Below are 72089 nucleotides of genomic sequence, written 5' to 3' on the forward strand. Positions count from 1 at the left end.
GCTATGCCCAGCTACTGCCCCATATTACTGCTCCCGTTCGCTTCAAAACTCCTCGAGCAGCATGTCCATGCTCAAATTTCCTCCCACCTCTCATCTAAATCTCTCCTTGACAACCTCCAATCTGGCTTCCGCCCCCACCACTCCACCGAAACTGCCCTGACAAAAATTACTAATGACTTACTCACAGTCAAAGCTAACAGAGAGTTCTCCATCCTCCTCCTTCTTGACTTGTCCTCTGCTTTCGACACAGTCGATCACTGCCTACTGCTATAGATTCTTTCTTCTCTTGGCATCAAAGACCTTGCCCTGTCCTGGATTGCCTCATACCTTTCCGACCGCACATTTAGCGTTTCCTACTCCCACACTACCTCCTCATCCCACCCTCTCTCTGTTGGAGTCCCTCAAGGCTCTGTCCTAGGGCCCCTACTTTTTTCCATCTATACCCTTGGCCTAGGGCAACTCATAAAGTCCCATGGCTTCCAGTACCACCTGTATGCGGACGACACTCAGATCTACCTCTCTGACTCAGATGTTGCCTCTCTTCTGTCCCGAATCCTGGAGTTTCTGTCAGCCATATCCTCCTTCTTCACCTCTTGCTTCCTAAAACTCAATGTAGATAAAACCGAACTCATTATCTTTCCCCCATCTCACGTATCCCCCCTACCTGATCTATCTATTATGGTAAACGGCATCACGTTCTCTCCCGCACCTGAAATCCGCTGCCTCGGGGTAACTCTCAACTCTGCCTTGTCCTTCAAACCGCACGTTCAAACTCTTGCCACCTCCTGTCACCTCCAAATCAAAAATATTGCCAGAATCTGTGCCTTCCTCACCCCACAATCTACTAAGACTCTTGTGCATGCCCTTATCATCTCCCGCCTCGACTACTGCAACACCCTCCTCTGTGGCCTCCCTGCTAACTCTCTTGCACCACTCCAGTCTGTCCTCAACTCTGCTGCCCGGCTAATCCACCCCTCTCCTCGCTACTCCCCTGCTTCTCCCCTTTGCAAATCCCTCCACTGGCTCCCAATTCCCCAACAAATCCAGTTCAAACTACTAACACTGATCTACAAAGCCATCCACAACCTGTCCCCTCCCTATATCTCTGAACTAATCTCCCAATACCTTCCCTCACGTAATCTCCGATCCTCCCAAGACCTCCTACTCTCCACCACACTTATTCGGTCCTCACACAACCGCCTCCAAGATTTCTCCCGAGTATCTTCCATCCTCTGGAATTCCATTCCTCAACACGTCCGACTATCCACCACCCTCGGATCCTTCAGATGGAACCTGAAAACCCATCTCTTCAAGAAAGCCTACAATAACCATTCTGCTGCCTCACCACTGCCAGAGCCGCCGCCTCACCACCACCAGAGCCGCCGCTTCACCACCGCCAGAGCCGCCGCCTCACTACCGCCAGAGCCGCTGCACCTCCGACCTTCTGTCTCTTCCCCACTATCCCATAGAATGTAAGTCCGCAAGGACAGGGTCTTCTCCCCTCTGTACCAGTCTGTCACTGTAAACTTGATTACTGTAAACGATATTTATAACCCTGTATGTAACCCCTTTCTCATGTACAGCACCATGGAATTAATGGTGCTATATAAATAAATAATAATAATAATAATAATAATAATAATAATAATGATGAATTGTAAGATGGAGGAGGACACTATCAGGGACATAACGCCCTTCTCCACCACCCAATTAATTTTACATCCATATCTAACATCCTCCTCCCCATGTTCATAAGTCCATTATAAGTCCCCCATCTCAATACCCCACCACTATCATTGTCCCCTCTTCCCACATCCATCATTGTCCTCTCCAAACTCCCATCATTGTTCTCTCCCCACTCCAATAATTGTCCTCTCCCCACTCCAATAATTGTCCTCTTCCCACTCCAATAACTGTCCTCTCCCCACTCCAATAACTGTCCTCTCACCACGCCAATAATTGTCATCTCCCCACTCCAATAATTGTCCTCTCCCCACTCCAATAATTGTCCTCTTCCCACTCCAATAACTGTCCTCTCCCCACTCCAATAATTGTCCTCTCGCCACGCCAATAATTGTCCTCTCCCCACTCCAATAATTGTCCTCTCCCCACTCCAATAATTGTCCTCTCCCCACTCCAATAATTGTCCTCTTCCCACTCCCATAACTGTCCTCTCCCTACTCCAATAATTGTCCTCTCACCACGCCAATAATTGTCATCTCCCCACTCCAATAATTGCCCTCTCCCCACTCCAATGATTGTCCTCTCCCCACTCCAATAACTGTCTTCTCCCCACTCCAATAATTGTCCTCTCCCCACTCCAATAATTGTCCTCTCCCCAGTCCAATAATTGTCCTCTCCCCACTCCAATAACTGTCTTTTCCCCACTCCAATAATTGTCCTCTCCCTACTCCAGTAATTGTCCTCTCCCCACTCCAATAATTGTCCTCTCACCACTCCAATAATTGTCCTCTCCCCACTCAAATAATTGTCCTCTCCCTAGTGCATTGTAAAAAAAAATGCACTGACCTCTCGGTCTGTTTCCCCATTGGGGTTGCTTCTTTATTTTTAGCTGGCAACTTTCTAAATGACACAGATGTGTGCTGCATGTTGATGTCATCAAGCCGCGTGCGCCTATGTCACTGAGAAAGTGCCAGGCAGGAAGCTGAGGATGTGATCCTGCAGCTCCACTGCCATTTTGACCCTTAGGGTACCGTCACACAGTGCCATTTTCATCGCTACGACGGCACGATTCGTGACGTTCTAGCGATATCGTTACGATATCGTAGTGTCTGACACGCTACTGCGATCCGGAACCCCGCTGAGAATCGTACGTCGTAGCAGATCGTTTGAAACTTTCTTTCGTCGTCTAGTGTCCCGCTGTGGCGGCATGATTGCATTGTGTGACACAGGTTGTATACGATGTGCGCACAGTAACCAACGGCTTCTACATCGCAAATACGTCATGAAATTATCGCTCCAGCGCCGTGTATTGCAACGTGTGACCGCAGTCTACGACGCTGCAACGTCACGAATCGTGCCATCGTAGCGATGAAAATGGCACTGTATGACGGTACCCTTAGACAGCAGAGTTGCAGATCGCTCCTCACCTGGCATACCAAACACAATGAGGACCATGGGCCCCCCTGGGTCCTCCAGATCTGAGAAACAGGCCAGATTGCCCTCATCATTTACCCACCTACAAGTGCCCCCTCCTCCTCTGGTGCCCGGTTCAGCTGCTCTGGCTGAACCAGCTATATGTCTGCCCCTGTTTAAGGCAATTACTATAATAATTAGCAAAGGTCAGGATGCCATTGAGGTTTAACCAACATTAAATTCCTAAATTCCCAATGCAATGATAAGCTGCTTCGGGAAAATCAATGGTGATTTCCTTGTTGGAAGCAGCAATATAAAATTACTAATAATTACAACTCTCTTTTATAAATACAAAAGTTATTGTTGTGTTCTTGTGCATTGTTCTTATAACTGAGAAATTCAAGGTCCTCCAAAATTATCTTTAACAAAGAGACAAGTGTGTTTTCTCTCCATGATGTCCCAAGATTTCATGGTGAGAACAGTTATTCACATAATTAATAAATCAGAATAATTAGATGTTGCTCCCCAATTAAATTCAGGCAAAGCTGTTTAATTTTTTTTATCCGGTTCTCAGTTTTTCTAAGGTTTTGAGTATTTTCCAAAGCAATTTTTAATTAACTATTGGTTTAAATAATGACTAGTGATTTGCCATCTGCAAAGTGCTAATTATCAGATGGGATAGCTGCTTGCCAAGTGTGAAATATTGTAAAAAAATATGTATATATAATTTACATTAGCCTCTTTCTGAAAATTAATGAAGGAGAACTTAATTCCAATTGGATGTATATGTTTATATCAATATAGCAGAATTATTTCAGGGATATGCCCAGCACACTGCCAAACTCCTGCCAGTACTACACACCTGTCTGAAGCCAACACAGTATTTTTTCTAGTTTGTTAATTTTATTTCTAGTGTTCCAGGGCATGTAAAATATTTCTTCTTTATTACATTTTAACTGAATTTCAAATATCCTTTTGAATTACCATTTATTATAGGCCCATAAATCGATGGTGGCTCAGTGGTTGCCTTGCAACATTGGGATCCTATGTTTGAATCGGGTTGAAAATAATCATAATAGTGTTTGGATGTTATTTTTTTGGATAACAAGTTAAAAACACAACTTATACTATTGTCGTAATACATTTAACAGTCAAGAAAAATTACGTTGAGTTCACCAAAGTTTTGGATGCATTTGCTCAAGGAGATATCCACTGTACAGCGCCAAGTAACTTTCTAATAGAGACATGCTGCTCAAGATGTCTTACTGTAAAGGCTCGTTCAGACGACCGTATTATCGGTCCGAGTGTGATCCAACAAAACATCGAATCACACCCCAACCAATGGAATGTTATGGGGCCTTGCACATGTTCAATTTTTTCCTCAAACAGAGCCGCTGCAGGGGAAAAAAATTGCAGCCTGTCTGAGTTTGATCCGATATTTGAAGCACACTCGGTCATGCAAGTCATCGAGTCTGTGGAAATCATTGCCCTGCAAATGGATGACATCTGAGTGCAGTCCGATGTCCATGGACTCACACAATGAAGAAGATGGGGACATTTTTCCTCCATCTTTCCTCATTTGAGAGAATCAGACCATGCTATGCTCACACTCAGATCAGAGTTTGATCAGAGTGCGATTTACATAATCAACCTGATTCTTTCGGATGAGAGAATGTACGCTCATGTGACCATAGCCAAGGGGTTTGAGCACAGGGCCTCTTTTTCAGGTGGATTCTGCCTGAGATCAGCCTGCAAAAACGCTAAAAAAAATGCCAAAAATAATGCACAGCAATGGAAAAAGCACTTGCTGTTCATATGTTTTGTTTTTTGTTACTTCAGGCTTTCAAAGACGTGAAGCGGTTAGAAGTAGAGTTGAGCAAATGTGTTCGGAATCAGTCACCAAATATGAATTTGCCATATTCGTGCCATATTGCTACTCTTCGTGCCGAATTTATGTTTGATGATCGATTCTGACTATATTCGTTCACTTCTACTCCCATTGACTCCAATGACATTCGTCTGTGTTCGGCAAATATTGCCAAAAACTATATTCGCCACCGATGGTAATCCGAACCGAATTTTGAAAAATTCGCTCAACTCTAGTTAAAAGAAGTGACTGGTCAATTCTTACGGTGGCTTCCACTTGGAAGTCACTCAGTATTAGTACATACAATTTAAAAAAAAAATTCCAGCAAAAGCATACTTGCTGCAAAAGATGTAATAAAAGACGTAAAAAGAGACGCTTCAGGAAAAACTCAGCATCATCTAAAAGACATTGTGTGCTCATACCCTAAAGCATCATTCAGATATCTGTTTTTTCTCATGCGTGAAAAAAAGTGTACTGATTTTCATCAGTGTTTGGTCAGCGTGTTAGATTTTACCATCCGAGTTTCATTAGAGATGTGTCAAGACAAAGAAAACCCGGCGCACAGCCATGAACATTGTAAGAAAGCCGGGGTGCAATAGGTAGAGGACAACAATTGAAAAAATAGAGGACAAAGCACTACCATAGTATGCACACCACAGCAATAATAATATGAGAAAAAAAATCCACTTTATTAGTACACAGTTAAAACATAATTAAAATGAACACACAACTCTTGCCCTCCCAGGCATATATCATGACCCCCAATACACAACCTGGTACACGATAATACATATGCAGAGAATACATATACATACATATGGAATATCTCCCTCCCTCAATGGCTCATGGGGTACCCAGGGTAAACCATCCAAAAAGAAAAGACAATATTGGCATGAAATAGGCTATATATAAAGGGTGCCAGTAATACGGCAAACTCCAGATTACCTATAACAACCCATGTACCAACAACCCTAAATATGGATAATCCATACATGTACCATGAGAAGAAAAAATTACCAAAGTAATATGAACCTGAAGAGAAGCAGGTTCAGAGGACCCAGGATGGACCACAGACCATGGCCCCACGCGTATCGCCTCAAAGATGAGGCTTCGTCAGGGGAAGTGACTTTGAGGCGATACGCGTGGGGCCATGGTCTGTCTTTTCTTTTTGGATGGTTTACCCTGGGTACCCCATGAGCCATTGAGGGAGAGAGATATTCCATATGTATGTATATGTATTCTCTGCATATGTATTATCGTGTACCAGGTTGTGTTTATTCGGGGTCATGATATATGCCCGGGAGGGCAACAGTTGTGTGTTCATTTTAATTATGCTTTAACTGTGTACTAATAAAGTGGATTTTTTTCCTCATATTATTATTGCTGTGGTGTGCATACTATGGTAGTGCTTTGTCCTCTATTTTTTCATCAGAGTTGTGTATCTCCCCCCCAAAAATGAGGGAGGTTTCTTAATTTACCCCTAGAAAGCAGTCAGTGAAAAACAAATAATACTAGGATGCAACTATAATGGTATCCGTGTGCTATATGAATTTTTCACAAACCCATAGGTTTCAATGTGCGATTTGATCCGAGATTCTGACTTGTCTACATCTTTTTTTTTTTGGTAACTCAGTACGACTCACAGGCTACAATGTGTTGTGTTCTAGCCATGAAAAACGTAGATAAGTCACAAAATAAAACCTTTACTAAGCAGAACTACAGAAAACCATAAGTGGATTCACGAGATCTGTTATTTTATGCCTCACACAAATCTGCGAAAATGTGTTCATTGTAAATGTGGATTTCGATTTCACTCCAATGATTATGCAACATCTCCAGAGTAAATCCACATCAAATTCACATGTGGAATTTTGTAAGGAGAGGAAAATTTCAGTCCTTGTGAATCCCCTCTATATGAAACTAGGCCTGACTTCCTGGCTGTACAAATGACCTCTGAGACCTCGAATATTTTCATATGTAACACAACTGCTCCTGCATTTGAATTTGAAAGGTTTAGCCACTATATACTGTATTAAAATGCCAATTACGTAACACAAAAGTGTGTCTGGAAATGATTGAAATAACTGCAGGACATTAATTCCAAGAATGGAAGTTGTTAAATTTCAGAAATCGTCAATGAAAAAAATCATATAAATTCTTGAGGACCTGGTTAATTTTAAAGGGGTTGTCCGGCCTTGGGGTACAAGTCTGCAGTAACCCTATGTGACTGCAGACTTGTGTGTCCTCACATCCTGCATTGTGATTTGTATACTTACGACCATGTTCCGACTAGATGTGTATAACCTTCCTCTCAGTACACTTGCATTGAATCTAGTCGGCATGTCACCACATGTATGTAAATCGCATACTCGTGGTCACAGGCCCGCCACTCCTGACGCCGTCACCGGAAGATCCTGACAGCATGCAGTGCATGTGTTGTGAAGATTCCCAAGTCTGCAGCCATTCTAAGGCCAGACAGCCCATTTAACCTTGAGTAACAGAACTTTGTTTTCCCCTCGTATTTGTGTGCAATGTACAGTAGCCATTTCAGGCTTCTTGTTTCGCATGGTTGTTTGGCACATTGTCATTAAACAGGTATTGCCATTTTGCATATAATGGTGCAAAGAGTCATGCAGATTTTACAGGGAAATTAAATTCGCACTGAAGTTATTTATAAGCATAGAACGAAAAAAAAAAGAAATTAATACTCACTTCACCGATCACCTGTCCTGCCTTTCCTTCAGCCCACTTCCCGGTCCTCAGCGCGTCTTTATTACCTTTTACCGCAGTGTTTCCCAAACTCCAGTCCTCACGGACCCCACAGGTCATGTTTTCAGGATTTCCATAGTGTTGCACATGTGAGAGAATTCGTGAGGGCTTGATGAAACTTCCACCACCTGTGCAATACTAAGGAAATCCTGAGAACATGACCTGTGAGGTCCGTGAGGACTGGAGTTTGGGAAACACTGTTTTACCGTCTTACATTCTCTTCAGGCTCCTTCAATTCAGGCCCTGGTTTCCGGTATGTTTAGGCATTTGCACAGGGATGTCAGACGACTAGTTGTGCTGTAAGTACTGGCCTGGAGTAAAGCAGCCATAGAGAATTTGCATTGAAAGGGGAAAAGAGGAGGTATGGAGCACCAGGCCACAGGGTCGGTGGGACATATAAACCATGAGGTGTTTTTGTTTTTTTTTCCAACTGTTTGCCTGGTTCTGGCAGGAATTTTGCTGAATCCATGCAGAATGAATTACAAAAAAATCTATTTTTTCAGATTATGAAATTTTGTAAAATTCGAGGAGGATTCAATTTCACTTGAATACATTTTCTCATCGCTATCTGCTGATAGTGTACAGGTGGTCAGAATTCCCAGTGTAGGCATGACAAGAAAGAAAAATACCATCCAAATTTTCTGGATGAAACACTGACAATTTTTCATATGTTCATCTGCAGCCAGCCTGTCTGAAAGTTAGCATGAGAAGGAGAAAGAGAAACTGTGTGTACATACATAGGAAAATTACATTGTGGGCCTTGCTGAGGGCGAGAACTAATGTAAATGGGTTCTCTGTAAACTGTGACATGTGTGAGAGCTATCACAGTAGTTGGTGCTACATTAAATAATTCCCCAAAACTTCATTGTACATAATGACTAATGGCACTGTGATAGCGATCAACCATAAGAGTGCCACATAAGCCGACAATTCAATGTATCCCGTCACCGTGTCCTGTCAATGGAAGTCTTTATATCCCAGCACAAGTATTGGTTAGTTGAAAAAAAAAACTGTACTTAAAACCAAAAAAAACACATTTACCGTAATTCATTTGTGAAATCTGTATATTTGTGTACTTCTAGACAATACATTGAAAGCTCTAAATATATGCAAAATAAGACAAAACTGAAGAGGTTTTGAGATGTTGCCAGAGCAGTGATTAAGAGGACACAGTAAATCAAGCACCATTTAATGAGCTTGTTAAGATACAAGTTTAAATTGGTTTTTGCCATCAAGTAAAGTCGCTTGGTAAATCAAGACAATCTGTTTCTTCAACTTTCATTCATAAGTGTCATAAATAATGCGGGTTAGAGAAAAAAGGGAAGATAAACTGTGGTATTAAGTGGTCTCATGCTTGGATGCTCCTAGGAAATGCATTACAACAAAACATAGGAAATTGTGAGGTTAAAAAAAAAAAAAGAAAGAAAAATCAAGTTGTCCAAACATAGGACAGCTGAGGAACTACATCTGAAAGCTATGTGACGTAGGATGGCTGTTAGGGCTCAGTCACACGAGCGTATAACATGGCTGAGTGCGGTCTGATGTTTTATCAGATAGCACTCGTCACAATGCTATTCTATGGGACAATACCGACTAACGCCTTTTTTCTCATGCCAATTCGACATGGGGAAATAAAATTGCAGCATGCTGCGAGTGTGGATGCGATCAGAAGTCTGTATGTTCTCTTATATGAGAGAATCGGGCCGATTATAAAAATGACACTTGGATCAGAGTTTGACCCGAGTGTCACCTTAGTGTGATCCGATTCTCTCACATGACAGAATTGCAGCACAGGTGTGGAAAAGATGGAGAGCTTATTTTCTCCATCTTCTCCATTGTCTCTGTCCGCGTAAGTCAGACTGCACTCAGATGACAATTGTTGGATGCACTCACAGCATACTGCGATTTTTTTCTCATGCTAGCATAAGAAAAAAAGTGCTAGTCGCCAGTGCTGCATAGAATAACATTGGGCCGAATGCTATCAGAAAACATCAGATCGCACTCGGCCATGTTATATGCTTGTGTGAGCGGGCCCCTAATTCCAAAAATCAGACCATGCACACCCACTCAAGTTTAGGGGCGTTTGTAGAACACCGGACTGCACTCGGATGTCTTCAGAGTGTGGTCCGATTTACGTGAACAGAAAATGGAGAAGATGGAGAAATTACGTTCTCCGTCTTCTCCACACCTGTGCTGCGATTCTCTCATGCGAGAGAATCGGATCACACTAAGGCCTCGCTCGCATATAAAATCAGCTAGCACAATGCGAGACAAAAAAATAAAAATCGCTTTGCACTCGCACCAATGTTATTCAATGAGTCAGTGCTCATCTGCAAGTTTTTCCTCAGCTGAAATTGGACAGAGGAAAAAACTACAGCATGCTGTGATTGACTGCTTATATTAGACGAGACTCTCCAATGCAAATCAATGAGTGCGAGAAAAAAAAAAACAGACACGGGCCATCCATATACCGTCCAATGTTTAACCCCTTCCCGACCTCCGCCGTACTGCCGAGGTCGGGTCCCCTGCTTTGATGTGGGCTCCGGCGCTGAGCCCACCTCAAAGCCGGGACATGTCAGCTGTTTTGAACAGCTGACATGTGCCCGCAATAGCAGCGGGTGAAATCGCGATTCACCCGCTGCCATTAACCAGTTAAATGCCGCTGTCAAACGCTGACAGTGGCATTTAACCTGCGCTTGCGGTCTCGTGGCTGAAAATGATCGCATCGCCGACCCCGTCACATGATCTGGGGTCAGCGATGCGTCAGGATAGTAACCATAGAGGTCCTTGAGACCTCTATGGTTACTGATGCTGGCCTGCTGTGAGCGCCACCCTGTGGTCAGAGCTCATAGCAAGCCTGCAATTCAGCTACATAGCAGCGATGTGATGATCGCTGCTATGTAGCTGAGCCGATCAAGTTGTGCCAGCTTCTAGCTTCCCATGGAGGCTATTGAAGCATGGCAAAAGTAAAAAAAAAATGTTTTTTAAAAATATGAAAAAAATAAAAAAAAGTATAAAGGTTTAAATCACCCCCCTTTCGCCCCATTCAAAATGAAACAATTAAAAAAAATAAAACCTACACATACGATCTATCAATAAAAAAAAGCATTAACCTGATCGCTAAACTGTGTAGCGAGAAAAAAATTTGAAACCCCAGAATTACGTTTTTTTGGTCGCCGCGACATTGCATTAAAATGTAATAACGGGGGCGATGAAAAGAACGTATTTGCACCAAAATGGTATCATTAAAAATGTCAGCTCGGCACACAAAAAATAAGCCCTCACCTCACCCCAGATCACGAAAAATGGAGACGCTACGGGTATCGGAAAATTGCGCAATTTTTTTTTTAGAAAAGTTTGGAATTTTTTTTTACCACTTAGATAAAACGTTACCTAGACATGTTTGGTGTCTATGAACTCGTAATAACCTGGATAATCATAATGGCAGGTCAGTTTTAGCATTTAGTGAACCTAGCAAAAAGGCCAAACAAAAAACAAGTGTGGGATTGCACTTTTTTTGCAATACCGTACTTGGAATTTTTTTTCCCGATTTCTAGTACACGACATGCTAAAACCAATGATGTCATTGAAAAGTGCAACTTGTCCCCCCAAAAACAAGCCCTCACATGGCCATATTGACGGAAAAAAAAAAGTTATGGCTCTGGGAAGGAGGGGAGCGAAAAACGAGAAAGCAAAAACGGAATAGGGCAAGGTCGTGAAGGGGTTAAGGATACATTACATGGCACTCGTCCTCCTTTTTTGGATCAATACCGGAGTGATTTTTTTAAACGATAGTGGGAGCGAGGCCTTAAAGTAGTTTCTGACCGTAAGCTTGATTTAAAAAAATATTGCCCAGACTAACAAACTGTAGGCTGTAATAATCCCATAAATTTTCACGTTGTTTTTAAGATCGTTGTCATGCCAGTTTGTGCCCATCCCCCACTTTCTTGATTGGTACTTTCCTATCTGCTTGTCCCATCAAACCTATCATGCCAGTCTTTGCAACCAGTGTGAACTCCTCCTACCATACTCCATAGTGTATTCTCGTCCCGCTATCAGTCATTGATCCAACTATGAAGATCACATTATTGGCTCATGCAGACGATTTTGGTCTAAGTGTGAAAAAATCAGATCACACTCAGACAAATGTTATTCAATGAGGCAGTGCACAAGTCAAATATTTTTCACAGCATGCAAGATTTGCCTCCAATAATCGGATGGCACGCTCCCAAACAAATCTATGAGTTCACGGAAAAAAAAAAATTGGTCCGCACTTAGGTGACATCCGAGTGCGACTGAAATTTTCAAGAACAAACTAAATGGGGAAGATGGATAAACCTTTTTAATTCTCCAAATCCGATAAAAATGGATCCCACTCTGATCAGTCTCTGATCTGAGTCTAATCAATGTCTTATTAGCATAATCAGACCGTTTTAATCAGATGACCTAATTGTGATGTTCCAAGTCCCAACCACTCAAGAGACCAGGATAACCACGAAAAAAAAAGAGCATTCGGGATCACAGGGGAAGCAGCAAATAGTCAGATGGGGATAGTCATGTGATATGAGCATCCAATGGAAGAATTAGGCAAAAAGGTGACAGTGAGTTTATCGCTCCCTGTTTTCCTTCTGCCAGATTTACTGGTGTAATGCAGACATGTCCCAGAAAACACTTATTGACTGTCTATATGGACTTTTCACAAAGAAAAATGTAGATTTCATAGTGGAAATGCTGCACATTTTCTGATTCCACCATTAGCATTGTGGATGTTTCACAATTTCCCAAATAATTGAATTATTGTGTGTTCTTTTTTTTATTTTTGAACTGGTTTTCAACATGTACTTTTTGACATACAAGGTACTTTACATATTTGTAGGCCTTCATTTTTCATGGACAAGCTGAAAAAAACACGGACAAAGCATGTACAGCTTGATAACCTTGTTTTAGTCATTCTGAACAGTGACTACGGTAAATCCAGGCCATCGCAGTCTTCTGACCTTGATGTGTCCTTTTCATGAGAAATGACCCTGTCATGTTGACGAAATAATTATAGGCCAATGCTTCAAAGAGCAAAAGGATCACATACACTGTGAGCAGTATTGAATTCAGACTGTAATGTGCCTTTTCTAATAAAGATATGTGCATATAGATATTACAGCTGCCGTGTTTTACACGCTGGACGCCATATTACTCATTATGGGTGCATGTGGCTAGAAATATTTAGCATTTTTTTCACACTTTATAAAATCTGCAAATTATGACTGGAGAATAAAAAAAAAAATAAGCGCAAAAACGCCACAAAAGATGTCAAAGAAGATGCTTCAGGAAAAACATGACAGGAATTTTTAAGAAGCGCGTTCTGCTTAAAAAACGATGTGGGCACACTCGCGTCATAATGGCGTTGTCTGCACATACCCTAAGGCTAGGGTCACTTGACTGATTTTCTCTCATGCAAGAAAATAGGTCCAATTATGCTCATCACACTTTGATCAGATTCTGACCAGAGTGTGATCTGATTTTCTTGGATACGGAGGAAAAGAAAATGTCTCAACGATCTCAAATCAACGTTTTTCACAGACCCAGAGAATTGAATGGCCGTATGTATCAGTGGTCAAATATGTATGCTGCCATTTTTTTCCTTGGACCACTTGGTCCACGGTAAAAAAAAAATCAGACATGTGCATTTCCTCATTGAATGACATGGTAACGAGTGCTACTCATGGAAACGACGGACATCACTCATCCAAGTTATACGACCATCTGCACAAGCCCTTACTGTAAGGGTATGTTTCCACGTTCAGTTTTGCTTCAGGCTTTGGTCAGGATTTTATGCAGGTAAAATCCTGACCAAAACTGCACCTGAGGTCACTGGCAGGTCACCTGCGGTGTACCTGCGTGTTTTGCTCATAGTAGCAACATGCTGCGTTTCGAAAAACGCACCACGCATGCGTTTTCGCGGCAAAAACGCATGCGTTTTTTAACACATAGTGGAGTCTGGATTTCATGAAATCCCATCCACTATGCTGTAACACAACATACCCTAACAGAAACCAATGTCAACAAGTTAGCAGCAAATTCCACCATGACCATCTTAATGGCCAACAGAACAGGACCACAGTCAGGAGGCTTTAAAGGGACTCTGTCAGGGCTGTCCCACACGTCCAGATAATTCCGGTACCGGAATAAATCGGTACCGGAGTTATCCGTGTCCGTGTGCCTGGGAACTCACGGAGGCCATACGCGCGGCACACGTGTGCCGCCCGTATGGCGAGTGGGTACCACACGGAGCGTGTGGTACCCACTCTGCATCATGCTGAAGCCGCGATTCATATGTTCCCTGCAGCAGCGTTTGCTGCAGAGAAAATATGAATAATAGTGTTTAAAATAAAGATCTATGTGTCCGCCGCCCTCCCACCCCCTGTGCGCCCCCCCGCTGGTCAGAAAATACTTACCCGGGTCCCCCGTCGGCTGTCGCTCCTTCCTGGTCTGGCCGCGGCTTCTCTACTGTATGCGGTCGATTACACTCATGAATATGTGGCTCCACCTCCAATAGGGGCGGAGCCGACTATTCATGATTGTAAATGAGCGGCCCCACGTGACCGCATACAGTAAGCCGCGGACAGACCAGGAAGGAGCGACAGCCGACGGGGGACCCGGGTAAGTATTTTCTGACCAGCGGGGGGGCGCACAGGGGGTGGGAGGGCGGCGGACACATAGATCTTTATTTTAAACACTATTATTCATATTTTCTCTGCAGCAAACGCTGCTGCAGGGAACATATGAATCGCGGCTTCAGCACCATGTGGGGGGGACAGCGCTTACTGTAGCGCTGTCTCCTGCACGCACACAGACCCCAGACGGAGAATGTCCGTGTGAGGTCCGTGTTTTACACAGACCCATTGACTCTATTGGGTCCGTGTAATACGTGCGCTCCCACGAACACTGACATGTCTCCGTGTTTGGCACACGGAGACACGGTCCGCAAAAAATCAATGACATCTGAACAGATGCATTGATTTTTATGGGTCTACGTGTGTCAGTGTCTCCGGTACGTGAGGAAACTGTCACCTCACGTACCGGAGCCACTGACGTGTGAAACCGGCCTCACCTGAATTTGGCGGGACCAGTTTTGGGTCATATGGGCGGGGTTTTCGGGTGTTTGATTCACCCTTTCCTTACCCGCTGGCTGCATGCTGGCCGCAATATTGGATTGAAGTTCATTCTCTGTCCTCCGGAGTACATGCCTGCACAAGGCAATCTTGCCTTACACAGGCGTGTACTATGGAGGACAGAGAATGAACTTCAATCCAATATTGCGGCCAGCGGGTAAGGAAAGGGTGAATCAAACACCCGAAAACCCCGCCCATATGACCCAAAACTGGTCCCACCAAATTCAGGTGACAGGTTCCATTTAAGGAAAGCCTGAAGTGCATTGACTTAGGGTGTACCTGCAAAATTCTAAATTTTAAACTACCGATATTTACTGCGCATGCCCCCGCGCACTATGTCCCGGAAGTATTTCGCTGTGTTCCGGGACATGGTGCGCGGGCACATGCGCAGTAATGCTTTTCGGCTTTGCCCACAGTAGGGCAAAGCATACTGCACGTGCGCCACCGAAGACTGCATGGCACACGCGCCAACTATGGCACACGCATACTCCTTAGTCCCGAAAATAATGCGGAAAAGAGGGACGGACAGGGTGGAGAAATAAAGAGGATACGCCGCCCATCTGACCGGTAAGAAATCATTTTAATATCCTGCCAATTTGAGCTGACAGAGTCCCTTTAAGGAACCCGTCATCAGCATGGATACAACTAATTTAATGTGTGACAGTCCAGTCTTGGAAAAAAGATGAATAAAAAGATGCTCTAGGATTTTACTTTACTTTTTTTCTTTGCAGTAAAGAAAAGAACTGCCCTTCTAATGTCACCAATAAATAAGTCAGAAACCATTAAAAAGCTTTAAGCATGATTAAGAATGTTAGTCAAATCGGAGAGACACTATTGTACAATTTGTACGTGATTTATTTGTGAGTTAGTAGAGCCGGTGATGGTGGTGTAGATTGTGAAGGCACATGGAAGTACAAAAATTGGCATCATTTGTTTAAATACCAGTAGTCATTTTATACGCTATGTTCACACATATACAGTACAAAAAACTGTGTTCAGATATATATGACAGCGTAATAAAAAAAAATTGCTTTACATCATGTTTTGGTTTTGCAATAAAACCTAGTTACCCAAGTTTTTTGTTCTTTTGTAGCAGCTTCTCTCTTTGAGGAGAAAAAGGTCAACTGGGCAAAATTGAACACGCTGGATCCTTAACTCCCCTGACAATTATCTGTCGGGGCACACATACACATTAGTCTAGAGTATTTCTAGCTATTTGTGTCATTAATTTTCAGTTTTGCTCCTCAGACCATTTTATTATTTTCATGTCCCATCAATACCATGTTGCCAACAAATGAATAATGATTCCCTGAATGTCGTGTCTTTTGCTTGTCTCTTAAAGGCGTCAGTGACGTACTCCCAGTTCCTTTGATTGCATTGTCTTCTTTTGGTGTTGGTCACTCTCTTCCTCTTATCCCTTCAAAGTCGTCAAATATAATTATTATGTTTTCCAATCAGATTGGTCTTCTCGTATTGTGTCCAAAATAACATCTGTAGCAAACCTAAGTAGAAAAATAGACTTGATTTGATAAATCGTCATGTTTATTTTCATTGGCGTCTAGAGAATTGTCAAGTCTTCACCGACACCAACTTCAAAGCCATCAGTTCTCCGTGTCCTATTTTCTTCTGTCCAGCATTCGCACCCATTCACAGAAGTAGTCAAGGACATGTGAAATAATCACTTATCCTGGCATCTTAGGCTATTGGATATTCTACTCCTTTAGTATTTATACACATACTGTATATCCCACTACAATTATCCAACTATTTATTTATCCAATTGCTCTGGTATAGATAGAGCATATCAAGAATAAATAATAAGATCTGTTCTGTACATGCCGCAATAAATAATAATTTTCACTTCTATAGCACCAATGTATTCCGTAGCACTGTACACTTCAGAGGGTACTTGTATAGACAATATTATTATTAATAAACATTTTTATAGCGCCATTTATTCCATGGCGCTTTACATGTGAATACGGGGCAATGTAGACAAATACATTAAACATGAGCAAAAAACAAGGCGCACAGGTACATAAGGAGGGAGGACCCTGCCCGCGAGGGCTCACAATCTGCAGGGGATGGGTGAGGGTACACTAGGAGACTAGGACATTACAGAGTCACATTATTCAACAGATACGAAGAGGAGTAAGGGCCCTGTTCACAAGCTTACAATCTATGAGGAAACCGTGGAGGTGCAAAAGGTAAATGCAAAACCAAAAGAAGTGAACTGGAGTATCAGTTGATATACATGCAACGTGTAGGAGCATGTTCACACTGGCCATTAACAGACAGAAAAAAAATAAACACATAACCTTCTGTAAGTAAAAAGCAATAGTGCTTACATAGGGTAGTTAGTAAACACTGTTTTTAATCAAAAAAGGGTAAATGACATTCCACCAATGACAAGATGTACCTAATTGGGATGGCCCTAACCCTTAAGTATTAAAACCTTACCATGTGTCTAAAATTATCTCAATGTGATTAAGGGCCGAGCAAGACCAGGACCCGACTATGGACACCCAATCATGCGACGCCATGCTCTTGTTTGTACCGAGTACAAGAATCCAAAGCAAAACCAAAAAAAAGAAATGGAGTATAAGTTTGTATATATGCAACATGTAGGAGATAAATGGTAAAAAGTGCTTGTATTGTACAGTCAAGCCATCAATATAATAAAGAGGGATTTTTCACATAACACTGGATGAATCGGACACCAGCCAATATCTGTACAAGTACAGATACAGAGATCTAAGAAATGCATGGACAGTCTGTAAACAGATGATAAAAGAGACCCAATTCAGAGGGAAATATTGGAAGGGCAAAAAGAGAATATTTAGATAAGTGAGGTGATAGGCTAGTCTAAAGAGATTCATTTTTAGAGCAGGCTTATGGATACTGAGAATTATTCGAATTATCCAGGGTAGTGCATTTCACAGAATTGGGGCAGCACACGAGAAGTCTTGGAGACAGGAGTGGGAGGTTCGGATTATTGAAGATTTTAGTATTAGGTCATTAGTGGAGCTGAGGGCACAGGTAGGGTGGTAGACAGAGGTGAGGGAGATGTAGGGTGGTGCAGAACTGTGGAGAGCAACAAGTTTATACTGTATTCTGTAGTGGATGGGCAACCAGTGCAATCGCTGGCACTGGTTGGAGGCATCGGTGTAGTGGTTGGACACTAATGTGATCCTAGCTGCTGCATTCAGGATGGATTGGAAAGGGGACAGTTTAGAAAGAGGGAGACTCAGTAGTATAGCTACTGGGGGTAGAGGGGGCGATTGCCCCAGGCCCCACGCTCTGAGGGGGCTCACCAGGAGCTACACTACTGTAACTGTATCAGCATGCACAGCACGCCGATAGTTACATTCTGCAGAAGAGCAAGGAGACTTGGTCTCCCTGCACTGCCGCCCAGTTGCTATGGGGCCCCTGGGCAGGCAGCGGGCCCAGTGCCAGCAGTGGACCCTCCCCGCCCGTCATCGCAAGTTCAACTCTATCTGATACAGTTGACTGCATTGATGAGAGAGGGAGTGTTACACTCCCTTTCCCATCATCCCTTTCTCAGCTTCTGACATCCCTGACGCAGACACTGACAGGGGTCACGATGATGTCACTACTTGGCGCCCACTGTCCTCAGATGTGTAGGCGCTCAGAGCACTGGAGGAATGAGGAGGAATAAGGAGGAAAGGTGAGCATTGTACTTATTTTTTATGGGGGTGCTTTACATTATATATATATATCTATAGTATATGCCTATGGGTACTGCATTATACTATAGAGCAGTGATTTTCAACCTTTTTTGAGCCGCGGCACACTTTTTCTACTTAAAAAATCCCGGGGCACACCACCAACCAAAATGGCACAAAATGACACTAAAACAGTACATATTCTACATATAGTTAATAATATAGATTCTAAATGTATTTATACTCACTCAGTGTGAATATACAGCGTTTCCGCGCTGTATTTTCCGCACCATGTTCACAGCGGATTTGGGTTTCCATAGATTTACGTGGTACTGTAAACGTGATGGAAATCTGATACGAATCCGCAGCGACCAATCCGCTGCGGATCCGCAGCCAAATCCGCACCGTGTGCACATAGCCTAATTCTAACCCTAATTCCAACCCTAACCCTAATTGCAACCCTAATTCTAACCTTAATTCTAACCCTAGCCCTAAGTGCAACCCTAGCCCTAAGTGCAACCCTAGCCCTAAGTGCAACCCTAGCCCTAAGTGCAACCCTAAGTGTAACCCTAAGTGCAACCCTAGCCCTAAGTGCAACCCTAGCCCTAAGTGCAACCCTAGCCCTAAGTGCAACCCTAAGTGCAACCCTAAGTGCAACCCTAAGTGCAACCCTAGCCCTAAGTGCAACCCTAGCCCTAAGTGCAACCCTAAGTGCAACCCTAAGTGCAACCCAAGCCCTAAGTGCAACCCTAGCCCTAAGTGCAACCCTAAGTGTAACCCTAAGTGCAACCCTAGCCCTAAGTGCAACCCTAGCCCTAAGTGCAACCCTAGCCCTAAGTGCAACCCTAAGTGCAACCCTAAGTGCAACCCTAAGTGCAACCCAAGCCCTAAGTGCAACCCTAGCCCTAAGTGCAACCCTAAGTGTAACCCTAAGTGCAACCCTAGCCCTAAGTGCAACCCTAGCCCTAAGTGCAACCCTAGCCCTAAGTGCAACCCTAAGTGCAACCCTAAGTGCAACCCTAAGTGCAACCCTAGCCCTAAGTGCAACCCTAGCCCTAAGTGCAACCCTAAGTGCAACCCTAAGTGCAACCCAAGCCCTAAGTGCAACCCTAGCCCTAAGTGCAACCCTAAGTGTAACCCTAAGTGCAACCCTAGCCCTAAGTGCAACCCTAGCCCTAAGTGCAACCCTAGCCCTAAGTGCAACCCTAAGTGCAACCCTAAGTGCAACCCTAAGTGCAACCCTAGCCCTAAGTGCAACCCTAGCCCTAAGTGCAACCCTAAGTGCAACCCTAAGTGCAACCCAAGCCCTAAGTGCAACCCTAGCCCTAAGTGCAACCCTAAGTGTAACCCTAAGTGCAACCCTAGCCCTAAGTGCAACCCTAGCCCTAAGTGCAACCCTAGCCCTAAGTGCAACCCTAAGTGCAACCCTAGCCCTAAGTGCAACCCTAACCCTAAGTGCAACCCTAAGTGCAACCCTAACCCTAAGTGCAACCCTAAGTGCAACCCTAACCCTACCCCTAACCCTAGCCCTAACCCTACCCCTACCCCTAATCCTACCCCTAACCCTACCCCTAACCCTAACCCTACCCCTAACCCTACCCCTAACCCTAATGGAAAAACAAAAATAATTATATTTTCTGTATTTTATTATTGTCCCTACCTATGGGGGTGATAAAGGGGGGGGGGTTTATTTACTATTTTTTTTATTTTGATCGCTGTGATAGAACTTATCACAGTGACCAAAATGTATAGGAACGAATCTGCCGGCTGGCAGATTCGGCGGGTGCACTGCGCATGCGCCCGCCATTTTCCAAGATGGCGGCGCCTATGGAGAAGACGGCCGGACACCGGGAGGGATATCGGAGCTAGGTAAGTATGGGGGGGTGGGATCGGAACACGGGGGGGGATCGGAGGACCGGGGGAGCGGACAGGAGGGAGGAGGGGAGCGGACAGGAGATCGGGGCAGAAAGGAGGGGGCACCATAGTTTGGGGAACTTTCCCCGTGGCACACCCGACCATGTGCCGCGGAACACTGGTTGAAAATCACTGATCTAAACCATAGATAGTCCTATTCTTATGGATTGGTACCCAATATAGGCAAAAAAGGTGCGACGTGCAGTGTCTATAATGGCCTAGTAGACAAAAAGGCTAACACCAGATATACATAGCCCAAATAAACAGATACCATTTTAGTACCAAACCCATCTGGATATAACAATTAAGGACTTAGTACAATTGAACAAGATAAATTATTCCAATGGAAATGCATGGAATAAACTCCCAATAGACATGCTCACACTCAATGAAGCTGAGGACAATAAGATGGTAAAACGGAACCGGCTCCCATGTAGCCCACCCTACGCGTATCGTCACCTAAGCGACTTCATCATCTTTACCCCTGATGAAGTCGCTTAGGTGACGATACGCGTAGGGTGGGCTACATGGGAGCCGGTTCCGTTTTACCATCTTATTGTCCTCAGCTTCATTGAGTGTGAGCATGTCTATTGGAGTTTATTCCATGCATTTCCATTGGAATAATTTATCTTGTTCAATTGTACTAAGACCTTAATTGTTATATCCAGATGGGTTTGGTACTAAAATGTTATTTGTTTATTTGGGCTATGTATATCTGGTGTTAGCCTTTTTGTCTACTAGGCCATTATAGACACTGCACGTCGCACCTTTTTTGCCTATATTGGGTACCAATCCATAAGAATAGGACTATCTATGGTTTAGATTTAATATTTATCTGTATGAGGAGATTTGATTGGGAACTGTTCCCCCAGGTGTACTTTCTTGTCTTCCCTTATTGTTCTCTTGGGTATTTTTTTGTCGTGCTTACAGTTTTAAATGGTTTTAAATATAAGTCATGTGTTTGGTAGACATTGAATAAAATTTTGTAACTTTTTCTAGTTGATCCCTGCGCTTGTGCATGTTTCTTTTTTTCTTCTTTCTTTATATGGTTCATGTCGGACATGCAGCAGGTTGAGCATATAGAATATTATTGTTGATGGTGCCCTCTTTCCTATAATATTTTGCTGTAGGGCTGGTATCTACCACTGACCATATGGCGGTAATATCAATATTGGTCTTTATATGGAGATTATGTTCTGTAATAGCGCGGTCATCTGCTGAGGTTCTCCTCCACTATTAGGGTGCGTCACTCAGTTGAAATCAATGCTACCTGGTTAGGGGCCCACTCAGAAGCCTCTGGAGAGACTGATTAGCATAGAGTTGTAAGCCAAAACCAGAAGTGGTTTAAAAATACAGAAGTGGTGACGTGTTTCTATTATACTTTTCCTCTGATTCTTCCACTCCTGATTTTGGCTTACAAATACTGAGGTAGAAAACTCACCAAACACACAATGTGTGCACATGGCCAAGTTTTTGTAGACTTTGCAGATGAATAATTGTAGCCAACAAAAAAAGCCACAATAACAAATGGGAATAGAAGACATTTCCCAGATCAGGTCAGATGGAAGGAAGGAAGAGTTTAAATAGCCAGTCCATTCTCCTGACCGGGGTTGTGCAGGTGCAACCAACAATGAATCAATTTTGTAAACATTTCAGATAATATAGACAGAAAAATCCAGCGGCATAAGGTTATTGTCAATGAATCTGTAGACCTTCCAGGTTTATCTGAAGTGCTAAACATGCCAATCTAGTTACTCAAGTATCTAGGCAGTTAATGGCCTTATTTCACAAATAAAAATATCTCCAAGAATTCTCCAAATGTCATTTTTAGGCAAGGTTTACATGCCAGATTAGTGGTGGTTTGATGTATTTTTTTTGATGAATTTGTTGCATAAGTACATCTGTTCCATGTATTTAAAATGAGGCTGCTTTTGCAGTATGTGCATTGCTTTCTGGAAGCCTAGTTCATATAAATCAGTCTAATCGCATACAGTTTTGGAACGCATCGGCTGCTCTTGAAGGTACCCTAGTGCAGCGCCCCAGAGTCCTGGTCGTTGCAGTACTGTGGCTCCGCCACTATGGGGAGCTATGGTGCGTCCGATGGCACTGAAGGAGTTCATCTGATCAGGTATCACAGACACCAATACATTTCACAGCCGGGCCTCCGGGGGGAGCTAAGGGTGCTATTCATTAGGCCACTCCCCACCATAGTGGGTAAACTGGGGGTCAGGCAGGAAGTTAGATCAGAAAGCTGACTGGGTTGGAACCAGGCAACACCTTGTGGCAGAGGGTGTTGTAGGGGAAGATACAGTAGGGTCTCTGTCAGGGGTGGGATCCTGACAGAGGCTTGGCAACGAGAACGAACGTAACGGGACCGTGCCTGCTCCGGGTAGCGGCGGTGCCCAAGAAAGGATTAGAAGAGAGATAGATTGTGCTGAGTGAGAAACGGGATCACGCAAAGGAGAAATACCAGTAGGAGTCGTGCTGTAAGACCGAAGCAACATCCTACTGAGGCGCACTACCGGTGGCCGGAACGCCGAGGGAGTAGAATAACATTCAGCTTCAAGCAATACTCCAAACAGCGGCAGGACAGTCAGTCTCAGGCGGGCTGTCTAACTCAAATCACCTATGAAGTCTTGGGAGGCAATTGTGGGAGAGGGGCGTCTCTAGGGTCCCGGAAGAACTCCAGGCCTACCCGTCAAACGGGTGCCGTTCCTACCCGAACCTCAGGGAGGGACGGAGGATTAGCAGAACATCATCTAGTCGAGTTGTGAGGGAACATCAGAAACAGACACAACAGTTGTGGGGTACTTTCCGTAAGCACAGCAGGGAAGGACTACAACACATAGCGCTAGGGGGAAGGCACAGATTTCCTCCTGTGAAGAGAACTCTGGAAGTGCCATTGGACCGGCCGGACTTGCGCAGCCTGGTGAGCCGTATTCTGGATTGAGGACTCAGAGATCTTCAGTAAAGAGGTAAAGAGACTGCAACCTGGTGTCCTTGTTATTTATCGCGACCTGCACCCCACAACTGCACCGTTACAACACCACTTATTTCACCGGACGTCCCCCACTGACAGACAGGGCCACGGACCGGGTCTAGCCACCGTGACAACCCCAGGACTGAGTCCCAGAGGCCCGGCTCCGGGTACCCCTCGGCCCTGCGGCGGTGTGGGGGCGCTCTAATTATAATTCAAAATTTTTGTAATCACTCCATGTTTTGGCTAAAAAAATGTGTACCACAGTGAAACAATGCCATCAGTATGTGAGTGGGAATCAGTGTGACAATCACTAATTTTAAAAATCAAAAGCATTTGGTTGCAGCATTTGGTGGAGTTTGGCAGCCTACATGCTGCACTGACAGCTTATGCCTTGGGACAAAGGTGTACGGCTCACCTTATGACGTGGATCCGCTAGACTCCAGATCTAATGGGTACATGGACCCTGGGCATTGGTGCAGGTGACAAGGTGGCACGTGTGGAGCGAGGATGTGGTCAATGGGTACATGGACCCTGGGCATTGGTGCAGGTGACAAGGTGGCACGTGCGGAGCGAGGATGTGGTCAATGGGTACATGGACCCTGGCAGTGGTGCAGGTAACAAGGTGGCACTTGTGGAGCGAGGATGTGGTCAATGGGTACATGGACCCTGGGCATTGGTGCAGGTGACAAGGTGGCACATGTGAAGCGAGGATGTGGTCAATGGGTACATGGACCCTGGGCATTGGTGCAGGTGACAAGGTGGCACTTGTGGAGCGAGGATGTGGTCAATGGGTACATGGACCCTGGGCATTGGTGCAGGTGACAAGGTGGCACGTGTGGAGCGAGGATGTGCTCAATGGGTACATGGACCCTGGGCATTGGTGCAGGTGACAAGGTGGCACGTGTGGAGCGAGGTGGTACATACATGAGTCGTGGGAGCAGTAGGGTGGATGAAGTTAAGCCAGCGGTATTAAGAGAAGAGTGCACATGAGGTGGAGTATGCAAAACTAGAGTCTAGAATCACAATTCAATGTTCCTTAAAAAGCCTAGGGACATGACGTTACTGAGCCACAATGAGCAATCTGCAAAACTTTACTTATGTGGATGTGCTGGATGTGAGATTTGTGTATGCAGGAAGCTACTGCTAGCTCTAAGGCCACGTACACATGTCGAGTGTTTAGTGAGTTTTTTACCTTAGTATTTGTAAGCCAAAACCAGGACTGGAACAGTCAGAGGAAAAGTGTAATGGAAACGTGCACCATTTCTGTTTTTTTAATGTAAAAAACTAACCAAATTATCAACACCTGCACGTGGCCTTATTCTCCTTTATCAGCACTGTTTTACTCCTACACTGATTTCTTCCTCCAGACCATGAGGTATCACTTCACCCTAAGGTAAACAGACACTGGTGCTAACAAGTCTGTGGTTTCCCTTCCCTCGTTCCCTCACCTTTTTGGGTTCGCTCACACTGGTATATAACAAGGCCGATATTTTATCGGATAGCTCTAGGACTAATATTATACTGTGGGGGGAGAGCAGATCTGCACTGATACTGACCAAATACTGAACATGTTAATGAGGCTTAACATACATATACAGCCCTTGATATTTTTATTTTAAGCAGCTTTTTTTTATTTCACAGCTGGAGTGGTGCTACTAATCTACGTTCCCTAACCTTAGTATTATACTCATCAGCTGCCATCTTCAGCTTTTTCCGATGCCGCTCTGGTCCCGTGCCGCCATCTTGTGACCACAACTTCTAACTGCCCAGAAGTCAGAAGTAACGGTCACAAGCTCTCTCTGTAAGGGCTGTCCCACACGTCCAGATAATTCCGGTACCGGAATAAATCGGTACCGGAGTTATCCATGTCCGTGTGCCTGGGAACTCACGGAGGCCATACGTGCGGCACACGTGTGCCGCCCGTATGGCGAGTGGGTACCACACGGAGCGTGTGGTACCCACTCTGCATCATGCTGAAGCCGCGATTCATATCCTCTCTGCAGTAGCGTTTGCTGCAGAGAAAATATGAATAATAGTGTTTAAAATAAAGATCTATGTGTCCGCCGCCCCCCCACCCCCTGTGCGCCCCCCCGCTGGTCAGAAAATACTTACCCGGGTCCCCCGTCGGCTGTCGCTCCTTCCTGGTCTGGCCGCGGCTTCTAGTGTATGCGGTCACGTGGGGCCGATCATTTACAGTCATGAATATGTGGCTCCACCTCCCATAGGGGCGGAGCCGACTATTCATGATTGTAAATGATCGGCCCCACGTCACCGCATACAGTAGGAGGCGCGGCCAGACCAGGAAGGAGCGAGGGAGCGGGTGAGTATTTTCTGACCAGCGGGGGGGCGCACAGGGGTGGGGGGGCGGCGGACACCTAAATCTTTATTTTTAACACTATTCTTCATATTTTCTCTATAGCAAACGCTGCTACAGGGAAGATATGAATACCGGCTTCAGCACCATGTGGGGGGGACAGCGCTTACTGTAGCGCTGTCTCCTGCACGCACACGGACCCCAGACGGAGAATGTCCGTGTGAGGTCCGTGTTTTACGTGGACCCATTGACTCTATTGGGTCCGTGTAAAACGTGCGCTCCCACGAACACTGACATGTCTCCGTGTTTGGCACACGGAGACACGGTCCGCAAAAAAACAATGACATCTGAACAGATGCATTGATTTTTATGGGTCTACGTGTGTCAGTGTCTCCGGTACGTGAGGAAACTGTCACCTCACGTACCGGAGCCACTGACGTGTGAAACCGGCCTAAGTCTATAAGGGCCTCATTCTGGCCTCGTTCTGGCCCTCATAGACTAACATTGAGTTGTGACTTCCGGATAGTCCAGAAAACACTGCAGCGATCCGACAGGTCACAAACTGCTATAGACCGACCGGCGCGGCGCCGGTAACGGATAAAGATGGTGGCTGGTAAGTATAAGACTAGGGGCAGGCAACTTCAATTAGTGGCACCATTCCAGCACTGCAATACAAAAAGCTTGCTTGGTGCCTTAAAGTGATATTCCCATCTCCCTGATCCTATTTCAATATGTAGTAGGTGTAATAATAATAATATTAGCAAATACTTCCAATTAGAAATGTAGTATAATTCTTCCAATTTGCTTTGTCATTTAACCCATTGCTGTAGCTTGGTTATCCATGATTACGACATCTAACTAACTAATCGTTAGTACTATACGAGTGGTTGTCACCATGGTTACCTAAGGTGCTGCAATGTCCTGCACCAGGGGAAAGTGAATCAGAAGAACTATACTTCATTTCTAATTGGAGGTATTTGCTAATATTCTTATTATTACATGTACTACATATTGGGATAGGATTGCGGAGATGGTAATACCCCTTTAATCTTTATCTACTTTTGGAAATGTGGCTTCTTTCTTTCTATATGGGCAATGCAGGCAACTGGGATATTACCGTACCATACCTTTCATGGAGCAAGCATAATAATAATATTTCATGAAGTAAGCTTAAAAATTAAGACAAGTATTGTATTTCAACATGTATCTGATTATTGTCAAAAATTTTAAGGCAGCTTTTTTAAAAGCAGTAATGGTTCACCTCCACCACTTCTTGTGATCTTTAGATCTTCAGTCGCTTTGCTTATTTGTCCATTCAGCAAATTTCTAAAAATTCCTTTAGACTGGTTTATTCGAGAATGCGCAACTTGGCCCGATGCCAGAGATCTAAAAAACCTTGAGGTTTTAAATGGTTAAGAAGAAAAAACACAGCATTTTACTCAAGTGCTTAAAAAAAAAAAACACCGCGGGCTCCCGTGTTTCAATTATTTACAATTGTCATGTACGTAGTTTTAAATGAATACATTCCTACAGCGGTGACAAAAGCAAGACAAAAAAAAATTGGCAATTTTTACACCCGAGATTTCCAACCTCGGTATGATGAGCTCGTTTGACTTTTGTGACTACGTATAGGAGATGATAAAAGTAATTATTTCCCAGTGACAAACATTTATTTGTGACAGTTGTCTGGGCAACAACGTACGACCGTCCTTAGCTTATTTATGAGTCGAGGACTTAGCGTTTAAAGACCGGTCTGAGTTTCGCCAATGACAGTGAAACATGTAGTTCTACTGTTTCTATGGTTACCACGATGTTACGCTGAAGAGACTGGCTATAGAACATCAATTTAGTGCTCTACTAAACATGAATACATCCAGCAATGGTCTCCGATGGTTGCAACCCCTTCATCTCCAGTTAAAATAGTGCAATTGCAGGACTAATTATAATTTGGTCAGCTTTAGCTGCCACGAGAAACAAAACCCTATTCACAATTGCTGGGAAACCTTGGGAGTACTGTACGCAGCTAGTAAAACTGACTGGACACTTGCCCACTTGGCAGCCGTCTTGTACAGAACGTCTCTGACAACCGGGATACCACCAGTCATTGTGAATTCTTGTAAGCCTGACTTAACCCTACAGCGCTGTATGACAATCTGTTTTTTTTCACACCATGCACATCACATTACATATGCAGAACGAGGAGACGCGGCGTCAATGCACTTTTCTTTACACGAGATTTATTTTTTGCCTTTTGAATTAATATGAAAATCCCTATTTGTCTGATTTCGATTGTCCTCAAATTAATTTTATAGCCTAAGGCTGGAAAAAGAAAATTACAACCAGGTAGCAAAAAAAATTAACAATGATACATGTATATGTGGGTTTTGCTGTAATTAAAGGGAAAATGTCAGCAGCTTTTTTTGCTATTTAATCTGAGATCAGCATTATGTGGAGCCAGAGGGCCGAATTATAGGAATGTGTCACTTATTAGACTGTGTCCTGTAGTTTCAATACAATCAGCGTTTTATCAACAGGAGAGTAGCACTGCCGAACTAGAATACCAAAGATCCGCACAAATTAGTTGAAAAATATATATACAGCTCTGGTAAAAATTAAGAGACCACTTTCAAATGTTCAGTTTGTCTGATTTTTCTCTTTATAGGTATATTTTTGAGTAAAATAAAAAATTGTTCTTTTAGTCTATAAACTTCTGACAACATGTCTCCGAATTTTCAAGCGATAAGTTGGCGTGGCCATACTTCTCAACAATATATCAACAGTGCAAAAAAAGAGTATAACCACAAACAATAGAGGCTATAATTCAGATCAAAAATTCAATTTTTATTATGAGGTAGACAATAACATGATGCGGCCGGTCCACGGGGAGACGCGCAGTCCACCAATGCAAATCCAATCACAGTGATCCAGACTAAATGAAGTAGGTGGCCAAAGGCAAGGGCAAAAATTGTAGTGGAGAGGCACATATCTATAGAGCAGGGGTGGGCAATTAATTTTCCAGAGGGGCCACATGAGAGACCATGACTGTTGCGGAGGGCAGAACTAATAGCTTGAAATTAATTGTACTCAATATTAATTTATTAATATTAATTGTATCAATTAATATTGAGCATAATTACCGTATTTTTCGGACTACAAGACGCACTTTTTCCCCCCAAAAAAAGGGGGGGAAATGGGGGGTGCGTCTAATAGTCGCAATGCAGGCTTACCGTGGCGGCAGAGGTGCGGCGGCAGAGGTGCGGGGATGAGGAGGCGCAGTGAGCGGGGTCCCTTTCCCCGGTGACGTGATGCAGCAGCCCGGTAATGCAGCAGAGCCGGGTGAATCCTGTTGTTACCGGTGGTGGCGGCCATCTTCCTGAGGCCGCGCGTGCGCAGATGGAGCGCTCTGCTGCCCGGGGCTTCAGGAAAATGGCCACGGGATGCCACGCGTGCGCAGATGGGGATCGCGGCGGCCATTTTCCTGAAGCCGAGATGCGAACTTGGCTTCAGGAAAATGGCCGCCGCGATCCCCATCTGCGCACGCGCGGCATCCCGCGGCCACTTTCCTGAAGCCCCAGGCAGCAGAGCGCTCCATCTGCGCACGGGCGGCCTCAGGAAGATGGCCACCACCACCGGTAGCAACAGGATTCACCCGGCTCTGCTGCATTACCGGGCTGCTGTATCACCTCACCGGGGAAAGGGACCCCTCTCACGCCATACCTCTCACTGCTCCTCCTCATCCCAGCACCTGTGCCGGTAACCACTGCTGCAACCCTCCCATGGACACCAGGCCGTGGCGTCGCCCACCTAAGCAGGAAGGGACCCTGCTCAGGTGCACGCCGTACCGCATCACCCCACCTCTGCCGACACCATGCCTCTTGTGACCCTGCTCTGCCACCGCCAGCCCTCAGGTAAGATACTGTAAATTCGGACAATAAGGGCTTGTTACCACTTGCGAGAAACACGTCCGTGTCTCGCATGTGAAAACCAAGCTGTGGCGCCGGCACTTGGGAGCGGAGCGTGCGGCCACATAGGAACACATGGAGCTGCACAGCTCCGCTCCAAAGTGCCGGCGCCAGAGCTTGGTTTCCACATGCGAGACACGGACGTGTTTCTCGCAAGTGGAAACAAGCCCTAAGACGGACCCCCATCTTATAAAAAATCTTTTTTTCTGCAATTTTCACCCCAAATTTGGGGTGCGCCTTATGGTCCGGTGCGTCTTATAGTCCGCGAAATACGGTAAGTATGCTGACACCCCCCTATATATCTCCTGTGTTCTCCCCTCATGTGCTGTCCCGTTTGAGCTGTCTCCCCCCTGTGCTCTGTCTCTCTCACCCCTGTGTGCTTTCTCTCTCCCCATCTGCTGTCTCCTCTCATGTCATCTCCTCTTTGACCTGTCTACCCCATGTGCTTTCCCCCTTGTCTGCTCTCTCTCTCTCCACCTCTGTGCTGTCTTCTTCCCTCATGTGTTCTCTCGTTTGAGCTGTCTCCCCCTGTGTCCTCTTTCCCATGTGCACTCACCCCTCCCCTGTGTCAAAATGAAAGCAAAGAAGGTAAAGGTAACATTTTATTAACATGGAAAAATTTATGACAAAGGTGCTTTAATTTACATTGTATCCACATAAGGACAAAAAAACGCATTTTATGCTATAATCTATGTCTATCTATCTACTATCTATCTATCTATCTATCTATCTATCTATCTATCTATCTATCTATCTATCTATCTATCTATCCCTGTATCTATGTATTATATATGTATTTTATATTTAAAAATTGTCTGTGTCTGTTTGTGTACAGAACATACCACAATACTGACATTACAGCAGGAGGTCGCAGAGGATACATCTTGTGAGGTAAAATGTCAGTGAAGACCTGACAAAAGAAATCCTCTGTGATCCCCTGCTGTAATGTCAGTATTGTCTTTTGCTTCCTCCCCTGCCCAGGAGATGTGGTATGCTCCGTACATGATCAGACAAAGACAATTTTTAAAATGAACTTTCGTTCTTGGGAAAACCCCTTTAATGTGACCGGCTTCCTCTGCCTGTAGACACGTTGCGCATCTGCCACCGTGATCAGCCGAATGATTCACTGCGCCTGTGTGGAATTCGCGCAGGCGCAGTAAATCAGACCGCAGCCATCTTTGTGCAGATAGCGGCAGTCACATTAAAACTGCACATGCGCTCCTCCTGTACAAAGATGACAGCGGTCAGTGAATCATTCAGCTGATCCCAGTAGCAGCGTGTTCGCGACGGTGTTCCTCTGGTGGTACCACGCAAGAGGCTGTGTACGGCATATACAGTGTGTGTGTGTGTGTGTGTGTGTGTGTGAAGCATCTGGGTGTGTTTGTGTGTGTGGGGTGCATACGGCATATATAGTGTGTGTGTGTGGTGCGTACGGCGTATATAGTGTGTGTGTGGTGCGTACAGCGTATACAGTGTGTGGTGCGTACACTTTCCCCATCCTGGGTGAAAAATCAGGTTGCCTCTGCAATTCCTATTCAGACCTTAAGTCCCGGACGTCACGGGATGTAACTCACAGATAAGCCACTGACCCTTGCAGACTGCCTCGCTTTTCACGTGCTTCAAGATCTCACATCTCCAGACCTGCTTCCCTCAGTGCTTCTTCTGTCTCTTTCATCTGTAACTCACCACACAACTACTACCACTCCTTCTAGAACAATTCCTCTCACTCTGTTTTAGCTCCTCCCACTACCTGAAAATTACCTCAGGAAGGCACTCTCCCTGCCACTACACTGGCTCCGCCCCCTTTCTCAACTGTCACTCCTCTGACTGAAACCAGTTCTAAACACAATCTAATCTCCTACTCTACATTGCCCCCTAACACTAACCCACAACTACACTGCCATAACCCTTACCAATGCTGACCTACCACCGCCACTGACTGTCCCTATTCCTGTCCCTAACACACAGATATCAGAACAGTGTCAGCCATTATCATATTAAACAGTGTCAGCTATCATAAACTACACAGGGCACACAGCAAACACAAAACATACCCAGTTTCATTAGGTAGGCATGCACAGGAATGCAGGGCTCAAACCAGCCACCTGCACACCCCCTTACACTGGTACCACCACAAGTTTCCATATTGAGACACCCATCACTTGGGTGTCCCAATATTGAGGTCGGTGAACTTCCGTCGCTTGGAATTCTGGGATCCGGACACATCTGGACAGAACAGGATGTGAAGACATTACAAGGTAAGTATATATATATATATATATATATATATATATATATATATATATATATATATCTTCTACTACTATTTGGAAAAATATTTACCGTATATACTCGAGTATAAGCTGAGATTTTCAGCCCATTTTTTTAGGCTGAAAGTGCCCTTCTCGGCTTATACTCGAGTCACTGTCGGCAGGGGGGTTGGCGGGGGAGAGGAGCGGCTGCGCGGTCCCTGCATGTCCGATGGCCTCCGAGCAGTTCTTCCTGTGTTCAGCGGTCACGTGGTACCGCTTATTCAATAATGAATATGGACACATAATCATTACTTTAATGAGCGGTATGTGACCGCTGAACACAGGAAGAAGCTGCCGGCTCCCAGAGACCATCTGACAGTGAGACGCTGCCAGGGACCGAGCCGGGAGCAAGTGAGTATAACGGGGAGGGTGAGCATTCCGATATTCACCTGACCCCGTTCCACCGCCGGGTACCACTCCGTCTAACGTGTCCTCTGCCTGTTCAGGTCAGAGGGAGCGATGACGTGTTTAGTGTGTGCCCTCTGCCTGAACAGTCAGAGCCGGAAGACAGAGCGGCGCGCAGTGGAGGAATGAGGAAGGTGAATATCGCAAGTGCCGGGGGCCTGAGCGACGAGAGGTGAGTACGTGTTTTTTTATTTTAATCGCAGCATATGGGGCATAATCTATGGAGCATCTTATGGGGCCATTATTAACCTTTGTGCAGCATTATATGGGGCGTATTTTGTATGGAGCATCTTATGGGGCTTCTGATTCAATATGGATATTCAAAAACACTTAACCTACTGATGTCCCAATTCATTTTACTTTTATTGGTATCTATTTTTATTTTTGAAATTTACCAGTAGCTGCTGCATTTCCCACCCTAGGCTTATACTTGAGTCATTACGTTTTCCCAGTTTTTTTGTGGCAAAATTAGGGGTCTCGGTTTATACTCGGGTCGGCTTATACTCGAGTATATACGGTACTTGAAACACTTTTAGGCTATGTGCACACGATGTGGATTTGCTGCGGATCCGCAGCGGATTTTTCCGCACAGAAACGCTGCAGATCCGCACTGTGATGTACAGTATAATGTTATTCAATGGCAAAAAAAAAAAGATGTGCAGATGGTGCGGAAAAATTAGTGCGGAATTGCTGCGGATTTCAAAGAAGTGCATGTCACTTCTTTTGTTCGGATCTGCAGCGTTTCTGCACCCCTCCATGTTAAAATTCCGCAGAGGCAAAAACCGCCGAAAATCCTCACAAAATCCGCATCAATTCTGCACAAAATCCGCATAAAAACTGCAGTAAATTTGAGGCTGCGGATTCTGCCAGGAGATGCGGATTTTGTGCAGAAAATTGTGCACCTCTTTTCCTACGTGTGCACATAGCCTAAAGCTTTATTTTTATCCTCATCCAATATTGGAGATTTAGTGGAGGGAGGCAGTCTATAAATATTTATGAGGAAGAGGATGCATTAAAAATCTTTAGAAGAAATGTAAGATAAAGATAGCAAGTGATGAATGACATGAGCACAGGTTTCTGAAGAAAATTAACTATTTCTTGTTTTCCACATCTCTCCCAATATACAGCTTTCATCTCTGCTGTGTGTCTCCCACTTAGTTTTGCATTGTTTGATGAATTGCTTAAAACAAATAATCTTTTGTTTGTATTTTATAATCATTTGCTGCATTTGAACTCAACTGTCCAAGCACTGACTTCCTGGTGAGATTTTGGTGGGTTTGTGCTTATACTCAGCAGCCAGTCTGAACAAGCAGAGCTGCAGTGTAAACAAAGGGAATGGTAAGGGAAGTATGAACCTTTATCTTAAAGGGAATTTGGCATGAGATATTTACTCCCCAATAATGATGTAGGGGCAAAGACTCTGATCCCAGTGATGTATCACTTACTGGACTGATTTCTTTAGTTTTGATAAAATCACTGTTTGCTGCAGATTTACCAGTTCTTGAAATGTAGAGCACTGTATAACCCCGCCCACACCACTGATTGGCAGCCTTCTGCCTATACACAGTGTACACCAAAAGCAGCCAATCAGTGGTGGGGGCGGGGTCACACAGAGCTAATGAATATGAAGTACTACATGGCAGCAGCTTTACTAGTCTTCTAGTAATAATCTTCTACTAATAAAACAGTGATCAAAACTACAGCAAGCAGCCCAGTGAGCGAGACCTTGCTGGAATAAGGGTCTTTATATTTACATTATATTGCTCTCAGATTAGGTGGCAAAAACCTGGTGACAGATTTCCTTTACCATCTTAAATTTGTATTATGGTTGATAATCACAGCAACCAAATATTACATGAGGGCAAATGGAAAAGAGACATTTTAAACAGCACATAGATTCAATGCTTTTTTTTTTAAATCATGAAATCATATTATAGCAGTAGAATTCTACCAAAACTTTTCCACAAAATTGGAAAAACCAGTGTACTCCATGACTGAAACCAGTTTTATATTATTTTAGGACATGTGTACTTGCATGTATTACACTGAATTTTGCAGTACCTTGGTCATACTTTCTAATTTACAGTATAGAGTATCTGTCCGCTTACCTATCATGCCTCTTTTTTGTAAAATCTTGAATTCCTCATAAAAAAAATGATAGAACAATACTGGGTTGTTCCTGGAACAGTATGAACTTATTATGCTTTGCTTATATAGTGAAATCATATTCCACAGCGATTTACAGATATTATCATCACTGCCCCCATTGGGGCTCACAATCTAGATTCCCTATCAGTATATGTTTGAAAGGAAACCGGTGAACCTGGAGGAAACCCACACATGTTACAGATGTTGTCCATGGTGGGATTTTAACCCTGGACCCCCCCTAACCACTGAGCCACTATACTGCCTACAGTGGCTCAATGGCTTAGTGGTCCCTGACGCGCCCACAGGGCCGTGGGGTACTCGGTACCGGGTCCTGTGGTTCACAGGGGGATGTCATGGTGGCGACCCGGTCCGTGGCCCTTGGGGATCAACATTAAAGGGAAAGGTCTTTAAAGGAAATAAAGTTTGTGTTCGTGACGCCACCTGTGGTATTCGGTCAGTGGGGACCGACGCTGCTTTAAGGGGTCCTCTAAGGTGATGTTATGGCAGCTAGATGGTATACCTTCCCAGAGGTGAAGTATGTCCGCAGGGCTCCCGGTCTGTAGATGGAAGATGGTGAGGAGTGCAGTAAAGAATGAGGACACAGTTTTGCAGTCTCTTTACCTTAGTTTACTGAAGACTTCAGCATCCGCAGTCCAGAGCACCAGATCACAGGGCAGGCATGGTCAGGCTTGCTTGAAGGCAAGTTAGGAGTCCCCTTACCCAGGTGGAAATCAAAAGCCTTCCTCTGGCGCTGTGGTGTTGTAGTCCCTTATGGCTTAAAGCTCCACATAAGGTCCTCACAGATGTTATCTTTCTCTCTGTCCCCCGGGTAGGATAGGACATAACCCGTATGACTGGTGGCTTGAGGCTGTTTATAGGGACTCTAGCACGCCCCGGCCTCTGGGGGGTGCCACTGTGCCTCCTGGGTGTTAGGTGGGACAGGTAACTTGGAGTTCAGCTGTCCTGCCGGTCTCTGATGTAAGCCATAGAGGTCCTTACAACCTTGGTGTTCCGGCTACCGGTCTCTGCGCCTCAGAAGGAGGCAGCCTGCTCAGGGTTGGTCTCCCCCTGGTATTCTCTCCTGTGTTTTGCTCTCCTGCACACTCTCTGCAATGTATTCGGCTTTCTGTCTCTTTCCAGGAGCTAATGCACTGCGGCGGCACAGCTCCGTAAAACCTTCTGCTGCCTCAGACTGATCCAGTTCGTCTCCTGACTGGACCTTCCTGGAACTGACCAACTTTCCCTACAGACTACCAGTTATATATCTATATGGGGAGTTACCTAGTAAGTAGGATCAAAAGCTCCCCCAGTGGCCTGGAGTGTGAATGTGTTGCATGTTTGTGGTACCTGGTTGCAGTTATCCCTTCTTGCCTTCAAGCGTAACATCTATCTCCCCATGAGGAAAGCAATGCTACTATTACGACCAGGACCCTTGGGTGCCACGTCCCCCATCAATAAATTGAAAACTAGATGTTACAATTCACATTGAGCAGATTCTCAGGGACCGCATTCTTGGGCAGGGAGGTGTATTTTGATTACAACCAGCTCAATAATTTCTTCTTGCTCTGTTAGCACATACACCGGGTTCACTACTGAACACTGAAGGGCAGGCAATGAAAGATTACGTCCTGACACCAGTGCCAGAGTCAGGATGCGCTTTGTGGGCAGAGTTTGTATGGCCCCCGAAGGATGGTATAAATATGCAAATGGCCCTTGGCAGAAAAAAGATTCTTCACCCCTGTCCTAGATGAAGATCAAAAACAAAGTTCCGTTGTTTTCCACACCTCTCAGTCCGCAAAAAAGTTGGACATGTGAATGTGCCCACAAACTGTAACAGGTACAAGTTTTATCCGTGCAAATCAAAGATAGCACTAGTTTGAGACTTACAGACATCTGAATGAGTCCTTTAGAATGTCAAAGAACATGTCCTGTTAACAAGAGGAATGAAGTTGATTGAGTTTTACAGGAGGAAAAACAGAGGAACTTTTGAACTGCTAAAATTTAGAACTAATAATTAGTATACCTCTTCCAACCTCTAAATCAAAGAAATAAGCCAGAGCGTAGGTTAGTATATATGCAAAGTATAAGAGATTATCCACACTGTGGCCATTTAACAGACAAAACTTAAGATAGAAACAAAATGAACATATACCCTGCTGTAAGTAGGTAAATAGTAATAGTGCATACAAATAACATAGGCGACTTAGTGAACACTGTTTTGATCAAAAAAAGTAAAAGCCACCCCACCTCGACAAGGTGTGCCCCATTCAGGATGGTCCTATCCTCTACTAGTAAACCTCACGATGTGTTAGACGACCTCCATTTAGATGGCTAACTAGAAAGGTGACATAAGGCAACAAGATGTTAAACATGATTGAGGACAATTATAAATATAACGTATAAATTAATAATTAATTGTCCAGAGAAAATTCTTGCCATGGATATCAAAAAGTGATAGACTAGCTATCAGAATATACATACAGGGGGGGAGAACAAACTCCAAAAAGATAGCCAAAGTCTATATAAAAATGCTTTATTGTACAGGGCATGGAAGTGGTGACAGCAACAAGCAGCCACCAAACAAGCTAAAAGCAAGGGCATTGGGAACCCAATAAGCCTTTTAGAGTATCAAATATACATGATAATTGTAATCACAAACAGGCGACATATATACAGATTACAGCCCAGATCCACAAGAGATCTGGATATATACAGTCAGCATAGAATATAATACGACAAAAGTAAGTAATACATCACCCAAGTAAAGTCAGCAAGTTCAGGCAGACAGGGGGTCCCAGCGCCCGCCCCAACGCGCGTTTCGGGAAACCTTCGTCAGGGGGCACACAGAGCAATGATCAGGCAAGAGTTTAAAAAGGCCGCGCACCGGAAATACTGGGACAGGAAACGCCGGAAGTGGTAAGGCACTCCCTAGCAACCAAAAAGGGAACGATGTCATCCAGGATGCGTGCGCAGTGGTCACATGGGGCCCCACGTGACCCGCGCACAACAAACCACAGACGGCGCCATCCCCCAGGGCCGGAAGGTGAGTGCCTGCACCTCAGTATGAATGAAAACAGAGTACCGGACGTGCTGCATATGCAGACGCCAAGTGTAATCAAACGCTCCTTAGCAACCACACTCAGAGAGAACAGCGTCATCCAGGATGTGTGTGCGGAAATCACGTGAGGCCCCACGTGACCCGCACACAACAAAACCACAGACAGCGCCGATCTCTATAGTTGTTAAGTGTGTGCCTGTGCCTGCGCACTAATCTGAATGGAGACGTAATCCGCCATAGATTCTAAAGGCAGCAATATAGTGAAACACCGGCAACTCCAGTACATAAAGGCAACACTAAATGTTAAAATAACAGAGAATCCTGCCCACAATAACTTATAACAAGGACACAAAAATACATATAGCAAAAAACAAAACGCATTAATATGGATATGGAGACAAACTAACTTTATGTGTTGCCACAGCTAGAAGCATACTGATCCAAACAAATCCTATAACAGATACAAGACCGATAGTAGAGATATAAATACAGTACAATAGTAAAATAAATACATGTGTCATATGTATCTAATAGTATATCATAGATCCATCTTGCTCCATAGTATAAAGTCCAGGTTGATGTCAAATACACCGATCTCCATATTCCATAGTCCAAAAGAAACGTAGAACTCCATATGTACGGCCAAAAACGAGGATGAAAAATCTAAAAGTGTAAAAAGTGAATTAAAACATGTTGGCTTTCAGTTCCGAACTGGACAGTATTCTTGACTCTGCTGTTGAGGGTGGTGTCATCTCCAAGGAACTAGCCTTGGCCCTCCGTGTGACTGAGCCTGCAGCCTCGACCTTTAATCTCCTTCCCAAAATACATAAAGATGCCAGGGTGCCATCTGGCAGACCTATTATTTCTGGGAGGGGAAACTTTCTTGAGAATGTTAATCAGTGGATTGATTTCCATTTGCAACCCCTTGTTGAGGTTTTGCCCTCATTTTTGAGGGACACTGGAGAGCTCCTCAAGAAGGTTGACTCTGTCCATTTGGATAGAGAGACCATCCTGACTACAGCTGATGTGGAATCACTGTATACTAATATTAGACACCAGGATGGCTTGAATGCAGTACGGTTCTTCCTCGGCATGTCTGGTTCCTCCCCTGAATTTGGGGGTCTGGTACTCACTTTGTTGGAATTTGCTTTAACGCATAATTTTTTTGTTTTTAAGGGGTCCTTTTTCCTGCAGCTCCAAGGAACAGCCATGGGGGAGGCCTTTGCGCCCTCCTATGCTAACCTGTTCCTGGGGCTGTGGGAAAGGGACCTCTTCCTGTCTGATCATTGGGCGTCAATGGACCGGGTCCCTCTTTGGACCCGGTACATTGACGACATATTTTTGATCTGGCAGGGTCCCCCGGAGGAGCTTGTTACATTCATGGCAGCTTTAAACAATAACAGCCTCAACATCCATTTAACATTTAAATGGGACAGTGAAAAAGTTGAGTTTTTGGATGTTATGGTGAGGAAGGACCCTTCTGGGTTCATTCAGACTGACCTATTCCGTAAACCCACCTCTACTAATACCCTTTTACATGCATCCTCCTGCCACCCTCCCCATATCATCAGAGCAGTACCAACAGGTCAATTTCTCCGCCTACGTAGGATATGTTCCTCAGAATTAGATTTTGAACGACAGGCAAAGGAGTTGCAGATACGTTTTCTTAACCGTGGCTATAGTAGGCGGTCTATCAAAAAGGCCTATAACAGGGCCAGGACCACTACACGTGCATCTCTACTGTATAAACACCCAGACAGTAGAAATTCACACTCGAGTCAGCAACTGCAGTTTGTTACAGACTTCAACTCCCAGTCTGTCAGAATTCGTGAGGCTTTACGAAAATCTTGGCCCATTCTGAGAATTGACAAGACCATCGCTAAAATCCTACCAGAACATCCCCTTATGTCCTTTAGAAGGGCGAGAAATTTGAAGGACCATTTGACGCAAAGTAACTATGAGGGAATACCGAGAACTACTTTTCTAGATAGGTTCCCTCCTCGGTGTGGCTCTTTCCCGTGTGGCCACTGTGTGGCATGCCCCAACGTGGATCGCATAGATACATTCTCCGACTCTGGCGGGTGTAAGACCTTTAAAATCAAGAAAGAAATTACTTGTAATACACGCTTTGTAATTTATTACGCCACATGCCCTTGTGGCCTTATTTATGTGGGTCTTACTACCCGCCAATTTAAAGTGCGTATACGTGAACACGTATTGGGTATTGAATCTGAAGCAACGTGTACTGATCCCTCTACTCTGAAAACTCTCCCAAGACACTTTAGGTCCTTCCATGGGTGTAATGGGAGACTTATTCGGTTTCGTGGGATTGATGCACTAAATGTGGGTATACGGGGTGGTAAATTATCCTCCAAACTGGCTCGCCTTGAGTCAAGGTGGATATGGACGCTGCGGACTGTGCACCCCCTTGGGTTAAATGAAAACCTTAGTTTTGCCCCCTTCTTGTGATCCTCTGACCTTGTGGCTCCTTCAGTCGCGGGTTGCCGCCCGACATGTTTTAATTCACTTTTTACACTTTTAGATTTTTCATCCTCGTTTTTGGCCGTACATATGGAGTTCTACGGTTCTTTTGGACTATGGAATATGGAGATCGGTGTATTTGACATCAACCTGGACTTTATACTATGGAGCAAGATGGATCTATGATATACTATTAGATACATATGACACATGTATTTATTTTACTATTGTACTGTATTTATATCTCTACTATCGGTCTTGTATCTGTTATAGGATTTGTTTGGATCAGTATGCTTCTAGCTGTGGCAACACATAAAGTAATTTGTCTCCATATCCATATTAATGCGTTTTGTTTTTTGCTATATGTATTTTTGTGTCCTTGTTATAAGTTATTGTGGGCAGGATTCTCTGTTATTTTAACATTTAGTGTTGCCTTTATGTACTGGAGTTGCCGGTGTTTCACTATATTGCTGCCTTTAGAATCTATGGCGGATTACGTCTCCATTCAGATTAGTGCGCAGGCACAGGCACACACTTAACAACTATAGAGATCGGCGCTGTCTGTGGTTTTGTTGTGTGCGGGTCACGTGGGGCCTCACGTGATTTCCGCACACACATCCTGGATGACGCTGTTCTCTCTGAGTGTGGTTGCTAAGGAGCGTTTGATTACACTTGGCGCCTGCATATGCAGCACGTCCGGTACTCTGTTTTCATTCATACTGAGGTGCAGGCACTCACCTTCCGGCCCTGGGGGATGGCGCCATCTGTGGTTTGTTGTGCGCGGGTCACGTGGGGCCCCATGTGACCACTGCGCACGCATCCTGGATGACGCCGTTCCCTTTTTGGTTGCTAGGGAGTGCCTTACCACTTCCGGCGTTTCCTGTCCCAGTATTTCCGGTGCGCGGCCTTTTTAAACTCTTGCCTGATCATTGCTCTGTGTGCCCCCTGACGAAGGTTTCCCGAAACGCGCGTTGGGGCGGGCGCTGGGACCCCCTGTCTGCCTGCACTTGCTGACTTTACTTGGGTGATGTATTACTTACTTTTGTCGTATTATATTCTATGCTGACTGTATATATCCAGATCTCTTGTGGATCTGGGCTGTAATCTGTATATATGTCGCCTGTTTGTGATTACAATTATCATGTATATTTGATACTCTAAAAGGCTTATTGGGTTCCCAGTGCCCTTGCTTTTAGCTTGTTTGGTGGCTGCTTGTTGCTGTCACCACTTCCATGCCCTGTACAATAAAGCATTTTTATGTAGACTTTGGCTATCTTTTTGGAGTTTGTTCTCCCCCCCCTGTATCCATGTAGATGGGGCAGATCAGGACCGTGGTCCGACTAGTCAGACCCCTGGCCATGGGAAGCTATATAAATGCAATGCCTAGCTCAATCATCCAGAGTGGGGTACACCTTGTCACGTTGGGATTAATCAAAAACAGTGTTTGCTAAGTATTCTATGTGATTTATATATACTATTGTTATTTACTTACAGCAAGGTATGTGATCATTTTGTTTCTTAGGGCTCATTTCCACTTGCGAGAAAAAAAATGGTCCGTAATCTGGACCGAAAAAAAGGGATGAAAAGTATGCGTTTGTCATGCGAGTTCAATGAGATTTTTTAATCGCACCTTCCATTTCACATCCGTATGACATCTGTATGCAATCCGTTTTTTTTCTCTGCAACTATTTTTATACAGTAATTTACAGGACCATTTACAGTGTTCTATGCCACAGAATGGTAAGGTATCCGTAAAAAACAGACGGAATACGGATGGTCCGTATTCCGTGCATTTTTTTTCTCGCACCCATTGACTTGCGCAGCATGCTGCTATTTTTTTCTCAGTTCGATTTCGGCTGAGAAAAAAAACGCAAATGAGATGTCACCTATTGAATAACATTGGTCCGAGCGCAATCTGATTTTTTATCGGATTGCACTCGTCCGTTTTTCTCGCAAGTGGAAATGAGCCCTTAGGCTTTGTCTCTACATCTGCAAGAAAATGGTGCTGTTTCCAAGTTACAATGCCAGACTTCACTGATTACAAATCTAACAAACTAAGAAAAATAATGAAAATTATATATATATATATATATATATATATATATATATATATATATATATATATATATAGTCATGTTTTCAGTTATCTATGGTTAGAAAAATAAGTGTCATTTCCCTTTTGCTTCGAGCAGACAGGCTTGTGTAGACTGGTTTGAATTATTCATTTTGCAAATGCAGAAAAATAACAGAACCTCTGCATAAATGACGCATTTTGTTTAGTCCAGGATGCAATGTGTGCAGAATAAAAGCACAGTAACAGCACATGGTTGGATAATAAGTTCCAGGGGAACAGTTAAAGACAGCTGTTGGTATAGAGAAGAGGCCCGAGAAGCAATTCTTGCCCTGAGCTTAAATAGTTCTGGGGATTGCAATGCATTTACATAGTTTCATTATTATTGTAGAAAATCCAGGGCAGATTTTCAACTAAACAAACCAGGGATATAACGTGGAATTCCTAGAATGCCAAAAGTCAGGTTTTATAGGTTCTACCAGTCTTCAAACAAGTGAAGACTGCACCTGTTTAATTTCTACCACCTGGGCAGCAGCAGGGATATGCTTCCAATCTGCAAGAAAGCCTGGAGAGCTGGGGATGGAGGCTGAAAAAACATTTTCTATTTAGCCTGTGTTTTCATCTTTTCATACCTTTAGTCTATGAAACACTGTCATCTAGTGGCGAATGTTATTACTACTTTTGAAAAGATACATTGAATTCAATTGTTTTCACATTAAAAACACTAATAAAAGACTAAATAGAAATGAGCAGATCTAACTAGATATGAGTTGTCCAAATCTATCAGATTTTATTCAAATGTCCCTTATTATCTTTTAGTCTAGAGAAAATAAAGATGAAGATGTATAATGAAGAAAAAATAACACGAATACTAACCTCACTGGTCATATTCACTGTAGTGTTGGTGTACAGGTTATACAGCGATCAATAGTGACATTATTTATACACAGGAGCTCTGTACACAGTATACGGTGTATATTGTAGGTGTACAAGAAACACACTGGCTCACCAGTGACATCTCTAGTTGAAGATACTCATGTTTGCTTTTCTTCTTCACCCAGCGTAGACTGCCATCACTTCTTCCAGCCAGGATTCGTCTCTGCAAAAAATTGCACACAGTCAAAGCACATTCCCCAATTTCTCCCCAACTTCCACACTACACCAGATAAACAAAAAAAAATTTAACATAGCGTCACCCTGCACAGTAACAGGACCCTCACTCCCAACTGAAAACAGTATTCTCAAAAATGGTGCCAGGAATGAGACACATACGGCCATTATGGGGGACATTATTACAGGAAGGGGCCAGGATGTGGAACATTATTACTGTAGAGGCTAATTAAGGGATATTATTACTGCTGTGATGTATTTTATTTTTGAGGACACATTTTTCCATGGGGGGAGGTCCTGTTAGTGTGCAAGGCAAAACTATGTCACTTTTTTCTTCATCTGGTGTCGTATAGAAATTGGGAAAAAATTGGGGAATGTGCTCTGGAAGCGGTGCTCTAGATAACTATATGTTATTTTCTGTAGAGACAAGTCCTGTCTGGAAGAAGTAATGGCAGTCTGCTCCGGATGAAGGAGAAAGGCAAAGGTGAATATCTTCAACTAGAGAGGTCACTGGGTAAGTCAGTGTCTTACACTTACACTTACATTTTATACTATATACTATGTACAGAGCTGTTTGTGAATAATGTCACTGTTGATCCCTGCACCCTGACACTATATACAGAGCTCCTCTGTATAAAGTTACTTTATTACATATACACTGAGACTATATGCTATATACAGAGCTAAATAATGTCGCTGTTTTTCCCTGTATTACCTGTACACTGACATTATATACAGAGCACCTGTGTATAAAACCACTGGTGAGTAACTGTATCATCTGTACACTTACACTATTCACTGTATTGAGTTCCTGTGTATAATGGCACTTATGGTGATATTAGCATTGTAGTTTTTTATTAATGATCAGTATTGTAGTATTCGGTTTCTATATGGTGGTAAGATGTCGTGTAGTCATGATGATGTGATGTATTTCTTCTTTGCATAATAATAATCTTTATTTTTTTATAATAATCTTTATTTTTATATAGCGCTAACATATTCCGCAGCGCTTTACAGTTTGCACACATTATCATCCCTGTCCCCGATGGGGCTCACAATCTAAATTCCCTATCAGTATGTCTTTAGAATGTGGGAGGAAACCGGAGTGCCCGGAGGAAACCCACGCAAACACGGGGAGAACATACAAACTCCTTGCAGATGTTGTCCTTGGTGGGGCTTGAACCCAGGACTCCAGCGCTGCAAGGCTGCAGTGCTAACCACTGCGCCACCGTGCTGCCCATGTGGTATTATTTGGTCACTACGGTGTGGTAATATGTGGTCTGGTCATAGTGTGGGGGTATTTGTTACTTGTATGTGGTATTATTCGGTCACTGTGTGGTCTGGTCATAGTGTGGCGGTAACTGTCCCTTGTATGTGGTATTTGTCATGATCCAGTCCAAGGTTTTGTTTTCTGCTATCCTCTCCCTGGACTGGTCATGTGGGGGTTAATCCCCTCTGCATAGTTTTGGATCTGTTTTTGCTATTTCAGTTCACTGCGGCCTGCAGGTGACATCAGTGATAGTTCATGCTTCCAGGCTAGAGCAGCTGACTCATATACCCTAGTGATCCTTCTGCCTCTGATATCCCGTATAAATGTCTGACCCGTTCCCTATCCCAGACTTTGTGTACGTTTGGTGGTTTACTCACAGTGCATGACTTGGCTTGAACTCTGGACCCCGCTTCCTGTTTTTCTGTCTCTAATACCATGTTACCGACCGGCTTATGACTAACTGGCTTGTACCTTGACTCCTCTTTCCATCTGGCCCTGACTTCTGGCTTGTCTCCGACTACGTACATTACTGTGACCTCTGGTATTTCGTCTTCCTGTTTGTTGCTGATCCAGCCTGTCTGACTACTCTGCCGCCTCCTAGTGGTGGCCTGAGTGTCTGCATTGTGGTGCTACATGGTGAGTGCAACCCTTTTTCCCTTACCAGCGCCCCCTGGTGGAGGTTGTGCGCAACTGCTCCGCAGCTGTATTACAGTATTATTGGTCATTTTAAAAAATGTGTGTGACATATTTCCTTAATGAAAAACAAAAAAATATACATATAAAGAGTTTTGGGTATTTCAAGAAGTTAAAAGGGTAGAGTAGAGTAGGACTCTTCCAAAAGAGTCTTGTCATGGTGGCTGGACAAAAAATCTTTTGGCCAAAACAGAAGCTGATACCTATGTTTGTTGAAATAGTGTTCGATGGGAACTGTTAACGTGTGATTGGTGAGGATGTTGTGTAAGGTTCAAGGAGTAGAGACCTAGTGGAGTCTCAAGAGGGCCCAAACATTTTGCCAGTATGGGGCCCTGAAATTCCTGGTGGCAGCTCTAGACATAGGAAATTAACAAAATTGCCTGGTAGTGCATTCCAGAGAACTAGTGTAGCACAAGAAAAGTCTCCAAAAGATAATATACAAATGTACAGTATACCAAACTATATGTGAATATGTGACAAAAATTATTGTTACCATGTGAATGGTTTATTCCACTGATAGATAACCTAATCAAGTGATTATTAATAAGATATATATAAAACTATGGAAATAGCATCCTACCGGTATAATCTCAATTATACTAGTGTCCAGTGGACTTTAACAAGATATAGGAGGAAAATTCCCTACATTGGAGAGGTTGGTATTGTCTTGACTGAGGAGAGCTCCAGACAGGAGCGCTAATCTCAGCTGATGTGGAGGACCTCTGAACCATGGATCCCTATCAAAGCAAACCATTATTTGCCACCACCATGTAGGACTCCTGTGTGGAACACACATACCACTTCAGCTGAGAGAGCTGTACTAGCCGGAGTGCTCCTCAGTCCTACATTACCAACCACTCCCATAATGGGACTTTTCCTACTATATGTTAATGGGAATTTGCTCACTTGGCTTTTATCCTAGTTCCACTGTCCCCTTCTTCCTTCTTCGGACAAATTGAACATGAAGATATCAGCTGTAGCCCGAACCTCCTCTTCATATTCAATTCGACAAAAGACGGAGACAGTGACGCCAGCGCAGAATGGTCACCAGGCTCAACTGTTACTACAAAAGCATGGGAGCCCCGGGGAGAGCGAGTGCCAACACCGCGGGAGCGGCGCAGCATGGGAGGCAAGTATAAGCTTTTTTATTTTATCTGGGCCAAGAGTCTGGTATGACAAGGAGTTCACCAATTGCTACACAACTTCTTTAATGTCTATGACTGAACTGCCCAAATCAATAAACTGCTATAAAAACACTATCAAACACTGCAACAAAAACTCATAATGTTACCTATAATGCAATTTTTAGCAAAAATAATGAAACTACAATATATATGAAAAGACTCTATATTGAAAAAATAAAAACAAACACACAAGGCCATCTCGTTTCAAGCACTAAAGTTCTTAATCATAGCTATGATTAATCAGTGCTATAATTAAAGGGAATATGTCAGCAGGTTCTGGCCAGATCATCTGAAAACAGCATGATGTATGCAAAGAGACCCTGAATCCAATGATGTATCACTTAGATTACTGGGTGCAGTTGTAAAGTGACCAGGGGCGGTAGCCATGGTCAAGCTGCTGGTCCATAACACCCTGGCACTTTACAGGAAAATGTCCTAGCCCCAATGTGCTACCAGGTGTGGGGTGCAAGGCACTTGTAGGCTGCAGGCCTCCGCTTTTTCCAGGTCTCCATTTTTACGAGCTGATGAAAATAACTCAGGGGACACACAGTTCGTTTCAACAAACAAAAGTTTACTAAGCAGGTTAAATTAATCCGATTGTAACATGCAGTGTTAGGCACAGCACTTCTTATTTCTCGTTTCCTTAGTACAGTATATATTCAGCATCATTATCCATTCCTCCTGGACTAACCCTAATTTACTGCTCCTGTCAGCACCAGGGATTTCCCTTCCAGTCCTGCAGTGCACCCAGGATCCATTACCTTTACTTCACGAGGTTCCACGTCCATCCTCCTGTACGCCAGAGGATCAGGCACCCTTTATAGTACCTGTGCAAAGTCTTAGCTTCGGTTGTTGCAGGAATGTCCGCAAGGGATCCCAATAAGGTTTCTCACTGCCCCAAATGATAGATTCTTGCTGACACTAACAGACCACTGCACTTGAACTTGATCTTGGGTACTGTACTTCCCTGTCTGATGTGCTATCAGGAAGCAGTCCCTTTTTACTGGGGCTTGTCCCTCCGACTGTGGGCTAGTCCTGAACCATAACTATGTCAGTTCCTATGTCTATAGCTGACAGATATACTTTTAGCAACACTATTCTTTGCATTTGCATACAGTAAACATGTTACATTTATACTGCTTACCAGAGTCTATCTTATTGTATGATCACAATAATGTATGTCCTAACACCTAACCTATGCATTATATCATACATTATACATTACAGAACACATCTAAAACCACATCACACTATTCACATTATAATATACTGCAGTGCCCCAGGGTCCTGGTCGTTGCAGTATTGTCATTTTGCTCTAGGGGAGAGTGATGTTACGTTTGGAGGCAAAGAAGGACAACTGCATCCAGGTATCACAAACATGCAACACATTTCACACTCCAGGCCACCAGGGGGAGCTCCTGCTCCTATTTATTAGGTCACTCCCCACATTGGTAAAACTGGTTGCCTGTAGGGAAAGTTAGTGAGTTGCTGGCTGAGCTCTGCTCAGGTAGTTGGTCCCTGACAGGGGTGGGATCCTGTCAGAGATCGAGGGAGAAGGATACAGAGCTGTGCATGCCCTAAGAGCTGCAGCTCCCAGAAAGAGACACAGAAGGAGAACTGTATTGCAGAGAGGGTGAAAGAAGTCGTAGCAAAGGAGTGGATACCAGAAGGGGACCAGCCCTGCACAGGCTGCCTCCTTCTGAGGCGCAGGATCCCGGTAGCCGGAACACCGAGGAAGCAACGACCCTTTATGCCTTGCTCCACAGACCGGCAGGACAGCTAATTTTATGTTACCTGTCCGCCCTACACCCAGGAGGCACGGTGGCACCCATTAGAGGCTGGGGCATGATAGAGTCCCTATAAACCGCCTCAAGCCACCATTCATACGGGTTTGTCCTATCCTATCCGGGGGACAGAGAGAGAGACATTACATCTGTGAGGACCTTATGTGAAGCCTTAGGCAGTAAGGAACTACAACACCACAGCGCTAGAGGAAGGCTACTGATTTCTTCCTGGACAAGGGGACTCTGGACTTGCCTACAAACCGGCCGGACTCTGCCTGCCCTCTGATCTGGTGCTCTGGACTGTGGATGCTGAAGCCTTCAGTAAAGGTAAAGAGACTGCAACCTTGTGTCCTCATTCTTCACTGCACCTCTCACCATCCACCATCTACACACTGGGAATTCCTGGGGACATACTTCACCTGTGGGAAGGTATACCATCTAGCTGCAATAACATCACCCCAGCGGACCCCTTAAAGCAGCGTCGGTCACCCTGACCAAATACCACAGGTGGCGTCACAAACATTTCACCTTTAAAGACCTCTCCCTTTTACACGGAAGTCCCAGGGCCATGGACCGGGTCAGCCACCGTGACATTCCCCCTGTGAACCGAAGGACCCGGTACCGAGTACCCCACAGCCCCATGGGGGCGCTCCAATACTGCACAGTGATTCTGAGATCGTTTTTTTTTGTGACATATTGTACTTTATGATAGTGGAAAAATTTCTTTGGTATGACTTGCATTTATTTGTGAAAAAATGGAAATTTGGCAAAAATTTGGAAAATGTTGCAATTTTCCAACTTTAAATTTTCATGCCCTTAAATCACAGAGATATGTCACACAAAATAGTTAATAAATAACAATGGAAGAAAAAATCGGCACCGCTGAAACCCAGAGTCAGTATCTCCACCGCTTAATGTCGCTGCTGTTGCCGTAAATGCCTAAACAATCAAGACCCTCGGGTGCAATAATCCAGAGATAATATGAAATCCAATGAAAGAAAAAATAGGAATGCACTCACCGGTCTGTTGAAGCAAAAAAAATTCCTTTATTGGGACATGTGCAGGAGACGGCAGGGAGAACGTGGACAAAACAGGACGACGATCGTTTCGCGCTGCTGGGTCCATTAGGACCCGTAGAAGCGCAGCAGCGCGAAAAGATCGTCGTCCTGTTTTTTTCCACGTTCTCCCTGTCGTCTCCTGCACATGTCCCAATAAAGGAATTTTTTTTGCTTCAACAGACCGGTGAGTCATTCCTATTTTTTTTTTTTTTCTTTCATTGGAGTTAATAAATAACATTTTTCACATGTCTACTTTACATCAGTACAATTTTGGAACCAAAAATTATTTTTGTTAGGAAGTTATAAGGGTTAAAATTTGACCAGCATTTTTCACTTTTCCAGCAAAATTTACAAAACCATATTTTAGGGACCACATCACATTTGAGGTCACTTTGAGGGGTCTATATGATAGAATATACCATAAAGTAACATAGTAACATAGTTAGCAAGGCAGAAAAAAAGACATTTGTCCATCCAATTCAGCCTATATGCCGTCAGAATAAATCTCCAGATCTATGTCCTTCTAAAGAACCTTCTAAAGTGACACCATATGTGCGCACACAGGGCTCGGAAGGAAAGGAGCGTCATTTGACTTTTTGAATGTAAAATATCCTGGATTCATTAGCGCACATCATGTCCCATTTGGAGAGCCCCTAATGTGCCTAAACAGTGGAAATCCCCCACAACTGACCCCATTTTGGAAACTAGACCCTTCAAGGAATGTACTTAGATGCGTGTTGAGCACCTTGAACCACCAGGTGCTTCACAGAGGTTTATAACATTGAGCCGTGAAAATAAAAAATAAAAAATTTCCCCACAAAAAATGTTATTTTGGCCCCAAATTTTGCATTTTCATAAGGGTAACAGGAGAAATTGCACCATACAGTTTGTTGTGCAATTTCTACTGAGTACGATGATACCCCATATGTGGGGGAATACTTCTTTTGAGGCACAGTGCAAAGCTCAGAATGGAAGAGGCACAATATTGGAGTTCATATTTTGCTGGAAAGGTTTGAGGGTGACAAGTCACATTGGCAGAGCCCCTGAGGTGCCAGAACAACAGAAACACCCAATATGTGAACTCATTTTACAAACTTCACTCCCCAATTAATTAATTCTTTGAGTGGTGCAGTGATCATATTGACACCACACGTGCCTCACAGAATTTTACACTACTGAGCGGTGACGAAAGAATAAATTCCATTTTTACCACTAAAATGTTGTTTTAGCCCCAAGTTTTTAATTTTTCTAAGGGTTAATAGGAATTTTTTTTTACAACAAACTGATGTCCATTTTTCCCTGAGTGCGCCAATACCCTACATCTAAACAGGAAATATTTTTCAGGCACAGTGCAAAGCTCAGAAGGCAAGGAGAGACAGATTTTACTGTTAGGCCGGGGTCACACATGCGTGTTTTACGTACGTAAGAGCGCAGAAACTACGTCCGTAAAACTCGCATTACATACGGCACAATGCTTCTCAATGGGTCTAGTCCTATAAGGCGTATATTACGGATCCGTAATTTACGGAGTTGTACGGGCGCAGAAAATCGCAGCATGCTGCGTTTGTCAGCGTATCGCGCAAAAAATACGCCAATGCAAGTCTATGGGAGAGCGTATAATACGGAATGCTTACGGACCATGCGTGTGCCTTGCGCGAAATACGGATTTACTGGCAGATGTCCTGAAACGTCCAAAGGCCTCAATCAGGCAGGTGAGACATGCTAATTAGCTGAAAAAGCCAGACAGTGAACCCGGAAGTCTGCTGCACGCCTCCACGGAGTGATATTCAGCATGGCAAACATTGTCAACGCGGACATGCTCATAATTTTGGTCCAAGAGAGGCCTGTCCTCTGGGACCAAAGAGACCCTAATTATGCCAACAGGGCACAAAAAGAGGCAGCAAGGAGGAGCGTGTGTGGCCCTCTTCCCACATTATGACCAGCAGCCACGTCAGGCACAGCGACAGATAAGTAAGTACACCCATGTTTGAAATGTAATGTTCTTGTGAATTATCAGGCCCTTACTACTTTGAATTTCTCTTCACGAATTTAGTAAATAGTCATGAAGGAACTAAAAAGCCCACCAGTAGATACATGGTGTTGTACATGAGAAACGGATTTCATTAATGTTTAGAATAGGTGTCCCTTTTACTTACTAACAGTGTTTCCCATTATTTGTCCTTTCTGTGACAGAGGTTAGTGGACTCTGTCCTTGTGGCTTTGCTTGCTAATTGTGGTTTTTGGGTATATTTAAGATTAAATCTTCTCCCCAAAGGCCTATTTGGATGCTACACTTAAATCTCTGTAGTCAGTTCCACCTTTTGTGAGCTCACTGATTAATGGCCTAAAGAATGTGTGTATTTTTTGTTGTTTCAGTGGGTGATGTTACAACAAGGTGGCGGAGTATCCGCGACCAGTACAGGAGGGAGAGGCAGCAGCGGGAGAGAAGTGGAGCCGGGGCACCTCCCAAAAAAAAGAAGTACATATATTTTGACCGGCTCAACTTTCTGAATCCCAGCATGGACCTCAGGCCGTAAGTACCAATCTAATTTTTTTTTTGTTTTGGTTTTTGTATTATTTGTGTACCTAAAACATTTTTTATTTTTCAGAACTCAGTCTAACCTCACTGACAGGGAGACAGGGTCTGACTCTGAACTTGTCATTGACCCAGTTGGGGAAGTTGAAGAGGTGGCTGGTCCATCTGCTGCTCCCTCTGGCTCCATCCCTCCTGGATCCTCATCTGGTCAGGCAGCTCCATCTGCCTCCGTCCCACACCCTGAGGACCCACATTTTGCCTCTTCTGCAGCAGCCTCATCAGCAGCACCACCACCTAGCCAGGATGACCCTGGAAATAGCAGCAGCCCAACTGTTGCCCTGGCTCCATCCCCACAGGCTGCAGGCAGACCACAGCGTGCACGCCGCAGAAGAGAATTGCTCCAAAGGCGCCAAAACGTGGATGCTGGGGTCCTGAGCTACTTGGCCCGTGTTCGAGACGATGATGGGGAGGAGGGATTTACCAGGAGCATGGCCCATTACTTAAGGTCCCTAGAGCGTGAGTTAAGGCTTCGTGTGAGAGGGTGTTTTCAGATCCTTGTTGACGCATGCACCCCCCCAAATAACCCATACAATCTCATGCATATGATTGAACAGTGGCAGATGTCACCTGAAAATGTTCTGCGGCCTCAGAGATTACAAGGCCTGGCAGCTCAACAAGGATCTGAAGCACCCCCTCCACGACAGCCAACACCTCAGCCCCAACCCCCATCAACCACACAATGGCCACCTCAGCAACATATGGCGGGATATCTTCAACCATCCCAATATGGCCACTTGTCCACACCCAGTGCTGGAGGCTGGTCATTTTGGGTTGGGTTATGATTCCCGGCAATATGGTTATCACCAGCAGGGGTATCTACCAAATCCTCGCCCCACTCTTCCAAGTTCCCAGCATCATAGCTTGGCAAATGTCCCTCAGGCCACTACAACATCTGCACAGGGTGCTGGACAATTGGCCCTACAAATGCCACCTGATGCAGACAATGAGCAAGCTACTTCTCCTGCCCCAACCTACCAGGACTTGTAATTTATTTATTTTTTTATGTTACTTTAAACTTTTGTTATTTTGTTTTTAATATGATTTGGATACAATATTTAGGCTTGTATTGTCACTACAGAGCATGTTTTCTTGTGTTTGTTTGCGCAATTTTTGGCTAAAAAGAAAAATAGGCCTTTATAAGGCCAAAAAAAGGTTCTGAAAAAATCAGAACCTAGACAGTAAAAAAAGGTATTCAGTAAAACGTTTTATTACTACCAATCCCCGTCTGTATGCACTGGATTCATTCTTCCATCACACACACATGATATGCTGATAACCATATGTGAAATAAGAAAATACAACACACACAGTTGGAAACTTGATTAACACATACTTTATAGAGCTAATTAATTACACATGCAAAAAGGCATAGTCTTGCCAGGGAATAGCACCTTGAGGAGTCAGAAAATAATTTGTAAAGATATCACGAACTCTCAGTCCAGAAAGTGGACGACGCGGAGGAGGGACATATGGGGTAGGCCTAGGAACATTGTTCATGAGGTTATCTTCCAAATTTGGAGAGGAACAATCATGTATTCTTGTGAAATTATGTAGAATGACAAAGGCTTTGATCACCTCATTGATTGTAGCCTCACTCAGCTGGATGGCAGACTGAAGAACACGCCATTTGGCCACAAGAATCCCAAAGGCGCACTCAACCAGTCTCCGTGCCCTGGCAAGTCTCAAATTAAACACCCTCCGCCGGTGGTCAAGGTTGCGCCTGGGGTAAGGCCTCATGACGTGCCTCGACAGTTGGAAGGCCTCATCTCCAACCAAAACAAAAGGCACTGCTTCCGCATTGGAGCCTGGGAGTTGTTGTGGTGGTGGGAGGTTCAACTGGTTGTCACGTAGCCGCCGACCCATTATGGACGAATTGAAGACCCTAGAGTCTCCAGTTCGCCCATAGGCCCCAATGTCTACAATTACAAACCTGTAGTTACTGTCAGCAACTGCTAACAGAACTACAGAGAAAAACTGCTTGTAATTGTAGAATTGGGAACCATCTGCGCACGCTCTGAATCCCGCGGCCATTTTCCTGAAGCCCCGGGCAGCAGAGCGCTCCATCTGCGCACGCGCGGCCACAGGAAAGATGGCCGCGCCCACCGGTAAATGGCGAATAGCGAAGACCGCGCTGTTTTGAATCTCCTGGGCAGTGGATCTTCTCTTTGGACATGCGCACACCACTACGCCACCAACGTAATGATGAGCCTGATCTGGGGGAGAAACAGCGCTGTGACCACGCCCATCCGACCTGACCAACTTGAGTGACAGGACAAAACGGCCACTTCACAAAGGTATTTCGGCAGCCTAACGGGGGTGTAAAGGCACCGAAAAGGCAGTAATGTAAAGCCCAGCTCTGCCCCTATTTCACACTATTTTTATCTAATTTTTAAAAAACGGGGTGATAGGTTCCCTTTAAATACACAGGGCCAGACATGTTTGTAATATCCAAGCACCACAGCCAAAATATGCTAGAGAACATATAGGGCAGATGGGAGGGCTACACCTGTTGTAGAGGGCTTAAATAGTGTGGTTAATGATGGTTTAAATGATTTGCAGGCCTGAAAACCGTTAAATGTCCATTTTGTGATGGTGCGTGAAAAATACGCCATACGGATCACATACGGATTACACACGCACAAGCACATGCGCAAAATACGCGACCACACCTAAGCAACGCAGGAACTACGGAAGTCGCTTACGGAGACATTTTGGCATATTGAACGCGTAGTACGGACGTATAATACGTGGCGTATTGTCTTACGCCAAGTGTGACTCCAGCCTTATGGTTTGCAGGTGCCATGACCCACTAGGAGAGCCCATGAGATACCAGAACAGCAGAGCTCCCTATAAGTGAACCCATTTTACAAACTACACCTCTCAATGAATTTATCTAGGGGTGCAGTGATCATATTGGCACCACGAGTGTGTCACAAAATTTTATACCATTGGGCAGTGAAGAAAAAATAACTACATTTTTACCAACAAAATTTTAATTTAGCCACAGATTTTACATTTTCACACAAGAAGTGGGTAAAAATGCCACCAAAATTTGTCCCACAATTTGCACCAAAATTTGTCCCACAATTTGTACTGAACGTGGCAATACCCCATATGTGGCTGTATATTATTACTTAGCCATACGCGAGACTCGGGAGGAATGGAGCGCTATTTGCCTCCTAGAGCGCAGATTTTCCTTGAACAGTTTTCAGACTCCATATACAGAGCCCCTAATTGCTAGAAGAGCAGAATCCCCTCTCAAGTGACCCCATTTTGGAAACTATACCCCTTGGGGAATTTATCTACAAGCGTAGTGACGATTTTTACTTCATGGATATTTTCCAGAAACAAGCAGCAATGAATGTTGCCGAGTGAAAATTGTAAACTGTCGTTGTAGTTACCAGTTCGCTGTAGTGACCAGTGCGTTGCAGTCACCAGTACGTTATGCCCAGCTCATGCTTCTGGAGGCATTCACCTGTAAGTTAGGCAGGCTCTCATCGCTTCAGACATGCCAAACATGAACGCACGTGGTTTAGGTACACTATGGGGCTCAGAAGGAAGGGGGCATTTGGATTTGAGAGCGCAGAATTTGCTGAATTTCTTTTGGCGGGTGAGTGACGTGATTCATTTGAAACTCTCAAATGATCCATTCACTATAATGAGGCAGCAGAGTATCTCTGGACTCCGATTGGCGTCTGTTCAGGGTTGTCCTTCTTTTCAGAAGTGCACAAAACTATGGCCGACGGCACTTTTATGCAATTCTAAAAAGAAAGACACCTCCGGATCACAGGTCAGACACCATCCACAGTGCTTCCATCTGCCTCATTATATGGAATCTTCCACCAGAGGATCCGTCTGAATCACGTATTTCAGAGATTTACACAGAAACCCCGATGCAAGCACAGAGCGTAGGATAAATGTGCGCCAAGCCTTACTGCGTCTTTAGGAAGCAGAATGAAAAAATCAACAGCAGGTGAAGAATTAGCTTTATTTATTGTTTATGCCATTTCTTGTGCGGTATAAGTGATTAGGCGACTTTATTCTTCGGGTCGGTGCAATTACAGCGATACTAGATTTATATTGGGTTTTTATGTTTGGCTGCTGTCACACACTAAAAGACGTTTTATTGTGAAAACTAGTTTTGGTATCACCATATTTTGAGAGCTATAATTTTTCCATATTTTGACCCACAGAGTCATTTGAGGGCTTGTTTTCTTTACTTTACGAGTTGACGTTTTTATTGGTACCATTTTCGGGCACATGACATTTTTTGATCGCTTTCTATTCCAATTTTTGGGAGGCAAAATAAACAAACACCATCAATTCAGGATTTTTTTTTAGGGGGGTTTATGCCGTTCCGTGTATGGTTAAATTGATAAGGCAGTTTTATTCTTCAGGTCAGTACGATTACAGCGATACCCCATTTATATCTTTTTTTATGTTTTGGCGCTTTTACACAATTAAAACTATTTTATAGACAAAATAATTATTTTTGCATTGCTTTATTCTGAGAGCTAGAACTTTTCTGTGTTTCTCTGATGGAGCTATATGGCGGCTTGTTTTTTTGTGGGACAAGATGACGTTTTCATGATAAAGCATTGTTTTTTGCCTTGTTTTTTATTTTTTTATGGTGTTCACTAAAGGGGTTAACTATTGGGACAGTTTTATAGGTCGGGTCATTGCGGACGCGGCGATACCAAACATGTGTACTCTTATTGTTTATATTGTTTTTTCATTCAAATATTTAAAAAAAATCATAGAATCATAGTATGGTAGAGTTGGAAGGGACCTCCTGGGTCATCTGGTCCAACCCTTTGCTCAAAGCAGGATTCACTAAATCATCCCAGACAGATTTATTTATAGATACAATATCTATTGATTTTGTTGTTATTATTGTTTTTTATATTTTTACAATAATTTTTTTTTTTAAAGTTTTATTTTATTTTATTTTTTTTTATTTAGGCCCACTATGGGACTATAATTTTTTGCAGGCTGATTGCTTCTACAGCATGGGGATGCTGTAGCATCTCCATGCTGTAGAAACTGTCAGCTCTGCACTGATAGAGAAACTTGCTAATCATGCACTGCACATGATCAGCAAGTTTCCTAGCTCTGGTGACCTGTATGTGGTGACATCGGATCACCATGGCAACGATCGGGACCCAGCGTCACCGCAGGGTCTCCAATCCAAAGGCAGAGGGGCTGTCAGCCCTCTGATGGCTCCCAAAATGCTGCAATCTCATTTGCATTACCGCTCCTGGTACTTAGTGCTGGATGTCAGCTGTCAGAATCAGCTGAAACCTGTCAGCGATCGCCCACACACCACCTGTGCAGACGTAATAATCTGTCCCTGGTCAAATAGGCCCAGGTCACATGTAAGGATTATTACGTCTAATGTCAGAAAGGGGTTAAACCATGCCCTTTGGTTAGGGGCATTGGCTTGGACACCTCACTATCACTTGTCACCATGGGGGTTCTGGAATGGGAGCTGTATTACAGGTTTGTGCCTCCTACCCCCTATGTTTGGTGCAGGAGAATTTGGTATTCACGCTTTTCCTCCATATGAGTGCCTATATCTTTAACTTCTTCCTGACCAGGCGATTTTCCGTTTTTGCGCTTTTGTTTTTTCCTCCTCTTATTCCAAAAGCCATAACTTTTATTATTTTTCCCATCGAAAAAGACATTTGAGGACTTTATTTTTATTTTTTGCCGGACAAGTTGCACGTTTGAATTTACTGGAAATAGGTAAAAAATTACAAATACAGTGAAATAACAAAAAATGAGCAATTCTGCAATTGTTTTGGGGGGTTTATTTACAATGTTCATTTTATGATAAAACTGAACTGGCAATATGATTTTCCAGGTCAGTAACATTTTTTTGTATTGTTGCTGCAACCGAGAAACCTCATTTCTGTAGTTTTTACATTTTTTTTCACATCACAAAATTTCCCTTTCGGATTAATTTGTTTTCTATTTTAATAGATCAGACTTTTACAAACACTTTGAAACCAAATAAGTGTCTTTTTTTAAAAAATTTCTTCATTTTTATTGGGGGAAATGATGGGTGATTTAAATTTTTATATATTTGTATTTTTTCATTTATTTAAAAACATTTTTTTCACTTTTTACTGTATTTTTTAAATCCCCTTAGGGAACTTAAAGCTGCGATTGTCTGATCCTGAGCGGAAACGCATTCCGGAAAAAAAACAAAGCATGTTCATTCATTTGCGGAATTCCGCACACATAGGAATGCATTGATCCGCTTACTTCCCGCATGTGGCTATGCCCACTATGCGGGAAGTTAGCGGATCATGTGCGGATGGTACCCAGGGTGGAGGAGAGGAGACTCTCCTCCACGGACTGGGCACCATATAATTGTTAAAAAAAAAGAATTAAAATAAAAAATAGTGATATACTCACGTTCCGATGGCCCCGGAGTCTTCCCGCCTCTCAGCGGTGCACGCGGCGCCTTCAGATCCCAGGGATACTGTGTGTGAAGGACCTGCAATGACATCGCGGTCACGTGACCGTGACGTCATTGCAGACCCTTCGCACACAGCATCCAGGGGAACGGAAGCCGCCGCGTGCACCGCTGAGGAGATCGGGACGTCGGAAGGTGAGAATAACCTTTTTTTTCTTTTTCTTATTATTTTTAGCATTAGATCTTTTTACTATTGATGCTGCATAGGCAGGATCAATAGTATAAAGTTGGTCACACTTGTCAAACACTATGTTTGACAAGTGTGACCAACCTGTCAATCAGTTTTCCAAGCGATGCTACAGATCGCTTGGAAAACGCTAGCATTCTGCATGCTAATTACGCAAGCAAAACGCTAGCGTTTAGTGGGAATATGCGTGCCAATTCCGCATGCGATATACCAGCGGCAGGAGTTGCCATGGAAATTTCCGCGGCAATTCTGCAACGTGTGCACTTAGCCTTAAGGGGACTGATGTCGCTGGATCCGTTTTTTTCTCATAGACTTGTATTAGCGATGAATTGTGACGGATGGCCTCACGCTTCATCTGTCGTTCGCCGGATCCATCGAAAATTGTTTGTCCGGCGGTCGGAGACAACGGCCAAAGTAAAATTTTTTGTGTATGTCGAAAAAATGGACAGCGACGGATCTGTCGCCATTCGTTGTTTGCTAAAATGGAAGCCTATGGCGCTGGATCTGTCAAATGATGGAATCCAGCGACGGATTCCTTTTTTTAACTGAGCATGCTCCGATCCAATTAGCCAGATCCGCTAGTCCAAAAAAAAGATCCATCGCATCAGTTTTTCACAATCTGCGATCCGTCGAGCCAACAGATTGTGACTGAAGACAAAAAACTGATGTGTAAAAGGGGCCTAAGAGTGAGCATCCTTTAATGTGTGGATATTGTAACCAATCACATTGAGGTGATTTTATATGGATACACTGCTGATATTAATAATCTAATTTGGTGCGACAGTATTTATGAAACACATTATTATATATTCCGTTTATGATTATTCACTTTTATTCAAATTGATGTATCTTATGTATGATAGACTTGCTTAATCACATGCACATGCAATAAAACTTTTTTTTTTGCGCTTGGACACTTTTACTGCTGCCTCAATTCTTTGCCTTTTCTACATTTTCTAATTTTTTATGCATTTTATTGCTTTTTGGACAAATAAAAAATATATTGAATAAATTAAAATGTGTCCATTACATAAAACGTTTGAAAGATGCTAGAATTCCTGGTATTTTTCAAGAAAATAGACTGAGACAAGAAAAGGTTCTTCTTTTTGCTTTGGAAAAGACAGCGCCAGCTACAGACCGCTGTATTTAGGTGGCGTGTACCGGTCTAATAATGAGCTACTACAACAAAGAAGTGTGCAAAAAAAAAAAGAATAGTCTTGATTTCAGGATTCTTCTTCACTAGCAAAATTAGGACAGAGAGTATTAAAATGCCCTCCTGCAGGGCCGGACTGGGACTAAAATTCAGCCCTGGCATTGGAAGTTACACAGGCCCACTTGTCACATGGTGACTGTACAATATCTTTGTACACTTGTAGGTTACAAGAAGTGAGGGGAGTGTAACACGACTATATAACATATAATTACAGCTGTATCCAGCATTACAGCTCAGTCCTATTTATTGCTTTTAGTTGCAGTACCAAGAAAAGCCGCTACTTTACCTATATAACTGGATCTCGTAGATAATGAAGGGATTGAGATGACCAAAGGCTGTGGAACCTCATTCTGATGCTCCATAAATGTTGCCTACAGCCACTTTTGGTTCCGCTGCGCAGCACGAGACCCGGTGACTCTGAAGAGCGGTGACATCAGTAACATCACCGCTCTTCAGATATTCCGGGTCTTGCGCTGAGCTCGGTGACTGTGAAGAGCGGTATTGTTACTACCGTCACCGCTCTTCAGAGTCTCTGGGTCTCGCCAGGTCTGGGCTAGTAGTGGGGGTGTCTGATAGACACCTCTCCATTACTAACACCAGTGATTGATAGCAGCTGATGTAATAGAGTGCAGGGTAGAGTATGTCACCACGGAACAGATAGACCAACTGTTCAGGGGGATTTATTAACAGGAGTAAGATTCTCCTTGCAGGGAGAAAACAGAGGGGCTTAATAGAGAAAGAGCAAACAGTATAACAATACACAACAAGCTAACTGAAGCTATGAAACAGTTAAGCGGAATAGAAATGGTTAACGAGTGTTCTTGTAACTTATCAGTCCAGCGAGGTCCTGACTGAAGGGTCCTTTTTCCAGCGTGGGTGCCGTCACCAACAGCACTTGAAGATTCTGAAGTCTCTGCTCTGTCTCTTGGGAACTGGAGACTCCGGGGTTAAATCTTTGCAGTCTCTTCTCAGAGTGAAACTGGAAGCAGGAAGTAGGACAGCCACACTGCTGCACGAGTCTCTGTACGTTAAGCTGGCAGTCTCTCTGCAGTAGCGATGCTACACACACACTGGGCAGTATACTTATCACACTCAGGGGTCTTGGCTTGTCACTGCAGTCACCGGGGCTGCGCGCTCGGGTCACTATCTCTGCACTGTCAGGGGAAAAGTCTTTTCTGATAACGGAGGCTTCCGAGTCCACACTCTTACATCCAGCCTTCACTACGGCTGGTATCTCAGCCTCAGTGCCCTCACGGGGAGCACTCTCTCTTGGGGATCACGGCGCTGCAGCCTGCTTTCTCTCTGGCGTGCTGTCCCCTCTCTCTCGCGCGCTCTGCTCTTTTCTGACCACACCCCTCTTTCTTCCTCTCTGCCCCAGCAGTCACATGGTCCCCTCTGTCCAGGGCAGAAAGTCCTCCCCCCAACAACCCAGCTGTACGACTAAGTGGTTCCAGGTAAGGAGCAGGGAAAGCAACCTCCTTTGGGCTCGTCTTCCTCTTCACCCCTCACACTGACATTACGCAGCTGACATCAACCCTAAAAATCATTACACATACCAGAATTAAATGCTCTGGCGGCTGGGAAAAGCAGTAGAGTTAGCGCTATTCCCAGGTGCCGGGTGCTAACTACAACTGTCATCATCCTTTCCTGGTCTCCCTGCGAAGCATTTCTGCTGTATTTACATGCACTGATCTCAGGCCACTTAACGAGTGTGATCGACAATACTGAAGTCGTTCGCTTGTTTCCTGGCCTCTTTACACCAACTGAGAAAGAATGAAGGGAACAGAACAATCACAATTAGATCAATCTGTCCCCATACAATATCATGTTATCAGCAGCACATGTACAGTTTACACCGGCGATGTCCTGTTGAGAACAAGGATTTCTGTTCCCACATAAACAATCCAATCACTCGATGAATAGGCAGCATTTTGCTTGTTTAGTATAATACACTCCTCAGTTCTCCATATAGTATAATACACTCCTCAGTCCTCCATATAGTATAATACACTTCTCAGTTCTCCATATAGTATAATACACTCCTCAGTCCTCCATATAGTATAATACACTCCTCAGTCCTCCATATAGTATAATACACTCCTCAGTCCTCCATATAGTATAATGTACTGCCACAGTCCTCCAAATAGTATAATACACTCCTCATAGTGCTCCATATAGTATAATGCACCGCCATTGTCATCCTTGTAGTACAATTCACTTCCCATAGTATAATGCACCCCATAGTTCTTCATGTAGTATAATGTATTCCTCATAGTCCTCGATACAGTATAATGCAGCCCACATCTATATAAATGTCTAAGGGTTTTTCTGTCTGTCTGTCTGTCTGTCCTGGAAATCCCGCATCTCTGATTGGTCGAGGCCGCCAGGCCTCGACCAATCAGCGACGGGCACAGCATGGCGACGATGATGTCATAAAGGTTGCCTCGACCAATCAGCGACGGGCACAGTCTGCCGCGAATTCGCCTCGACCAATCAGCGACGGGCACATGTTGTGAATTCCGCTCTTGGGCTCCCTCCGGTGGTTGTAAGTAGCACTTTTGTGAATTCTGCTCTTGGGCTCCCTCCTGTGGTTTTGAGTGGTATAGCTGCTTCTTGGATTTAGTATCAGCAGCTGCTTCCACTGATCTTCTTTCTGCTCGGCTATTTTAGTCTGGCTTTATCCCTCAATCAATGCCAGTTGCCAATTGTTCTTGCCTGGAGGCACGGCTTTTGGATTTCCCTGACACTCTGACCCGTTCAGCAAAGTTAAGTCCTTGCTTGTCCTTTTGCAGTCCACTTGTTGTGGACTTATTGTTCAGCACATTTATGTTTTGTTCATTTGTCCAGCTTATCAGTATGTATCTATTTAGCTAAGCTGGAAGCTCTGGGCTGCAGATTTTGCCCTCCACACCTTTAGTCAGGTGTGGAGATTTTTGCATATCTCTGCGGTGGACTTTTTCTAGTTTTTATTACTGACCGCACAGTGTTTCTTTCCTTACTGTCTATCTAGCTAGAATTGGCCTCCTTTGCTTAATCTTGTTTCATACTACGTATGTCATTTCCTTCTCCTCTCACAGCCAATATTTGTGGGGGGCTGTCCTATCCTTTGGGGATTTTCTCTGAGGCAATATAGCTTTCCTGTTTCTACCTTTAGGGGTAGCTAGTTCTCCGGCTGTGACGAGATGTCCAGGGAGTGACAGGAACATTCCACGGCTACTGCTAGTGTTGTGTTAAGATCAGGGACTGCGGTCTGTATAGTTACCACCTGCCCAGAGCTAGTCGCATGTCGCTCCTAAAATACCAGTCCATAACAGTGCAACTGGCCAAAAATGAGTTGAATGCATCTCAAAAGAAGGAAAAGAAAAAGAGTTCTGAGCCATTTTTTTTCCTTTAGTCTGTTTTGTCTTTTTCCTTCCTCTTAATCTCTGGGTGAATTTGGGTGCAGACATGGATGTTCAGGGTTTGTTTTCTCGTGTGGATCAGCTTGCTGCAAGAGTTCAGAGTATCCAAGATTATGTTGTTCAGACTCCAGCCTTAGAGCCTAGAATTCCTACTCCAGATTTGTTTTACGGGGATAGATCTAAGTTTTTGAATTTTAAAAATAACTGCAAATTGTTTTTTGCTCTGAAACCCCGTTCCTCTGGTGACCCCACTCAGCAAGTTAAAATAGTTATTTCTCTGCTGCGTGGTGACCCTCAGGACTGGGCATTCTCCCTTGAGTCAGGGGATCCGGCATTGCTTAATGTAGATGCATTTTTTCAATCGCTCGGATTATTGTATGACGAACCTAACTCTGTAGAGCATGCTGAGAAAACACTTTTGGCCCTGTGTCAGGGTCAGGAAGCGGCAGAATTGTACTGCCAGAAATTTAGAAAATGGTCTGTGCTCACTAAATGGAATGAGGATGCTCTGGCAGCAATTTTCAGAAAGGGTCTTTCAGAATCCCTTAAAGATGTTATGGTGGGGTTCCCCACGCCTGTTGGTTTGAGCGAATCTATGTCCCTAGCCATTCAGATTGATCGGCGCCTGCGCGAGCGCAAAGTGGTGCACCATATGGCAGCGTCCTCTGAACAGAATCCTGAGCCAATGCAATGTGATAGGATTCTGACTAGAGCGGAACAGAGGGGATACAGACGTCAGAATGGGCTGTGTTTTTACTGTGGTGATTCTGCTCATACTATTTCTGATTGCCCTAAGCGTATTAAGAGGGTCGCTAGATCTGTTACCATTAGTACTGTACAGCCTAAGTTTCTCCTGTCTGTGACCCTGATTTGCTCATTGTCATCTTTCTCTGTCATGGCTTTTGTGGATTCAGGCGCTGCCCTGAATTTAATGGACTTAGATTTCGCCAGGCGCTGTGGCTTTTCTTTGCAGCCTTTGCAGAGTCCTATTCCCTTGAGGGCTATTGATGCTACACCGTTGGCCAAGAATAAACCTCAGTATTGGACTCAGCTGACTATGTGCATGGCTCCAGCACATCAGGAAGATTGTCGTTTTCTGGTGTTGCATAATTTACATGATGTTGTTGTACTGGGTTTTCCATGGTTACAAGTACACAATCAAGTGTTGGATTGGAAATCGATGTCTGTGACTAGTTGGGGTTGTCAAGGGGTACATAGTGACGTTCCTTTAATGTCAATTTCCTCTTCCCCCTCTTCTGATGTTCCTGAATTTTTGTCAGATTTCCAGGATGTATTCGATGAGCCCAATTCCAGTTCCCTTCCTCCTCATAGGGACTGTGATTGTGCTATCGACTTGGTTCCTGGCTGTAAGTTCCCTAAGGGCCGACTCTTCAATCTGTCTGTGCCAGAGCATGCCACTATGCGGAGCTATGTTAAAGAGTCTTTAGAGAAGGGACATATTCGGCCGTCTTCGTCACCATTGGGAGCAGGATTCTTTTTTGTTGCCAAGAAGGATGGCTCCTTGAGACCCTGTATTGATTATCGCCTTCTTAATAAGATCACGGTCAAATTCCAATACCCTTTACCTTTGCTCTCTGATTTGTTTGCTCGGATTAAGGGGGCTAGTTGGTTTACCAAGATTGACCTTCGAGGGGCGTATAATCTTGTTCGTATTAAACAGGGTGACGAATGGAAAACTGCATTTAATACGCCCGAAGGCCACTTTGAATACCTGGTGATGCCTTTCGGGCTTTCTAATGCTCCTTCTGTATTTCAGTCCTTCATGCATGATATTTTTCGCAATTATCTTGATAAATTCTTGATTGTGTATTTGGATGATATTTTGATTTTTTCCAATGATTGGGAGTCTCACGTGAAGCAGGTCAGGATGGTATTCCAGATCCTTCGTGATAATGCTCTAGTTGTGAAGGGGTCTAAGTGCCTATTTGGGGTCCAGAAGGTCTCTTTTTGGGGTTTATTTTTTCTCCTTCATCTATAGAAATGGATCCTGTTAAGGTCCAAGCCATTCATGACTGGGTTCAACCCACATCTGTGAAAAGCCTTCAGAAATTTTTGGGCTTTGCTAATTTTTATTGCCGTTTCATTGCCAACTTCTCTAGTGTGGTTAAGCCCCTGATCGATTTGACGAAGACGGGGGCGCTGATGTGGCAAATTGGTCCTCTGAGGCTCTGGAGGCCTTTCAGGAGCTTAAGCGCCGATTTACTTCTGCCCCGGTCTTGCGTCAGCCTGATGTGTCTCTTCCTTTTCAGGTTGAGGTTGACGCTTCTGAGATTGGGGCAGGGGCCATTTTGTCACAGAGGAATTCTGATGGTTCCTTGATTAAACCATGTGACTTTTTCTCCCGAAAGTTTTCGCCTGCAGAACGCAATTATGATGTCGGCAATCGGGAGTTGTTGGTTATGAAGTGGGCATTTGAGGAGTGGCGACATTGGCTTGAGGGAGCCAAGCACCGCGTTGTGGTCTTGACCGATCATAAGAATCTGATTTACCTCGAGTCGGCCAAGCGGCTGAACCCTAGACAGGCTCGATGGTCCCTGTTTTTCTCCCGTTTCAATTTTGTGGTCTCATATCTTCCGGGATCTAAGAATGTTAAGGCGGATGCCCTCTCTAGGAGTTTTTTGCCTAATTCTCCTGGAGTTCTTGAGCCGGTTGGCATTCTTAGAGAAGGGGTGATTCTTTCAGCCATCTCCCCTGATTTACGGCGGGTGCTTCAGGAATTTCAGGCTGATAAACCTGACCGCTGTCCTGTGGGGAAGCTGTTTGTTCCTGATAGATGGACAAGTAAGGTAATTTCTGAGGTCCATTGTTCTGTGTTGGCCGGTCATCCTGGGATTTTTGGTACCAGGGATTTGGTTGCTAGGTCCTTTTGGTGGCCTTCCTTGTCGCGGGATGTGCGTTCTTTTGTGCAGTCCTGTGGGACCTGTGCCCGGGCTAAGCCTTGCTGTTCCCGCGCTAGTGGGTTGCTTTTGCCTTTGCCTGTCCCTGAGAGGCCCTGGACGCATATTTCCATGGATTTTATTTCGGATCTTCCTGTGTCTCAGAGGATGTCTGTTATCTGGGTGGTTTGTGACCGGTTCTCTAAAATGGTCCATTTGGTACCTTTGTCTAAATTGCCTTCCTCCTCTGATTTGGTTCCATTGTTTTTTCAGCATGTAGTTCGTTTGCATGGCATTCTGGAGAATATTGTGTCTGACAGAGGTTCCCAGTTTGTCTCCAGGTTTTGGCGTTCCTTTTGTGCTAGGATGGGCATTGATTTGTCTTTTTCTTCGGCGTTCCATCCTCAGACAAATGGCCAAACTGAGCGAACTAATCAAACCTTGGAAACCTATTTGAGATGCTTTGTGTCTGCTGATCAGGATGATTGGGTGGCTTTCTTGCCGTTGGCCGAGTTTGCCCTTAATAATCGGGCCAGTTCGGCTACTTTGGTTTCGCCTTTTTTTTGTAATTTTGGTTTCCATCCTCGTTTTTCTTCAGGGCAGGTTGAGCCTTCTGATTGTCCTGGTGTTGATTCCGTGATGGACAGCTTACAGCAGATTTGGACTCATGTGGTAGACAATTTGACGTTGTCTCAGGAAAAGGCTCAGCGTTTTGCTAACCGCCGTCGGTGTGTTGGTCCTCGGCTTCGTGTGGGGGATTTGGTCTGGTTATCTTCTCGTCATGTTCCTATGAAGGTTTCTTCCCCTAAGTTCAAGCCTCGGTTTATTGGTCCTTATAAGATTTCTGAGATTATCAATCCAGTATCTTTTCGTTTGGCCCTTCCAGCCTCTTTTGCCATCCACAATGTTTTCCATAGATCATTGTTGCGGAGATATGTGGTACCTGTGGTTCCCTCTGTTGATCCTCCTGCCCCGGTGTTGGTTGAGGGGGAATTGGAATATGTGGTTGAAAAAATTTTGGATTCTCGTTTTTCGAGGCGGAGGCTTCAGTATCTTGTCAAGTGGAAGGGTTATGGCCAGGAGGATAATTCTTGGGTGGTTGCCTCCGATGTCCATGCCGCCGATTTGGTTTGTGCTTTTCACTTGGCTCGTCCTGATCGGCCTGGGGGCTCTGGTGAGGGTTCGGTGACCCCTCCTCAAGGGGGGGTACTGTTGTGAATTCCGCTCTTGGGCTCCCTCCGGTGGTTGTAAGTAGCACTTTTGTGAATTCTGCTCTTGGGCTCCCTCCTGTGGTTTTGAGTGGTATAGCTGCTTCTTGGATTTAGTATCAGCAGCTGCTTCCACTGATCTTCTTTCTGCTTGGCTATTTTAGTCTGGCTTTATCCCTCAATCAATGCCAGTTGCCAATTGTTCTTGCCTGGAGGCACGGCTCTTGGATTTCCCTAACACTCTGACCCGTTCAGCAAAGTTAAGTCCTTGCTTGTCCTTTTGCAGTCCACTTGTTGTGGACTTATTGTTCAGCACATTTATGTTTTGTTCATTTGTCCAGCTTATCAGTATGTATCTATTTAGCTAAGCTGGAAGCTCTGGGCTGCAGATTTTGCCCTCCACACCTTTAGTCAGGTGTGGAGATTTTTGCATATCTCTGCGGTGGACTTTTTCTAGTTTTTATTACTGACCGCACAGTGTTTCTTTCCTTACTGTCTATCTAGCTAGAATTGGCCTCCTTTGCTTAATCTTGTTTCATACTACGTATGTCATTTCCTTCTCCTCTCACAGCCAATATTTGTGGGGGGCTGTCCTATCCTTTGGGGATTTTCTCTGAGGCAATATAGCTTTCCTGTTTCTACCTTTAGGGGTAGCTAGTTCTCCGGCTGTGACGAGATGTCCAGGGAGTGACAGGAACATTCCACGGCTACTGCTAGTGTTGTGTTAAGATCAGGGTCTGCGGTCTGTATAGTTACCACCTGCCCAGAGCTAGTCGCATGTCGCTCCTAAAATACCAGTCCATAACAGGCACAGTATCGATGTAGATGTCATAATATATAAAATTGTCTAAGGGTTTTTCTGTCTGATTGTCTGTCTGTCTGTCCTGGAAATCCCGCGTCTCTGGCGGCCTCGACCAATCAGTGACGGGCACAGCATGGCGACGATGATGTCATAAAGGTTGCCTCGACCAATCAGCGACGGGCACAGTCTGCCGCGAATTCGCCTTGACCAATCAGCGACGGGCACAGTATCGACGTAGATGTCATAATGGTTGCCATGGCGACGATGATGTCATAAAGGTTGCCTCGACCAATCAGCGACTGGCACAGTCTGCCGTGAATTCTGGAATCATGATTGTCCATATACTACGGGGACATGCATATTCTAGAATACCCGATGCATTAGAATCGGGCCACAGTCTAGTAATATATAATTGTCTAAGGGTTTTTCTGTCTGCCTGTCTTGGAAATCCCACATCTCTGATTGGTCGAGGCCACCAGGCCTCGACCAATCAGCGACGGGCACAGCATGGCGACGATGATGTCATAAAGGTTGCCTAGACCAATCAGCGACGGGCACAGTCTGCCGCGAATTCGCCTCGACCAATCAGCGACGGGCACAGTATCGACGTAGATGTCATAATGGTTGCCATGGCGATGATGATGTCATAAAGGTTGCCTCGACCAATCAGCGACGGGCACAGTCTGCCGCGAATTCTAGAATCATCATTGTCCATATACTACGGGGACATGCATATTCTAAAATACCCGATGCATTAGAATCGGGCCACAATCTAGTATAGTATAATGATGCCACTCCAGAGTATAATGCAGCCACCCCACAGAATATATTGTAGCCCCCTGAGTATAACGTAACGCCCCATAGAATATAATGCAGCCCCCTCATATAGTATAACACAGCCCCTGTATATATATGGTAGCCCCCTCATAGAGCATAATGCAGCCCCCATAGAATATAATGTAGCCCCTCCATAGAATACAATGCAGCCCTCCTCATATAGTATAATGCTGCTCCCCATGGAATGTAATAAAGCCCTCCCAATAGAATGTAATACAGCACAGCCCCCATAGAATGTTATGCAGCCAGGCCCCATAGAATGTAATGCAGCCAGCCCCCATAGAATGTAATGCAGCCAGCCCCCATAGAATGTAATGCAGCCAGCACCATAGAATGTAATGCAGCCAGCCCCCATAGAATGTGATGCAGCCAGCCCCCATAGAATGTAATGCAGCCAGCCCCCATAGAATGTAATACAGCAATATAATGCAGCCAGTCCCCATAGAATGTAATGCAGCCAGACCCATAGAATGTAAAGCTGCCAGCCCCATAGAATGTAATGCAGCTAGCCCCCATAGAATGTAATAAAGCCCCCCCATAGAATGTAATACAGCACAGCCCCCATAGAATGTCATACAGCCCCCCAATAGACCCACAATCCAGTTATCACTCACTGATATATTTAAAAAAAAAACAAACACTCTCCTCACCTCTCCACGTGCCCAGCGCTGCTCCTGGCTCCGGTCTTAGCAGCTGCAGTCTGCCTGGCCACACAGCAGGTGCGCGATGATATGACGTCATCGCGCACCCGCAGTGTCAGTGCGAGGCAGAGCGGGGACTGATGGGAGAGGGAGCGACAGCGGACGCTCTCTCGTCCATCATTGCATTCAACTGTACCGGCATCATAGGCGCCGGTATAGTTCAATGCGGGGCGGGCGATCGGGGGGGTGAGTCGGCGCTGGCGGGAGGAGTCGGCCCTGACGCCGCTGATAGCCGCAGCGGCCCACTCCTGGCACCGGCCCCTCTGGCATTTGCCAGAAGTGCCCAATGGCCAGTCCGGCCCTGCCCTCCTGGTTTGCAATCGTTGCAATACACATAAAGGGAATAAACATGTGTATAACAAAACATGTGTAATTGCAATCATTTTCTGGGAGAAATACTTCATTTTCTTGAACAATTTCAAGGATGCCAACACTTTTGGCCACAAATGTATTTGTGCTCTTCATAGAGCCTTGTCATTGAGTTCCTTTGACTTATCCTCTTCAGTATGTACGAGCCCTTCTGATACGATGGTCAACTGACTGCCACATTGGGATAAATTATTTTTTCATGAGTCGTGCATGAGCGCACTGGGTCCTTCAGTGCTCTGATGTCATGCCATGAGCGGTTCATATGATTGGCTGCTGCTCATTGGAGTGCTGGCGTCTGTGGTAGATCATGTGTGTCTCCATTATTTGTGAGGTAACTATTATACATTTACTCATATGTTGCTTTATGTTTATGCATATGCTGATTGGTTACTGACACTTTAAATACCAAGCCACAGTCCCACAAACCACCCCTGATGAAGCATTTGTGAAACGCGCGTCGGGTGTTTGGTAGGCACTTTGAGCTTTATATTATGTGACTTTTGTATGATTTATATACCTGTACAGGTAATCCTTTTGTATTTTGTTATGCCATATAAGTATTGGTGTCTTTGTACTATTGGGGCTCCTTTATAGGCTCACCCACCAATTTGTCCTTTTGTCTGTATTGTTGGACATCAATACCTTATAATTTTAATTTTTTAATAAATATTCATCATAGTCCTGACACACATTTGTCTGTTCTAACAATTGATGAACATACTACCCAAGCCCATTTTCCTACACAGGGGGTAGGCAACACTCCACAAAATATGTGAACATACTGATCATATAGTCATTACACTATATTAAATCAAGAAGTGCCTTTATATTGCTTAAATAAAAAAAATAACCTTTGTTTAGACTCATTAAAATACACACAAAGAATTAAAATAGTGCCTCAAACCAAAAACAAATAACCATGGGGGTCAGCTGAAGCGTATACATATAAATACCCAGGGAGAAACAAAAGGGATTACAAATTATTTTGTTACTCCTAAAAAGGTGTAGGGTACTAGTTATAATTTTAAAGATTGTATTCACATCATATCCTCACCTATAAATTCAAAGTCAAAAGAGGATATCACCTTTAAATACAAAGTAAAGGATGAAGCCGCATCTTATCTAAAGTGCAAATACCTGAAAAATGCAACATCCGAATCACATTTCAAATAGAATCATTGAACATCACCTATAAATTCAAAGGAGAATATAACCTTTAAATACAAAATAACGGATGAAGCAGCATATACCTAAAGTGCAAATGCATGAAAGGTGCAACATCCATATCACATTAGGAATGGAACCATGAATGCAACGATAACGGAGCCCCAAAATGTCACCGAATCGCCAGCTACCATACCTACATCCTGATTGATTACCAAGAGAAAATTTAATGTCCCGTGTCAATATATATTACCTGGGTCTGTGTCTGCTTCACATGTGCAGTGCCGAGTGACACGCTACACCTCCAAACCCCGACGTGCGTTTCGCGAGTGCTTCTGCAGCGCCCCAGAGTCCTGGTCGTTGCAGTACTGTGGCTCCGCCGCTAAGGGGGGCTATGGTACGTCTGATGGCACTGAAGGAGTTCATCTGACCAGGTATCACATACACCAATTCATTTCACAGTCGGGCCTCCAGGGGGAGCTAAGGGTGCTATTTATTAGGCCACTCCTCACCACTGTGGGTAAAACTGGGGGCCAGGCAGGAAGTTAGAAGAAAAAGCTGACTGGGTTGGACCAGACAACACCTGGTGGCAGAGGGTGTTGAGGGGGAAGATTCGGTGGGGTCCCTGTCAGGTTTGGGACCCTGACAGAGGCCTGGCTACAGGAAGGAACGTCACGGGACCGTGCCTGCTCAGCATAGCGGCGGTGCCCTAAGAAAGGATCAGAAGCGAGATATATTGTGCTGAGTGAGAAACGAGATCAAAGCAAGAAGGAGAATACCAGTAGGAGTCGTGCTGTAAGACCGAGGCAACATCCTACTGAGGCGCACAACCGGCGGCCGGAACGCCGAGGAAGTATTACTATATTCAGCTTCAGGCAATACTTCAAACCAACGGCAGGACA

General features: G+C 44.3%; 1 long non-coding RNA gene across 1 annotated transcript; it reads right to left on the reverse strand.

Moving 5' to 3' along the window:
- Positions 1-16164: 16164 nt before the first annotated feature.
- LOC143783431 (uncharacterized) lies at positions 16165-37503 on the reverse strand. Its single transcript, XR_013217165.1, has 3 exons — positions 37380-37503; positions 36870-36957; positions 16165-16403 (listed from the first exon to the last, which is right to left on the reverse strand). It is a non-coding gene; the product is annotated as an uncharacterized LOC143783431 (long non-coding RNA).
- Positions 37504-72089: the final 34586 nt, after the last annotated feature.

Source organism: Ranitomeya variabilis, chromosome 6 (assembly GCF_051348905.1).
Source record: "Ranitomeya variabilis isolate aRanVar5 chromosome 6, aRanVar5.hap1, whole genome shotgun sequence".
Classification (NCBI taxonomy): Eukaryota; Metazoa; Chordata; class Amphibia; order Anura; family Dendrobatidae; genus Ranitomeya; species Ranitomeya variabilis.